The 71,331-nt window shown below is 39.6% G+C and overlaps 1 protein-coding gene across 2 annotated transcripts; it reads left to right on the plus strand.

Moving 5' to 3' along the window:
* Window positions 1-28,615: 28,615 nt before the first annotated feature.
* Window positions 28,616-44,351, plus strand: LMO4 (LIM domain only 4). 2 transcript variants are annotated; one of them, XM_026700277.2, is made up of 5 exons: window positions 28,616-29,426; window positions 32,118-32,356; window positions 39,234-39,330; window positions 39,642-39,797; window positions 43,588-44,351. In XM_026700277.2, the coding sequence occupies exons 2-5, from the start codon at window positions 32,121-32,123 to the stop codon at window positions 43,594-43,596; spliced, it is 498 nt and encodes a 165-aa protein (XP_026556062.1). In that variant the 5' UTR covers window positions 28,616-29,426; window positions 32,118-32,120; the 3' UTR covers window positions 43,597-44,351. The 2 variants fall into 2 exon arrangements, with proteins under 2 accessions (XP_026556062.1, XP_087786251.1); XM_087930125.1 differs by lacking the exon at window positions 28,616-29,426 and adding an exon at window positions 29,575-29,787.
* The last annotated feature ends 26,980 nt before the right edge of the window (window positions 44,352-71,331 follow it).

The following is a 71,331-nucleotide window of genomic DNA, read 5'->3' on the forward strand; positions in this document are numbered from 1 at the left end:
TGGGTTTAAATATAAAAATGGGAACAAATAACTTCTGCAGAGCAATTATTATCATTAAGCATCTATTCCTGAACCCAGAATAATCTCAACTCATACTCCTTACTATTTAGATATTTTGCTAGGGTATTTCAGTGTCAAAATTTCAGGGCAATATGAGTGCATGTATATATAGCACATGTAAATTAGACAGATGATATAAATTAGACAGAGAGACAGACAGATATTGATTCCTTCATTCATTTTTTTAAAATAATAACCTTAGAAAATTTAGCACTAATATCTGGGCTGCAAAAATCATGATGACAGCAAAAGAATAAGAATTTTCTGCATATATATTTGGAATTGCCAAATGTGCTAGAATTGAAAAAGTATGAATACTGTAGTCAAAAGTCACCCTGTTAACTTTATGATTGACTAAAGGCTAGTCTGATGCTGTAATCACCATATCGCACAATTTTTTCATCCTCTCCTTATCTTCTAAACTTCTAAAAACTCTTCCTAAAGAGGGGGGGGGGCAAATCCCAAAATGCTATTTCAAGGGTACCATTAAATGTATCTTTATTCAAGAATAAGTCCTTTGAAGTTCAGTGGGATTATTTCCCAGTAATAAATAGAGCACTGTATCCTCTTGACATGAATAAGGGGCAAGCCACGTTTTCAGTGTCGCATTCTCACCCTTTGCTGAGGAGGAAAAATTCTGAAACTAAGAACAAAACCCCTTTCTGTTTGGGAAACATGGAGTTTATCATCCTGAAGGTAGAAATGAAAACTAAAATATAAAATTTTATAAAAGAACGTAGCTGGGAAGACAATTCCCAGATACTCAACCCAATGTAACTGTTCCCCAACATAAGCCAGACCTTGTCATCTTGTTAGGAACAGCATGGGTGAGGTGTGGAGACGGGGGAAAATTTTGCCTCATTTATTGATCTGGACATATTAACTAATTCTATATCTCTTAATTGCATATGGGGTGAGGAGGAAACCTCCCTATTAGCAGATTTATTTTTCTCTTAGGGATTCTGTAGCTTCCTTCATTCTCCACTTTTCTCATATTACAGAAAGAAGGTAATTTTTCCTGGCCATTTACTAAAGCTCATTAATGACCAAAGAGAACAAACAATGCTTCTCCTCAGAGGCTATCTTTCAGCCTCACACTGCAATTCTCTGTTCTAATACTTGAGACATATTAATTATTCCTTAGTGAAAAGTGCATAATTCCTATTCTTCATTTCATTGGAGGGCTGGTCTGCAGACAAATAATAGGAAGTTTCTCTGAGTGAAAAGCTGTCTATGCAGCAGGGAAATGAGGGGGGAAAATGTGTGTTCTAAGAGGAATAAAAGCCATTATTTCCAATAATAATTTGAGAGATATTAATGTCATTCTAAAGTAGATTGCTTTCAAGTAAACACTGGGGCTGAGTAAATCTGTTTTATTTATTAATCATTCCAAAAGTTCATTCTTTTAAATGATCAGCTTCCCTGCCACATAAGGGGTTTAGTTAAATGGCAACTTGCAAATGTCGAAAAACTTTTGTAACCAGAGACTAATTTGTTTAATGCACTGAAAATGTTGTGCAGACATGAAACTACATATTAAACTTCAAAGGAAAATGCTCCAGCGACTAAATCATCTTAAAAGCAGGAGCACCAGCAGTGCCATACATATAAGATTGTAAATGTACCTACCTTTTCAAATACTGAGCATTCTCTGAACATTTTTCTTCAGTTCAAGACTGAAGTGCCATATGAGGTCTAGATTTAATTCCCAAACAACTTAAAAGGGAGAAGATTTTCTTTTGCCTCTCAAATAATTAATTCTGTCTCCATTTGAGCAACCTATAGTGCTGTTGACATCACCTTTTTCATATGCTTTAAAGAATCTCAGGGGAAAGAAAGAAAGAAAGAAAGAGAGAGCGAGAGAGAGAGAGAGAGAGAAAGAGAAAGAAAGAAAGAACATTTGGAAACCATTTTATTTCTCAATTACCAACCAAAACGTATGGAAAAGATTAACGCTCTATCTGATTTACACCATAATTATACTTTGAAAGCTTAGAAATAAATGGCATGAACTTAAGAATCATTAGTTACTATACCCAATGTAATTGGTGTAAACTAATGAGTTTACTGGATGGCTGACCCTTAATTACTGATTAAAGTTAAAGTAGAACTTGAGCCAATCAGAAATTAGTTTGCTTTCAAAAGCACAGGACACTTTAATTTTTTTTAAAATGTTTCCTAGTAAGCTGCTTTATGATTAGCTGGAGCACATGACACAAGCCTTTTTAAAGCAATCACATGCAGCTTCTTAACAACAGAACACTTATTTTTGCTCTTATGAATTAATGCCCACCTGACAAGCATGTAACAAATCAGGAATATTATTTAAAAAAACCTCCTAGAGTTTTAGGAGATAACAGGTTTTAAAGCAGACATATAGAGTTCATTATTAAAACACATTAAAATCAAATTATTTTGGAATGATAGCTGTCATATACATATTGCCTCCAAATAAAGGAAAAATAGCATTGGCATCACTGTAACAGGGACAACTACCTTGCATAGGGTATACATGTGCTAATTCTGTATACAGGTATAATTTTTTAAATATTACTTTTAAAAGGAATAAAATTCATCTTGGTGTAAGAAAAGGAGATTATGGCTTGTGCATTTGTTCAGCTTGCAAGAGGTGGGGATCTCCTTTCATGTGGTCCTTTACTCCAGGGATCTCCAACCTTTTGGAATTCAGGGACCACCATATTCATAATTTTAAATCCCATGGACCACTAATATGAATTTTGACTGACAGTGGCTTGCTGACGTTGGTGGGAAAGTTGTTCCCATATTTCAGATCTGCAGTAGTCACAAGAATGGCCCTTTGGTCATCCTGGAGCTCTGCAGAAAAAGCAGAAGCAGCAGAGACCCTGGGGAAAATCCCAAAAAACAACCGCACCCCATTTTCCTACCAATCGATCATTCTTTATTTGGGATTGCAGGATACCGTCTCCAGCTCCGTTCTCAGGGGACAGAGGGAGACTTTTGGCTTCATGCAAGGAAAGCAGCAGAAGCAGCATAAATCTTTTTTTCTCTCCCCCAAACTCCACCAGAAATGAGTCTTTGTGAGATTTGTTGTGCCTGCACAGCCTCTTGGAGAAGGATGCCTTGCAGGGTCCCAAAGACTCATTTCTGGTGGAGTTTGGGGGAGGTAAAAAAGACTTTTGCTGCTTTCCTTGCGTGCAGCCAAAAGCAGAAGAAGAAAGAAGCAGCCCAGTGCCCAGGCCAGGCACATGGGGCAAGTGGGGCAAGTTCCCCCCCTCCACCCTTTCCCCCCCTCCCCTCACTACCTTGTGTTGTTTGCAATGCAAGCGGTGCAGCCTTGTGTTCCTGCTTAGTCTGTATTAATTTGGGCGGTGCTTTGGGGTGACATTTCTCTGCGGACCACCAAAATTTTCTTGCAGACCACCAGTAGTCCCCGCTCCGCTGCTTTACTCTAAATTTGCTCTGTGTAACTTTGGGATTCAGTACTTTTGGTACTTCAGTCTGCAGCAGACCTATATAATGTTGTAAGGTATTTAGCAATTGTCATATTCCAGGACAAAAAAAAAAAAAAAAAAAGGCAAAGGGGTGGGGGAGAGGAACAAACAGGAAAGTAGATGCAACCAGATGGAGACTTTATGTTTGCAAGTTTTCTGCTTCTTCCTACCAGACTGACCGCGTATTTGAGAAAATCACCACTAACACTCCAAGTGACACAGCTAAGCCTAATTTCCGCTGCATGATCCCATTTCTTCCTGCTAGCATACTAGTAGGAAGTGAGAAATGTCTTTTCTCCCCCACCCCTACCATCTGCTCTTGGAGTATAATTACAACAATAATCAAACTACTAAACAAATCGTTGCCCTTTTGTGACACCCTTAATCAGCTGCTTCACTTTGCCTAATGATGAACACAAACTCAAATGGTTTGACACCCTTAGTTTAGCAGAATGTGATTTCCCTTCCCAAACAGCTAGGCCAATGTTTCCTAATGTAACTTTGTCTACTCTAGCCCTCACAGTCTCCAGCCTGTATGGCCATTGCTAAAATAATTGCAAGATGAAATCCATCGGTCTAGAGGGTACTTAGGGTGGGAGGTCTGGAGTACAGTAATAACACACAGCATCACATTATTACCCCTCTACGTTATCTCTCTATCATTAGTAAAGCAAACAAACAAATCAAGTACAGCTTTATCACAAATACTCCAAAAGTATTCTACAGTGTTCCTTCTGAATGTCTAAGCAGAGGACCATCAGGGTCCATGGGGAACAGTTTGAAAAGCCATGATCTAGAATAAAGACCAGTTAATCAGCTAAGCTGTCCCCATTGGGTTGTAAGGCAATTGGACCTCTTCTTTATGTGGGCTCTGAACCAGAGTTTAAAGGGAAGCAGGTTTGGACTCTGGAATTTGTTTCTAGGAGTTGCCCCCAACATATAAATGGAATATTCTTTCCTTTTCTAAATCTCTATGGAGTAGCTGATAAACCATTAGGGAAAATCATTATTCCAGGTTAGCAGACAGATAATTGGGTGATTACTATAATGCTATAAGTTGTAACCATCATGTAAGAAAGCCATCCTATTCAGCAGTCCTACCACTCCGGATACATGTGATCTATACCTCAATCTATACATTTTGAAACCTATTGAAAGGAATAAAGAAATGGAGGATAATTATTAAAAAGGGAACATGGAGTATGATGTTTCATAAATGTCACTAAAATATACCATTACATCAGGGAAAGTCATGTTTTAGCCCCAGTTGCTTTTTATGTGGTCCGAAATTCCTGTCCTCAAATCGTAAAATTCAGTGGGATGATTTTTACTAAGTCCCTACTCCACATTCCTCTCTGGGACAGTTAGCTTTGAATTCTTACTCCACTGAATACAGTTTACATTTTCCCCCATATAAACAAAAACTTCCCTGTTATATATTTAAAGCCAAAATCCAAATGGCTCTTTAAGTGTAAGAAAGGATATATGGAAGACATAAAGACTTATTTTATAATCTGAGGCTGCCTAGCTACCAGAAACATCAAGCCTCACTTTCTTATAAAAATTATTATTACATTGTATAACGTATAGGTTGTGCTTAAATGGATTATCTGCTTTCTGAGTGGAAGAGCCACAACATAAATATTTTTTCTTAAGCTAAGAAAAATATTCAGGAACAGTAAGATGAGCAACTGTCACTTTGCTTTAGTATTATGCATCAAGACACAATAATATCATTTTCATCAGCTATGCAATAAAACAGAAATATGCAAAGCTTTTTCAAGAGATTCATAGGATCCAAAATAACCACACTGAAAATAAATCTCTTGACTTATTTCTTGTCTAAACAGTATACCACAACTTCACCATGATGTCTACTTAACAGTGGGAAGCCAATGTCTTTTGACAAAACTTTTTACAAATTAATGTTGACTCGTCATCACCGCAAAATTGTCCACCAGACTTTGCATTAAAGGAATAAAGAAGAATGTTCAAATGGGAATGCACACCTTGCAACTTCTTCAACTCAAACATAGTCCATCATCTGGCCAAATGCTGGACCGCTGTGCCTTTATTTTTGTCAGTCCAAGGCAAGAAGGAAGCAAAGCTCAGTGAGCCGATGAATTGCTGGTAGACAGCGGGGAAAAAAGATTGGGACCTGTTTCTCCCCTCATCTTAGAGATAAAAATCCCTCAGGTGATGATTTCAGATAAGTTCATTTGTATGGTAAAGAACGTTTCTGGTTAGTTATTCTGGTCAGTGCAAGCTAAAATATTCCTTCTATGATCACGCATGAAGAAGATACAATCTGGAATGGTATGTCCAGAAGAAAGAGCGTTCAGTCAAGTTTCCCCTCTGTTTGCTTACTACTTTTCACATCACGGCGTCTCATATGCACAACTAAGAATTTGTTTTTTCTCAATTGCATGTGAACTCAGCTCAGCTGCCTTGGTCAATTGTTCAGTTGTTTCTGAATCTTTGTTACTCATGGGCATTATTTCACCTGGTCTATTAGTAACAGCTTGAGTTTTGCAAAGACTCAAAACATCTTTTCAATTGTTTTCTACTTTTCCCAAGCATCAGAGTCTTTCACAATACTCAATAATTACAATAATTTTGTGTCAAAAACATTTAAGCTTCAATTTCATTATTACTGTAGTGCTTCCAGTGAGCAATCTGGTATTATTTCTTCTAGCACAGAATAATTGGTTCTTGTGGTCTAAGGAATTTTGAACAATGATCTCCAGCATCACAATTCAATGGTGTCCATTTTTTTATTCTCTCTTTTTGATGATCCAAAATTTTATAGCCATGTTATTACCAGACCATAATATATGTACCTTTGTTGGTACAATGTTTTTGAATATTAAAATTTTGTTTAAATCTGTCACAAATATTCCTCCCAAGTAGCAGGTGCTTTTTTGTTTCATGGCTACCATCACCATCCCTGATAATATTTGAGTTTAGGCTATTTTGATTTTTTAAAATGCCTATATGCATTGGATTGTATTGCCTGCTAATGTAATCTTTTGGGTGAGTTTTTTTTGTTTATAATACTGAGCATCAAACTGGCATTTGCAGTCTTTTCTTTCACCTTCAACAAGTTCCTTGACACTTCCTTGCTTCCAGGAAAATGATATCATATAATATCAGTCTGGTTATTGATATTTCTGCCAGAAGTTTTAATTCCCATTCCTGCTTCTTCTAGTCCAACATTTCTCACAAATTTATCTGCCTGTAAGTTAAATAATTAAGGAGACAATATGCATTCTTTCCCCAAATTTAAACCAATCAATTGGGAAATTTTCCATTCTTTTACTTGTTTCCTGGTCATCATATGGTCAGAAGATGAGGTGGCCTGATATACAGATGTTTTTAAAGACTGTCCACTAATTGTGTTGATCTAAAACAATCCCACCTTTCTTCAGCTATTTTCAGCAATGACAACAGACAACCAAGTTTTGGTTGCTACATCTTTATTGATATCTCAAATTTCAGTCCAGATTTCTTATTCAGTTCAAATCCATTAAATCTATTCATCTTTAATGCAAAATCATACTGTAGCAACCATGGTTAAAGTCGTATCTTACTGACCTTTAGTTTGCACTTGTTTTCTTTTTTTTTTAAAAAAAATGGAATTTTGTAACATGACATTTAATATTTAGTGTAGTCTTTTACCTCTGACCTAACCATGAAGGATGATCCTTCGGACTTCTGTATGCTTCCAGAAGTATAGCTACATTTGCCTACTTGTCAATACATACATTTATTTGTATTTCGCCTTTGTGACACTCATGATTAGAAATGGTTTCAAATTCAGACAAAGGGCATGGGAGATTTATATATTTGGTAGTCAAGGAGAGACCACCCAACTGTCAGCTCCTCTATTTTAAAATATATAGAAAATACCTAGTTCAAATGATGTTTGGATATGTAACTTTTTGTGTGAAACTTGTGGATCATGCATCTCAAAATAAAATTGTCAGACCTGACCCAGTCTGGTCTCTTAGAAAAGAAACACTCTTGACTCTATTCTTGGTGAAAAGGTTGCTTTTACTAAAAGCCAAATGCTACTTCGCTACAATAGCAAAGCTGGATCTAAAGATTTGCACACAAAGATTCCCTAGTAAAATTTCCTTTCTCTGTTCCACACCCACCCACCCTGTTATCTCCCCATTGTTGAGTCACATTCAAAGAAGAGGTTTTGGTAACTGTCCTGCCAGTGATGGTATTCAGCCAGTTCACACCGGTTTGGGTGAGCCGGTAGCAAGGATTTGGCATGGGTCACCGAACTGGTAGTAAGTTCTGGCTGGCCATGCCCCCAACCCAGTCACCCATTCGCCGCTGGCTTGCTTGCCCCCCTGCCCGATGCTCGCTCATCCCATCTGTCTGATGCTCGCCCCTTAAGGTATTTCTTTTTATTTTTCTTCTCCTGACAATCAGCTGTTCATACAATCAGCTGTGCCGGGATTCCCTTTCCTGAGCCCCAGGGGAGCCTTCTGGGAGCAAAAACGTCCCCCCAGGAGGCTTGCCTGAGGCCCAGAAGGCCCAAAAAACGGGTGGGTGGGTGGCTGCAAAAAAGCAAAAAAAGCCACGTCCACCCAGTCACATGGCCACACCCACCTAGCCATGCCCACCACAGAACCAGTAGTAAAAAAAAATTGAATCCCACCACTGTGTCTTGCAATTATTGCATTGCATTCCATTCCCAGGGTCCCAGGGCCTTGAGGTGGCACAAAGATCACTTTCTGTTTCCTCCTCATCTTCCCACAGCTCCCTCCCCTGATGACTTATGGCAGACTGGCATCTAGTGAAGCATACATGTGAGCGAAGGATGGCAGCTCTGGCATCTCTTTACGAAAGACACTTAACTTTTCTTTCATTTTTCCTTTCTTTCTTTTCTCTTTCTTTTTGCTAGTGTATAAGTATGTTACTTTTGAAATTTGGTTACATATGATGAAGAGTAACTGTGATTTGTAGACTACAGATTGCCTTAAATCGGATTTCATGCAAAATACATAGAGCTTCATGCTCCACCTAACATTTGCTCTAGATCCATCTATTATTACCTTTAACATTTTTCATCTGACCCAATATATGCAGAACATTTCTTGTCTTCGCTTTAGAAAAAAATCTTAACTTCTAGAATCATGTACCTTTTCACAACTGATTACCTTTCCAGATTGATCCCAATTTAATAGGGGGTCAAATATTCTCCAAAGCGCTTGAAGGCAGGACAAGAAGTAATGGATAGAAACTAATCAAGGACAGAAGCAACCTAGAACTAAGAAGAGAGAGAGAGAGAGAGAGAGAGAGAGAGAGAGAGAGAGAGAGAGTGTGTATGTGTATATATATATATATGGTATTCAGCTTTGTTCGGGTATTTTCCCACGTCATTATAGTTGTGCTTTTAAAGTTGTAGCAACGTTTCAGCAGAATCTCATCTTCCATCATCAGGCTTCTGTATTGTGTTCGTCTGTGAGTCAAAACTGAAACGGCTGTGAAAGTCTGACTCACAGACGAACACAATACAGAAGCCTGATGATGGCAGATGAGATTTTGCTACAGCTTTAAAAGCACAACTATAATGACATGGCAAAATACCCAAACAAAGCTGAATACCATAGATGCAAGTTCCTGCAAAAACTTAAGAAATATATATATATTCATAGATTTTCACGGTACAGGTATGCAGGTCTTGGCATGTTCAGGTCCTTCGGTGTAAGATTGAGAGTATCTTGGTGACGTTTCGATGAGGTCCCACTCACCATCTTCAGGCTGGTGCTTCCGGCTTCATGCTTGTGCAAGCAAAGCGTGATCTGAGCTGCCATATCTCTATAAATACTGGTGGGGATATTGGTTGTGTTATCATTTCTTGATTGGTTGATGGAGTTGATGTTTGCAGATTGGCTGGCTTTTTTGTAAGAACATGTGTGGCTGAGGTATTGGCTGTGTGTCTATCAGCCTCCTGTGTTGTAACGACCTGGGTAATGGGCTGTGTGATGACCTTCTGAGTTCTATTGTTTTGACATCCTGGGTCTTGTGCTATAATCTCCTGGGTCGTTGTCCAAAACCCGGAATGTCACATCACAGCCACCCGCTCAGGATATCTCATCACGGAACTCAGGAGGCTACACCACAAAACCTCAGGATGTTACTACACAGCCAATGACCCAGGAGATTACAGCACAAAACCTAGGATGTCACAACAATAGAACTCAGAAGGTCATCACACATGACCCAGGTCATTACAACCCAGGAGATTACAGCACAAGACCCAGGATGTCAAAACAATAGAACTCAGAAGGTCATCACACAGCCCATTACCCAGGTCGTTACAACACAGGAGGCTGATAGACACACAGCCAATACCTCAGCCACACATGTTCTTACAAAAAAGCCAGCCAATCTGCAAACATCAACTCCATCAACCAATCAAGAAATGATAACACAGCCAACCTCCCTGCCAGTATTTATAGAGAGACGGCAGCTCAGATCACGCTTTGCTTGCATGAAGCCGAAAGCACCAGCCTGAAGATGGCGAGTGGGACCTCATCGAAATGTCACCAAGATACTCTCAATCTTACATGGGAAAAGACCCGAACATGCCAAGACCTGCGCACACACACACACACACACACACATGCTTATTTAATTATAACAAAATCATAAATGCTTAATCATAATTGTGGGGTAGAGCAAAGGAAAATGAGGTGCCTCTCTCATCCTTTGGGAAGAAAGGGAGCCTGGAGGCTGGGAAGATCTGGACAGGGAGGAACCAGCTCCCCCTGAAATGGAAGGAAAGCAGAGCCCACCCCAGTCTGGTCTCCTGTCATTTCATATCTCCCCCAAGTCAGAGGAAACCTCTCTCTCCTTTGCCAGGTGTGGCTGCCTGGAGTTGGGTGAGGGGAGGAGGGCCAGGCTGGAAGCACCGAGGAAGACGGGCTCCTAATAACCAGTCAACACCCCCCTTTCAGCCTCCACACAAGAAGACTCTCCCCTGAGGCTAAGCTCCAGGTTTCTCCTTCCGCTTCCAAGCAGAGAAGGGTCCCTCCCTATGTGGAGGCCAAAGGAGGGTTATCAAGCCCAAAAAAGCTCTCACCTGCACAAACAGGATGATTATTAGGAGCCCGTCTTCCTCAACGCTCTTTTGGTGTGGGCATTTGGTCTCCCCCCCACCCCACCCCATGCTAAAGGAAAGCCAGCCAAGCTTCTTTTTCCCTCCTACCCTTCCACCTGCTCCCTTCTCCCCACTCAGTCCTACTTCAGGACAGAGGAGAGCACGCTGGAAATGTGTGTTGTCATTTCCAACACACATTTCTCCGGTGCTCATCTGCAATTCTTCACGTTCCTCCAGGCCTGGCTTGCTGAGGAGGGAGAGCAGTCCTGATGTCTCTGCTGCCCCATCCATCGCTGCCTGAGGAAGGCACAGCGGAGATCGGAAAGCACAGGCAACAGAAAGTGGCGCTTTTCAAAGGTGACAGCTTCTGTCTTCTCTTGCCTGTGCCTTCTTTGATCTCCACTCTTTCGCCCCAGTGATAGCTGTTTCTGCTTGCTTTTCCTGTGCTTTCCCTGGGCAGCGATGGCTGGGGCCGGGGGGCGGGCAGCAGAGCAGAGCGCCGAGAGGGACGAGAAAACTGATGCCATCCCATTATCGGATGGTGAGCACAGACATGCCCACTCCGTCCCCTCCCACCACCATCAGCCGGTACTTTTTCTGCCCTGGGCCATCCCTACAACATACAGCCATCAAGGAAGGGCCCAGACCAGGAGAGGCGAGCTGGAAGGTGCGGGAGTGCCGGGCAACTGCAAAGTAGTATGGCGCTCCTGCACCTTCCGGCCATCTCCATTGCTGCTTCAGCCTGCCTGTGCTGCCAGTCCCATCTTGCTGCAAGAGCAGCATCACTTTGTCCTGGCTGGCGAGGGCTGTGCTGCTTTTTGCAGGTTTGCGCTCCACCAAAGGGTGGGGGTAGCGGGTGGGCGGGCCATGTGGGTGGCACAGCCTTGTGTTCCTGTGCAGCCTGGATTAATTGCTTTGGGGCAGACATTTCACTGCGGCCCACCAAAATTTTCTCACGGACCATCAATGGGCTTGCAGACCACTGGTTGGCGGCCGCTGGACTAGAAGACCTCCAAGGTCCCTTCCAACTCTGTTATTGTTGTTATCTTTATTGTTGTTATCTGTTCTTTTTTATGTGTGTGCCTTCAAGTTGACTCCTGGTGAATACCTGGACTAATCTCTGCAGTTTTCTTAGCAAGATTTTTCAGAATTGGTTTGCCCTTGGATCGTTTCTAGGGTTGAAAGAGAAGGAGTGTTTAACATAAGATTAGAACTCACACTTCTCTTGTTGCCTTAATCACTACAACAAACTGGTTCTCTTGCACATTTCAGAACAGGATTTTAATAAGATGTTTTATGTTTGTAGAATGGCAACGTATGTATTATTAAAAAAAAGAAAACCAAGAAGCTTTATAATGTTCAAGTCTGCAGTCAGAATAAATAAGCTATTTGCGACAACTTTATTGATTTAGGGAAAATTCCATAAGCTACACCATTTTTGTGTGTACTCAAGTTAGAATCTCTTCTCTTGAATTGGAAAAATATCACTTGCAAACAGCAGATGGAATGATTATATATGACTCCTCTTAAAAATGATTGAAATAGCAAGTAGTACTTCATATGTAGCTGAAGTAGATAATCAGTATGTATCTTGCTTACTAGGTGCAAAATAGTAAATATGAAATATTAATCGTAGATTCTGTATGTAGATAATAACACTTCAAAATTATCAAAACTTCATATGCTATTCCTGGCAATGTTATAGTAAATAATACATTATTTTGCTGGGATGATAACATGTGGAAATTATAATGATGCCATGGAGTTTACAATGGGACACAAATGTTAAGCAGGAATTTTAATGTTGCCCTAAATATTTATCTGGGCAGAAAGAAAGCAAATAATAAAAATGAAACAATAAATGAGTATGTGCCCATTTGAGCGCTATGGTAATTTCCTCTGAATGTTTTAACTTGCTTGGCAGAAATACTGGGAAAGCTATTTCTTATTCTTCCTTTGGAGCAAATTATTCCTAGATATTGTTCTACATTATGGTCTTCATTTTCTGATTATCTTTTCTTACAGCGTTAAAGCATGCTGAGGCAGCGAGTAACAATATAGAATACAATCCAATGCTTACATTTTCAGAGTAAGCAGAGAGAGGTTTGCATTGTAAAAGTAGAATGCTTTGGACTAATACTATATTAAAAATAACTACAGAAAGATTTAATCATTTTGTAATTGGAAAATCTTCAAAACAGTTTTGGTGTTATTTGATCAATTGTTTAAAAAAGAAAACCTTGAAATATTAGCTTTTACTGAAGCAAGGTCAAGCCTCAAAAGCATGGTAGTTTTTCAGAAATAATTGGGTTACAAAGTTTGATGTCGAGAAGCACAATTGTGTAGTTTAAAATGGATCGCTTACTTAAAACACAAATTCTTGGTTAACTGAATTAACCAGATTTATTTATTTAAAAATCTATACCTGCTTATTCTCATGGTCTGATAATTTAAAACAGCTTTCCATAATCCGGAGCCCCCAAGTGTGCTGGAACGACAAATTCCACAGCTTCCAGGCAGCAAAGTCAGTGAAGAAATATTAGCTAGGCTTGCATTAGTTGTCGTGCCACATCTGATGGGCAACAGGTTGGGGAAAGCTTATTTTTGAATATTATGCCTTATATTATATAGAGCAAGAATATCCTATTAAGGTTCAGTAACAAAACAAAACAAAACAAAACACCCCACAGTAAATGATTGGGGAACAGTTGTGAGAGAACTTCTGAGTTTGAGAGTTGTGGAGAGAAGAAGGCTGAATTTTAAATTCTTTTGGTAAATTCAGGAAATGGACTGCTATGGTTTTGGCAAAGCACAACCTATCTAAGGTGATTCTTGGCCAGCTACTAAGTTCTCCATGAGCTTTCCTGGTAGCAATGCTGCATCATCTCACAGAGTTGATTTCAAGGTTGGGGAAGAACGTGTTAATAAGAACTACAAATAGAAATGAATATCTACTCCAGCCCTTCTCACTTTCACAATGCAAATGAGGAGAGTAAAGTGGAACAATGTTTGAATCATAACTACTCTACTTTTAAAAAAAACAACACAATAGTAAAGTATGGTAGCACATACAATATAGCAAGGACTCTCTTCCTCTCTAGCCTCTGGATTCACACTATTAAATTGTCTGATACAGCCAACTTAAAAGTCAGTCCTATTGACTTTCATGGGTGTGCTCCTATATAATTATGTGTAGAACTGCAACCTGAAAGGTCTCTACAAGATTAAATTGTGCAAGAATAATGAAAGCCACAATTTAGTATATTTTTCAATGGGTAAAATCTATTTGTTTTAATGGATCTGACTTCTAAGTAGACATGCATGGGATTGTGCTGTGTGTGAGAAATAAAAAAAAATGGGACATGATTGATCTAGTCAGACGTGAAAGCACTGTTTAAATCCTATTGATATTAGGGAATTAGATATATTTTACATTAATTCACATTATAAACATAAGGCTAATGGGTGATACTTTTTCTTATAGTTTGTGTGTATACACATATATGTGTATATCTATCTATCTATCTATCTATCTATCTATCTATCTATCTATCTATCTATCTATCTATCTATCTATCCATCCCTCCCTCCCTCCCATGTTTTCCTCAAAATAAGACCCTGTCTTATAATTTTTTCCACCAAAAAAGCCACCAGGTCTTATTTTAGGGGGATGTCACCCACTGACTAACCTCACTTGCGCGTGTCACCCCCGCCTCCTTTTTTTGCTGTCAGAGGCCTTCAGGGAATTGTTCTTCTCCGGCTGGCAAGGCATTCCTGAAGGCCTCTACAGCTGATAACAGAGCTCCGGATTGATCCAGAGCTTTGTTATCAGCTACAGAGACCTTCAGGAAAGCCTTGCCAGCCTTGCCAGCTGCAGAAGAAATGAGCTGCCAAAGCAGGTGTCGGGGTGTGCGAGGCCTGGCTGCAACTCTCTGAAGGTAAGGAGTAGGGCAGCTCCACCCCCCAATCCCTACCCTACCTTAATTTTTAACCTGTGCACTCTGGAGTGGGTGGGATCTTAATTAGGGCTTATTTTGGGGATCGTGTTTATATTGTGTGCACATTTAAAAATCAAGCTAGGACTTACCTTCAGGGTAGATCGTATTTCAGGGAAATGGTACACACACACACACACACACCCCACTAAAACCCTTGTCATAAACTTTAACTGGATGATACAATGCACAACAGGGCAAAAGTTGTAGAAGCAATGTACGTCAAATGGACGAACTTACACCCAAAATATGGGCTCCACAATTCCTGAGGAAATAAAATTTGGGAAAGTTGTGGCTGCTTCAGTACTACTGGCTGGGAGGCTCGGCTAGGCTCGGCTGCTGCACTGCTGCTACAGTTACACGATCATTTTCTATTTCCATGACATGAAAGGTCCTTGTTGTTCTCCAAGCTTGGTTATTTTCTTGCACATGTTTCGTTATTCAAACTAGGTAACATGTTATATAGTTTGCATAATGCCTGCTGGAAAATAAAGTGAGGTGAAGTAAGGTAAAGGGGAAAGGGGAAGATTTTCAATGTTCCCTGCCAGATTCTTTCAAGGAAACTTAAGGAGAAGCTGGCACGAAGTTGGAAGTTGCTCCTACTCCCATTGTTTTTTGCTTCCTTTGGTCATTCTGTTTTTCTGCTTAGGTAAGGAAATATCACTGAAACGATGACCCAATGGGACTAGGGTTGTGTAGCATGTATGTATGTATGTATGTATGTATGTATGTATGTATGTATATACACACACACACACACACACACACACACACAATCATAAAGACTCTTTGGATACAGAGGTAAGCATCTTCCAAAATATTTTGGAATCAGGATCTCCCTCTCCTACATTTTAATCTACATTAAATTAATGTATATGAAATTATGACAATTATGTATAAACAAAACAGCAACCGTCAATGACATATATTTTATTAATTGATTAATTGATCATATTTATGATGCCACTGTATTGCAAAGGGCTTTACTGGCTTGTAAAATTAAAACAGAATATGAAAACAAGCCATTCTATAAAGAACGATGATGGTTAATCCTGAGGGGGAAAAAAATCTCACATTCTCTGACACAATCCATACCTTCAAGGGAATCATTCATTCATTCCATATTAAAGACTAAGGGAAAAATGGTCTTCAGAACTTACAGTATCTACAGGAAATCAAGGTGAGAGTTGCTGAGATTTCTGGCAGAACACTATTCCAGAGGCCAGGAACTCTGATAGAGAAGGATCACTTCATGGACCTCCATCAGATGGCATTATTTCAGGGATAAGCCTCAAAACATAACCAATCTGACCAATCACACAGGATGGGCAGAAACCACAGTAGCAGAGGTGGTATTCACCAGGTTCTGACCAGTTCTGGAGAACTGGTAGCAGAAATTTTGAGTAGTTTGGAGAACCAGCAAATGTCACCTCTGGAGATTTTACAGTATCCTTCCCCTGCCATGCCCACAGAACCAGTAGTAAATTTTTTTGAAACCCACCATTGCATAGTCCATATTCATGGAGAAGAGTCTGCTGCTAGGTGTTGGGAGAATTTGAAGAGGATTTATGTTCGTGACAGTGTAGGTGCACACATACATCTTACACATAAACTGTTTAGAGCACGTCTTCTGAAAGGTGGAGATATGTTAGCTCATTTGAACTTTATGAAAAGAACTTTTCAAGAGCTACATGAAAAGGAACTGATTTTTTCAGAGCTGCATCAAGTTTACATCATTTTTTCCTCATTGGATGAAAGTTATGATGATTACGTATCTTCACTGGAAGTCCTGACGAGAAATGAACTGACATTGACTGACATAACCAGTCGATTGTTAGAAGAGGCAAGAAGAAGGCTGGATAGAGACCAACTGAGAAAGAAACAACCACAAGAAGAGGATTTGTTTTCAACTGCCTATACTCTTAGGAAATGTTTTTCTTGTGGGGCTAGCTAGATTCTGTAAGAAGGGAAAATGACAGAATACTGGTAATTACCAGAAGGCTAAGAAGAATGTTAATTTAGCTATGTCTAGCAATCCAACTGTAAATCATGATTTGTGGGTAGTTGATAGTGGAGCATCACAGTGCATTATTAGAAATAGAGAGAGGTTTGTAAAGATGTCCATGAGTAAGCAACATATACCATTGGCAAATGGATGGAAAATGAAAGCATCTGGTGAAGGTACTGCATATTGTTCATGTGTAAATGAGCATTTACCTATGTTATACGTACCTAAACTGAAATTTAATTTGTTATCAGTAAGGGCTTTAGTTAATATTGGTTATGTAGTAACCTCTAGGGGAGATAATTGTATAATAGAGAAAGAGAGTAAAAGTGTTACTACTACTTTAGAGAATGATTTATATAATTGGTCCTAAGAAACCCAGTTTGGGAGGTGCCTGCTATGTTTTGAGTATAATGGACTCACGGTATGGTTTCTGCTATCTAATGAAAAACAAAACAGAAACATTCCAACATTTCTTTAATTGGCTAAGATTTGCAGAAAGGAAAATGAGACATAAGGTAATTACTTTAGTTACAGATAATGGGACTGAGTTTATTAATAATAGATTCCAAACGATGTTGAAATTGGCTGGTATCGAGCATAAGCGTTTTGCACCTTACAGGCCACAACATAATTCGTTTATAGAATGAAGAGGGCAAACGTTACAAGCCATGCTCACACTATGTTATCTGATTCAGATTTGCCTGAAACACTGTGGGATGAAGCCATAATGTGTAGCAACCATGTGTTAAACAATGTGGCGAACACAACAACTGGTGAATTGCCATTCATGTGTTAGCATGGCAGAAAACCAAATTTAAGTTATCTACACACATTTGGAACTCCAGCATGGGTGCATATTCCCTCACAAGTAAAACTGAAAGGGCAACAACAGAGCTAGGAAATTATTTTTCGTAGGTTACGACGCCAACCATAGATCGTTTAGATTTTGGGATCCAGGCACAGCTAATATTTACTGTAGCGCTAGTGCTAAATTTCTTGAGCACGTTGGGTGGAATAAACTAGAACAGGAATCCAACAATGATGTTGTTATCGACACCCAAGTAGTCCCTAACGATGAGATAGTTAAACCATCAATAGCCATTAAAGAGGAAGAACAGGCACAGGAGAAGGTAGAAGAACAGGAGCAGATGGAATAGGAGAGTCAGTAAGCCTTGAGTTACCTAGACGTTCAACCCATGTAACACGGCCACCAGATCAGGCTAGTATAGAACCATCAGGCTAGTATAGTATGCCAAGTAAATATAGTTCCTACCAACTATAATGAACTGAAACTTTATCCTGCTAAGGTTCAGGCTGCTTGGCAGGAAGCAATGGATAAGGAACTGAAATCCTTACAAAGTTTGAAGATATATGAAAATGTCAGGTTACCACCAGGTGAGCATGCCATAGGGTGTGAGTGGATTTATAAAATTAAGACAGGTGTAGATTGGACTGTTACCTATAAAGCCAGGTTAGTAGCACAAGGGTTCAATCAGCCAGCCAACGACTACGATGAGGTGTTTGCACCTAGTCTGAAGGCTACCACATTATGAGCAGCATTCATGTGGGCAGCTAAAAATAAATACACAATAAACCATTTAGATGTGGAGATGGCATATCTTCATGCACCATTGCAACATACTATATATTTAAAGAAGCCCTTGGGGATAAAAACTGATAACAAAACTGATTGCTGGAGATTAAAAAAGAGTCTTTATGGCTTGAAGCAATCAGATTATGAATGGAACCAGTACATAGTGAAGGAATTAACAAAGATAGGTTTTGTAGCTGGCATGGCTGATCCATGTTTATTCAAAAAGGAAAGTGATGGTGTAGCTTCATTGTTGCTATTGTTCACTGATGACACAGCATTAATCACTAAAACTGAGCAAGAAGCTACTGGGATTATTTCACTGTTAGAGAAGAAATTTAAAATAAAACATTTAGGTGAGATTAAACAGTATCTTGGTTTGAAAATAGATAAAACTAAGGGAGGCTATAAAATCTCATAGGCAGATAAAATTAACCAGTTACTGAAGAACTTTAAAATGGAACTTTGTAAGCCAGCTAAGATGCCAATGAGCCAGGAGTTTAGCCACAGTGATGTGCAAAGTCCTGTTTTTGATAAAGACATTTATCAATCATTGATTGGTAGCTTATCCTATCTTAGTAATTGGTCTAGACAAGACATAGCATATAGTGTCAACCAATTAGCCAGGTTTAATACTTAGCCTACTCAAAGGTACTGGCAAGCTGCTAAGCGTGTGTTGAGATATCTCAAACAAATGATGCATTATGCATTATATTTGGAGCCTAAGGATGAACTAAGTTTAACTGCATATGCCGATGCAAGTTTCGCTACAGACCTACCTACACATAAATCAACATCAGGTACTGTAGTGTTATTAGGAAAGGTGTTAATTGGATGGCCATCTATTTGATAAAAACATCTAAGCTTATCAAAATGGAGGCTGAATTCTCATGTTTGTCTCTATTATGTAAAGACTTAGTATGTTATAAATAACTAATGATAGACATGGGAATTAATGTAAATGAACCTATAGTTGTATATGAAGACAACCAATCAGCAATTCAGATGGCTTCCAATCTTGCTGTAAAGACAAGATCAAAACACACTGATCTACGATATCTAAATGTGAGACGATGTGTTCAAAGTAAAATGATTATACTGGAGTACTGCATGTCAGAGAATAACATTGCAGATCATTTTACAAAAGCCCAAGACACTGTAAAACATAAGGCTTGCTGTGAGGAATATGAATTTAAACTGTAAGGTTTTATATATTGTCCTACCCAAAGGGGAGAATGTTAGAAATGATAGTCACCTAACAGTTGGGTTGACAATATATAAACCAGGATAGTCATTTAATACTGTTGTATCTTTAAGAGAATGCTGTAAATGTGATTGGCTGAGGTTCCTCCGATGGCCATAAGATGGAGCCAGAAACTTGGTTTGTTCTCTTCTTGCATTTCCCTATTGCCTTTTGCCTGATCATCATTCTGCTTGGATTGCTGTGAGTCTTGCAAACTTTTAGCAAACTCCAATTACTGAACTTTGTTTATGGTACTGGACTTCGTTTTTGGATTATCCCTGGACTGATTGTATTGAATACTACCTGCTTTAACTGTGTATGATTTGGGCTGTTTGTTGGACTTTGTTTACCCGTTTACAGGAAGTAAAAACTACATTTTACTATTCAGTGTACCTGTATACTGGTTGTGTGTTATTCAACACCACTCTCACAACGTTTCCCTGAGTGCAATTTTTTTTCCTAACGGGGAATACTTCAACAGCAGTCTCAGACAGAGTACATAGTAATAGCCCACACTATTCATGTATGTTTGTTTCATGATATCTATATACTTAGCTTTGCCTTCGTCTTTAAGGTTTGCAGTTGGGTCGATCACAAAATGGCACCAGAGCAAGAGGTAACTAAGGCATGAATCACTATGAGGAGTTCTTTCCAGTCCACACACAAGATAGAGCTTTCTTGGCTACAACTTCCACCTATTCTTCGAGAAGGAACTGAGACTCCTGGAGAACACACTGATTGTGCACTGTCCCAAAAGGGGCAATGCAGCCACATCTATAATTAAAGGTGGAAAATCCCTTAAGTGGTGTCAACATCCATAGCCACTCAATTTTGCTAGGATCAAGTCTGGTTCTGTCCTTCCACATCCACTCCCCCAACAGCCTCTAGGCATTGGGACAAGACCTTGAAGGCAGTTATCTAAATTTATCTGCAAGATCTTTCTATTCAACTATACTATTGCTGATAAAGACCAAAAAGGACATTAAACATCTAAAACTAACATGCCATTTCATTCTTCCAAAGGGCCCAAACCATCTCAAGGATTCAAGCTTATCTCAAAGGAAACTACTTTTCCAGGACTTTTTAAAAAATGTGATAAACATATATTTCTTGCCACTGGCCATCCTGGATGAGGTCCAAATCTTTCACAAAGCATGAAGTTGTATAATTTTGCTCTGGCACCATATCTTGATAGGCACAGCTGAAAGGCTTAAAGGTGTATGAATATGGACATCATAGCTTTAAATTCACAAGTGTAGTGCAATGGTTTACTAGGAAAAAAATTGTAGAAAAATAATTTGTTTCTTGGAAATGTTTTTACTTCACATAAATGTTATCATGTTTCCCTTAAAAATAATACTCTTTTAGATCAGGCCAGAGCTGCAACAATAAAAGACAACAACAGGTGGCGATGTCGTTCAAGTACATCTAATTTTTTGTTACTGTTAGTGGGAATTATAGCTGTGTCTTCCCGCATTTTAAAAAGGAGCTATATTAAACTTCAAATCACCAAAAGCATTATTCTGATATAATGACCCTGCTACCATATTTCATCTTATTACTTTTCCAGTTACTCTTATAGCCATAGTGTCAGAGAACTTTGCAATTGCCAAGAAGAATGCTCACAGTTTTCTTTGCAAGATTTCAGAAGTGGCTTGTTACTGCTTCTTCCCTAGAGCTGAGAGAAGAACTGGCCCAACTTCACCCAGCTGGCTTTACGCCCAAAATGGGACTAGAACTCATGGAATTCCAGTTTCCAACCAATGCCATAAGGACTACACCAAACTGGCTCTCATTTTGTACCCTAATCTGGCTATGTGAGACCTATGTCACAGAATGATTTCTACAGGTCTTTTGATCTATCACCAAGGCTGTTTGGATAAATGCTATGACAGATGGAAATAGGCTTGCTTAGGTGGCTTTTTCCAATCTCTTCCGTCATCAGTAAGAGAAATAACTATAACAAAAACAGTAACAATCTGGTTTCTTTGTTTAGAATGCTAAATTGTGGCATTCAATTGCTACATAAATGGTTTAAAGAAACAGGATGCAGTTTTGATTTATATGCCACTGAAAAGTCCTCTTGCAAACCTAAGCAAAGTCTTGTTTCTTCTACAGCAAGATGGATCATTTGTGATCAAGGAGCTCAGGATAGACACTGGAGTTTCCAAAACGTTGTTAACAAAAATCCGGTTTCAAAGACACTTTTCATTATAAAATTAAGTTTGTTTGTTTCAAGGCAGACTGTGCAGACAAAAAGGCTCATATTTTCCTACGGTTGTAAAAATAGTGACTTGGAGGTTCAAACTAGGCATTATATGTCAGCTTGTTCCCAAATCTTTTCAATGTTATCATGGAGAAGGGAAATAATCAAAAGAATTGTTCTTTTATAGTATTACAGAGAGTGAAATTCTTTAACTAAGATGTTAAGAGTCATAGTGGATATTTGTATGTTGCCCTTTCTTATAAAATTTCTTAAGTTCACCAATATCGCAATTATAAACACACAGAAAAGGGGAAATGAACTGTCTCAACTCTAAAAGGTCCAGAAACATGATATAATCTTTGGCTGACAAAAAAAGGGACAAAAAGCAAATAGTAACAAGGTGCTCTTTTTCTTAAAAAAAAAAGCAGCAAGAGGAGGAACATGTAAGTATCACAAGGCCAAATATCCTTCACATGGTTTACTTTAAGCCTTTTTCTATGCCAATTACATATATTCCACTGGAATGCAGTCTGACTTGTAGTTTATAGTTTCCATACAATTGGAATAACCCTGACGACTACTAGGTGACAGCAAAGAAATACAGAAAAGTAACTCTTGCTTCTGTCTGGTGTCTGTCTGGAGTTTTGTAATCTAGATCTGAAAAGCCTGGCCCTGAGGCTCCATCAGAATGTGCCTCGACTAGTTATCCCTACACTCCCCTGCCTTCTCCACAAAGAAATCAGAGACTCTCCTGAACAGCATTTGGGGGAGATTCTTAATAGAAGGGACAAAGTGAAAAGAAGTCTCAGCTCGAATGGAGAAAATACAGCAGGAAGAGCTGAAACCCCAGCTTTTCGTCCCAAAATAATTGTATCTTTTCAAGAAGGGGCAAGTCGGGAATTTTCCTTTTAGAGCCAGGATCCAATTGATGCAACGGTGGAGGATTTGCAAACGTTGGCTGCATTTGTGGGGAGTGGGCATGTGGCCTTATTTATAGACTGTTAAATTAAGACATCCTCTCGTTGAAGGGCTGCCCAAATCACATCAATAATTTATAAGTGCACTGTGTTTCCATCTAGATTGTATGCTTTTTTCCTAAATTTGCTTCTATACCTATAATGTACAACGTGCATTTTAAAGACATATCTCTGTCTCCCTCCCCCTTTGTTGTGCAGTTTTTATTCTCTCTCTCTCTCTCTCTCTCTGTGTGTGTGTGTGTGTGTGTGTGTCTGTCTGTCTCTCTGTCTCTGTTTCTCTCTCTCTGTGTGTGTGTGTCTGTGTGATGTGAAGTAGCAATATCTATTTTGTGCCAAATAGAGTTTTATTTAAAATATCCAAGCAGAGGTTTTGGCAACAAGTGATGAACCACTTGCCTGTACTGAATTCTGCCCTGAACCAGCAAGTTAATTTGTAGTATTTGACACATGTCAAGCAGAAGAGGGCATAGTTGTTAGTTAATCAGACACAAATAACAGAAACTTCTCTGACCCTTTTAATGTAAGTCTCTTACATATAAAAATCAGGCACTGATGGTTTTTGTGACCTCTAAAAGATTTTAAGGGGAAGAAGGCTGTTCTATAACGTAAGAGTCCAGTCAAAAGGCATAGGGAGGGGGGAAGAAAGTATTATGCCTTTCTTTTGTTTTAGGCTTCTCTTGTTCTTTATATATGATTGGGAAAGAATCATGTTTAAAAGTACAGGTCTGCCACATGCCATGCCGTTAGGTCTGCAGGCTATGCACTGAATTGTCTAGGAAAGTTCTCTGATTTATTGTTTTGTTTTGCTTTTATTTTATGTTGCCCTGAGCAGAGCTTTTGGAACGATGGCTGATATTTTGTTTAAAGTCATAAATAAAATATATCCCTTATGCAAAAAGAGGGGGGAGGGAGAGAGAGAGAGAAAGAGAGAGAGAGAGAGAGAGAGAGAGAGAGAGAGAGAAGAAAAAGAAAAAAAAAGAAAAGTATTAAGATTTTCTTATGTATTTTCTCACTACATACCCATAAACATATTTTCATTCCACACATTATAAATTGTTAGTGCTATTGGTGACTACTTTTAAAGCCTAAACTAGTTTGGGATCAGGATATTTAAACAACCACTTTTAACAGCTCTAGGAGTCTGTATGGGTCTTCTTGTTGGCCTGAGGATGTATCAGCTTGATTGGTGGAAGAAAAAGGGCTTTTTCAATGGGGGGGTCTTAACCCTTTAGATGATTGATTTTTATTAATACGTCATATTTAAAAATGGCCCAACTTTCTCATAGAGGGAGTTTTCCCATGTGATGTGTACTTAACTTAAAAAAACTTAATGATTTTCAGAGCTCAGTCCACATTTAATTAATACAATGGTGCTGTGTTCACTAGCTATTACCCGTCTTAGATGCATGTCATTGTATTGTGTATCTTCCTTTTATCCATGTGCATAGGGCAGGATGAACAGTTCCTTTTATATTATCCCTATCCGTGTTTGGGTAGATGAATTCCTGCTGTGTTTTGTTTGCATATATTTATTTTATCTGGTCACTGACCAAAATAAATATTATCCTATTATACCCTGACAAAAGCCTGGTAAGCAGAGCTATAATATTGCAGTGACCATAAGATGATAGCAAAGTGTTACAATTTTATGAAGTTTGCTGCTGCTATCTAGTGGGCATCCAGATCTATGCAGCCTAAATCTGATTGTGAGGAAGAGTTTATCATTTTGAAGCTGAAAATTTGTCACTAGGAAGAGCACGCCCTCCAAGTGACAATTTTTTAAAAGGCTCATAAAACCGCCTGCCCTGTTAGTTAAAAAACATGCTGCTGGATTCCCTCCGATTTAGAAATAATTTTGAGTAAGGAGCAGTGGCTCAATTTATCTATCAATGTAACCTTGCTTAGCATAAATCTCAGCCACTGTGGAATATAAGCTATCATTTAAGGCTTAACATTACACGTGACATAGATCACTGGGGTTTGCCTAATCATAGTTAAATTTGACTGCAATACAGTCTGAAATCAACTAATGCTTTGAGGCTGAGCAGGAAGCTCAAAATACATTCCCAAAAAAGATAATGCAAGCTGTTTCCATATTATTGCCAATATACTATATGGACATGACAATGTGATTACCAGGATTGATCCCAGCTGATCACATTAAGTCATGATTGACTACAGTAGACTATCTTTAAATCAGATTGAGAAATTAAAGATTGATTTCTATAACCTTCCATCTACCATCCAAATGTTTCTTTTTAAATGCTTTGACTCAACAAAGCAGACTATAAAATACCTATTAAAAGTTCCATGAAAGTGCAGAATTCTATGTACTTAAGGGTTCCTTTATTAATATTTCCTCTTTGAGGATGTTTGCATATAACTTTCGTTATGTATGGGATGCAACAACTGTCCTATTCATGGAATTAATATTTCATTTTTTCATTAGAATTTTACGCTGTGGTATATTTAATTCCTTTAACTAGTTTGTGCTCTGCTGAAATTTGCTTCGTTGTTTGTTTTAAAGAATGATGGCATTGCCTTTTTAAATGGCACGATGCATTGTTAACTGCCAGACAAATGTAAAACATATTCCTCTTTTAAAATTTTATGGGGTATTAATAACACTGAGTTACAGTAGCATTAATTTTTAAGCTGAACTCCCCATTGATTTCAACAAGGAGTATTTAAAATCAGTAACTACTGTTTTGATGAGAGGAATGTTGTTCTCTTTTTTCCCTCCCTCAGGTCAACAGATCAAAAGATCAAATTTTGTCCTAACCCTAACTTCCACTGCATGAAGAACTGCCCAAATGTTAACTTTATGAACATACAACCAGGTCCAAAATTCTGAAATTTCTGCTAAAAAAAAAGGAACAGGCTTTACTCCATTATTTTATTATCTTTAGAATCAGTGTTAATATTTAGTTCTATTCAACTGATTTTTAACTGGAGGCAGTTTGAGGACTTATGCTTTGATGAGGATTGCCTTCATTCTATGTTAATGAAACAAGTTATACTTATTTTTGTTCTTCTAGTCAATCATGTCTGATTCTCAGAGTGCCTGGACAAGTCCCTTCAGTTTCCTTGGCAAGTGGTTTGCCATTGTCTCTTTCCTAGGGCTGAGAGAAAACCACTGGCCAAGGTCACCCAGTTGGATTTGTGCCCAGGGGAATTCTAGAACTGGTTTCAAGCCTCATGCCTTAAGCAATACTCCAAACTGATTATTTACTCATTATTGATGATGTGGTTTAAATACTCAGTCCAAATTAATGGAATTGTTACATCAGGGTGAAGATATAAAGGAGAGTTTATAAGAGATGTCTCATATTGTGCAATAATAAAGCACTCTCTTCACATACAAGGAGGCTTAGATTTGATAAAGGTTTGCAAATATTCATTTTCGTGATCATCTGTAATGAATAAAAATGTATCAGGTGATCAGGCAGCTAAGTTTTACAGATTACTCCTTTGAGCCTCAGAAAACTACATGTGGATTGGCAAAACTAGTACTTTTTAAGGGTTTGTTCACAATTCTTACATAAAAACTATTGGATAAATAGGTCTAGATACTTTCTTTGAATTATCATAAACTGTGGATGGTAGGAATTATGTTGTACTATTCACAAGGAAGAAACAGAATGGTTTGAAGTGCTTTTGTGCCAGCAATGGTGTGAAAATGACCAATGTATGTCAAGGACATGATGCTCAACCACTTGTGAAGGGAGCTTTTCTACCTGTATTTTCTTGATATGAATAAAAAAGAACTATCTTCCATTGTCTTCCAACCAAGGTATGCCCACTGATTTGTCTGAGGCATGTCGTGCCAAGATTAGATGCCAGAGCCTTCCCAGTTCCAACAGGTCACTTGAGGCTGCCGTGGGCACACCTCCCCTCTGATTCCAGACCAATGATTTTCAAGGTTTTGGGCAGAAGCCTCAGGACTCTCAAGTCCAAAAGGCATCTCTCTTGATCTCTTGCCAACTTATGGGTAGGAGGAGTGGGAAAAGCAGGGTCTTCCACTGTCATTTCTCTGATCCGATTAGAACAGAGAAGTAGTAGAAAGGAAATTCTTCTTCATTTCTCTCCCCACTTTCATTGTCTTCCCACTGATGGGACAAAAAACTTTTTTTCATGGACTGGTAGGCAAAGGGTCCTTTCTCTATTTCCACTCCCCCCAGAGGAAGGGAACTGGAGGAAGAAGCAGCTCTTTAAGCAGAACCTGCTCATCCTCTCCAGTTTAGGAGCTGCAGCCCTTAAACCCCAGGGTGACCAATTTATATGGGTGTCCAGCTTTCCCAGAAGACTTGTGGGCAAGTAACAAGAACATCCCAGGTGGCTATGATGGAGTTGTCCAACTCCTCTAAGTGATGCTTTCCACATAGATCCAACTCCTTCACTCCATCAGGGAAAACGGAGGGAAACCGTTCCCACTTGGTTAATGGGAAAGGAGATTTTTCCCTCCTTCTTTTGCTGTGACTCAGAGAAACTGGTGGAGAGAAAAAAATGGTAACAATCTCTAAAGAGTCCCAAAGATACTTTTCCAGGAGGCAACTGGACTTTCTTGTTTTTTTCTTTGAAGACGTTTGGATGAGAAGCGAAACGTCTTCAAAGAAAAAAAAAACACCCAGAAAGTCCAGTTGCCTCCTGGAAAAGTACCTTTTCAGCTATGGCCTGGATGACTGAGAATCTCCATAAATCTCTAAAGAGGCTTCTTTGGGGCCAGTCTCCTGTTCCCATGAAGCGACCTCTCTGTGAAATCGGAGACTCAGGCACTTTTTAGCAGGCACTAAAAAGAAATGCTCCTCGCACTCCTGTGCGCAACGACACTCTCACATTCCGCTTCGCGGCAGAGGCGCGAAGAAAAAGGGGATGGAAACGCGCGCAGCGCTTCTTTGATTCGGCGTACGGGCGCTTTCCTGCCCTGTTGCCATGCCAAGAGCTCCCTCGCACCTCACCTGTAAAAACAAACAAACAAACCCTTCCCACGACACCGGAACGCCGCCGCGCACATTTTTGAGGGACAAAAACTCCCGGCTCATTTCAACAAGTCCGGCGTTGGAAGCCAAAGAAAAGGCTTCGCGCTCTTATTCCCGTTTATTGACCCATTCACAAGAAGTGAAAAACGGGCGGGGGGGCGCGGCGTTTCCGCACGTCGAGCTGCTCAAAACGGGTTAACCCCCCGCACACACACAAACACCCAGTGGGGCTGTAATGGGAACATCGCACCGCTTCCCCCACCTCCTCCAGCCGACTTTTAAGGCGGCTTGTGTTGAGCCGAAGTTGGGGGGGGCAGAAATTTCGAAGTCTACGTCTATTGCGAGTCCCACGTTGTGTTTTCCCCCCGAAGTGAGACGCTCCTGCCTAAGTCCCGCTATGCGTTCCTAGGAAGAAACAAGCCAATCGGGGAGTTTTGGTGGCCTGAGGCGAATAAAATGAGCAAGGGACAGGACCGCACCCGGAGTAAACCTGTGTGTGTGTGTGTATGTGTGTGTAGACCCCGACGGGAAGACCACACAGCCCTCTTCCCTCTCCCTCCAGCGCGCTAATCGGTGCGGCGGAGAAGGTCTCCTGTCCCAAGGAAGAGCGGAGTGGGACGGAGCGGCCCGGGCAGCGGCGCCCACAGCCTCCTCCTTCTCCAAGCCTGTCCAGGCTTCTGCCGCGGCTCAACTTGGTTCGGAGCTGACTTAACGAATCCCATCTCCTCTCCGCCTTCCCTGCGAAATACATCGCACCCCCCCCACCCCCGCCACTCTCCCCAGCACTCTCCTCCTCCTTCCCCCCCTTCCCCTTCATTCCTTTGTCCTCTTCGCGATTGGCAGGTTTTATTATTCCGCCTGAACAAGCTGCGGGCGGATTGGGCGAGGCGCCGTGACGCGAGGGGCCGAGCCGCGAGCAGTTGGGATTTTGCTCTGTCAGTAACACATGGGCAAGAGCGGCGCAGAGAAGCTGCGAGGGCGCTAGCGAGAGGGGCCTCCTTTGCACGTCCTGCCGCCGCCGCTGCCGACACCTCCGCGGCTCCTGCTCGGCGGAGCAGCAGCAGCAGCAGCAGCAGGAAGAGAAGCAGCAGCAGCAGCCGCGGCGGTTGTCCCCGCTCTCTCTGCGCTCCGGCTCCTTTCCTCCCGCCTCCCCCCACAGGACCGTAGTTGGTGGGCATCGAAGAGCCGCTTTTTTGGGGGGGAGGGGGGGCAAAGACGCCGGAGCTCCCGCAGGGTTGGAGGAGGAAGAGGTGTCGGCGGCGGAAAAGGGGCCGTGGGGGGAAGAGAGAGCGGGCGGGCGTGCGCGCGCTCCGAAGTGCGGCCAACCTCTGCCAAAACTTAACCCAGCGATTGCAGCAGGCGGCGGCGAAGAAGAAGAAGAAGAAAAAGAAGGCGCCCGCGCCCGCTTTCGGCAGCCGCGAATAAGCTTTTGGTGCAGGCTCCCTTCGAGGGGAAGCCTCGGCGGTCGAAGGAAGAGAAGAGAAGAGAAGGCGGCAGGGCTGAAGCAAAGCCTTTCCCCGGACATTCCCCCCGCCCTCCCGCCGCCGCCGCCAGCCTGCTGTTGCCGCTGTGCTTGCTCCTAACCGTGGGGCTGGCGATTCTCCCGGGCTTGAGAATCTCGCCCAGCACAAGCTTTTCGGGGTGGCTTTTCCGAAGAAGCGGCGACAGATCCCCCGCTCCTTCCTCGGGCCAGAAAACCTTCCCGTCTCCCGAGCGCTCTCCAGACACCTCCGCCACGTTATCCACGGCCTCTTGCACCATAGAGGGAAAACAGGTAAGACGGGGGTCTCTCTCTCTCTCTCTTTCTTTTTTTGGGGAGCCGGGCTGTTATTTTGGACCGCTTCCCAATCGGGCCCCTTTCCCCCCTCCCGCTTCGCCTCCTCCCTTCCCCATCCCGATCCGGAACTGGAAGTCATCGCGCCAGCCTTTTTCTGCTCGGGACCCGGCCGAAGGTTTGCTTGCCTGGCCCGGGGCTGCCCGTCGGGCGGCGCAACGGGGGAAAAAAGGCGAGGAAGGAAAATAAAATAAAATAATAAGCGCTTTGCCCCGAGCGCGCAACGCTTCTTCCCCTCTGCCCGAATCCGCCTGCGAGCCCCGAGAAGCTGGGAGGAGGATCGTCACCCACTTTCTTTGTAGTCAGTGTTATTTTGAAACAGTGGCAGGTCGGGCGGGGGCAAGAGTGTTGGGGGAGACTCTGAAGTGAACTGGGGGGAATGTGTGTGTGTGTGTGTTCGCCTTCTCTTTCTTCCTCTCCCTCCTTGTTTTGTTCGCGAGAAATCTTGATGAATCAACCTAATTAAAACCAAAGCCGTGAATTAAGCATCTCCATGGTTTTGGGGTTTTTTTTTTTTGGTACAACAAATTGCAAAGCCTCTACCTTCGTTCGTTCCTCCCTCGGTCTCCATTAAAATCACCAGAGACGACGTTAAAAAGAAGGAGGGTGTGTTTTGCCTCTATCTGCCAGCTCTCTCTCTTTCTCTCTCTTTTTTTGTTTCATTGCCTCTGTTCGGGGACCTAAATTGCTTAGCTGTGTAATTTCCAGAGTAAGCCTATTTAACTTAAAAGCTTTTTTTCTCTCTCTCTCTGTCACCCCTCCAATTCCAAATGAAACTTGAGGAGGACCTGTCCTTAGTTATCAGGGAGTCACTTTCTGGTCAGTCCTCCTGATTTGGCCTCTTTTAGATTTAATCAGCATTAAGGTATTGCCTGTCCTTAAGAGCTTTAAGCTTAATGGGGTTACTGGACGCTTCTGTCCCTGTAACGTTTCCTTTATATATAATATTTACCTTTCAAAGCAGATTGGCTGTGTGTGTGTGTGTGAGAGAGAGAGAGAGAGAGAGAGAGAGAAAATCGGTGGGGTTTGTATTTGTCTGCCTACACACGATCTCCATGGGGTTTATATAATTTGAAATCTGTTTGTTTTAAATAAAAGTAAGAAATGCAGATTCATATTGCTGGAAGTAGTAACAAAAGGCCATTCCGAGAGTTAAATGCATCAGAAATCAATTTACATAAAGGTATATGGTGCATTCAGAGAAATGCAATGCTAATGGCTTTTAGAGTGGTTCTCTTTCCCAAGTCTTGGGGTTTTTAGTTACAGTCTTAATTGGTGCAGTTCTCAGTCTGGTTTATTGTGTGGTCATCTGAAACATATGATCAGGAGTTATTTTGAAGGAAATCCTGTTTGTTTTATTCTTTTTTTAATGGCCTATTTTAAGGAACCTGAAGCTGCTGTTGTACTGAAGTTAGGCAAGTGGCAAGAAAGTTTCCACTCTTTTTCCCCTTGGGAGGGGCTCTTATTAAATAAATAGATGCCTTGGGTTGAGCAAGTACAGCTTAGGAAGGACAAAGGCAAAATGGGCTGTTAAAATGGCAGTAAATAACTTGATATTTTATTACAGAAATGACAGAAGGGGCACTCCTATTTTGGCTACTGGAGCAAATTAATCTGTTTGGAATAAGCTTTATGAATTGGTTCTATTATTAATCTCTCAATTGCCCTGCTTTTAGAAGTGTTTATTAGAAAGCAACAAACACATCTCTGTGAGTGTGTGTACACAATCTTTAAACAAAAATAGCAATTTTACAAACAGCTATGCTTAGCTGTTTCCTAGTGGAGCATACTTGAATAATCTATACCTCTGCTATTACCATAAAAACTTTTTTTTTCTTTTTTAGGGCAACAAAGCGTTTAGCATTTAAATTGCTGATCAAGGGCAGATTAGCAAAACAAAGGTAGATTGTATTTGTATAGGAAGTTAACAGGCTTCTTAAAGTTTAGTGATCCATTATTATTATTTTTTCAGGAGGTGGGGCTCCACAGCATTTGATCTTTTTTAGAACAAATACATTAGGACAATCATGGTTGGAGCCCCTGCAGATAACAATGGCAAGAAAAATGAGACCTTGAAAAACCAGTTTCACAACTTTCTAGATTTTTTCAAAAGATTACTTTCCTACCTAGAACTAAACAATTTCCTCAACTCTTCTCAACATGAGAAGTAGTACAGCTGTGCTTTGCAAGAATTGTAATTGGTGTTCTTCTAGCTGGTTTTTCTGCCCTTCTAGTTTTAGTGATGTGGGCCCCAACCATTTATATCTGGGAGGGCCAAGTAGACTGTGTGACTCCAGGTGTGTGTACTTTCTTGGCAATAAACAAAGCAGAGGTCACTCTAAATTTGACAGGAGCATTGCGAGCTAAAACTGTCACTGGGCACCACTGGCCAACTTGGAAGGGACGTGGCTAATTAACCCAGAACAAAGACTTGGAAAAGTAAACAAGTGGCTGTTCCCCATCTTTCTCTCTCTTCTCTCCCTAGGAAGTGCTACATTAAGCAGGCAAATTGCACCATTGTTTACCTGAAAATTAATCCACTCTTCTCCCTTCCTTCCTTCCTTCCTTCCTTCCTTCCTTCCTTCCTTCCTTCCTTCCTTCCTTCCTTCCTTCCTTTTTTTTCCTATTCAGACCATGGTGAACCCAGGAAGCAGCTCGCAACCGCCCCCTGTCACCAGTGGCTCCCTCTCATGGAAAAGATGCGCAGGCTGCGGGGGAAAGATTGCTGATCGCTTCTTGCTCTATGCCATGGATAGCTATTGGCACAGTCGGTGCCTGAAGTGCTCCTGCTGCCAAGCCCAGCTGGGAGAAATCGGGACATCTTGTTACACAAAAAGTGGCATGATCCTGTGCAGAAATGACTATATCAGGTGAGTTGGGCAGAGAGAAAGAAGATGCAGAGGTGCAAAAGAAAGCTTGAACTAGAAACAACCCCATCTGTAGGTAGCATTTCAGAACTAGAAGCCTGATTTTGTAAGGGCATGCCTTTTCCTGGATAACAGTGGAAAAGTTGGGAGAGATGTGAATAAATCAACTTTTGAGGTGCTCCTGAACTTTTAAGAATTCCAGCTCACAGCTAGCTGCTAAAAACTATTTTGCGCAAGTAGAATTGGGTTTCTTTGCTACCTTAAAAAAAAAGAGAGAGAGCTAGCTGGGACTGTGAATGGATAAAGTAATGATTCGCTGTGGTATTTTCAATTAAAGGTGTTTCTATATATGTGTTGTAAAAGTGTTGATCAGCTGTTGATGTGGTGACACACACCCAAAATTGTAGTCCATTAGTAATGTTTATGTTCATATTGCTGGAGGGCTTATTTTTCAGTAGCTCGGGAATACTGGATGTAGATGAATAAACAGTTAAATATCTCTAGTTACAAAAAGCACTTGCTTCACTTTTTCAACAACAGTTTTGTTTTTCCTAATGTAAACTATGTTTTGATGCAATTAACAAAGAATTTTAAGAGGTCAGGTACCTATTTGGATCTTTTCAGGTGAACTTGAGCTCTTTCAAACTAATTTGAAAGGAGGCATTTTGAAGGATTACACATTTAATTTGAGTAAATGGCTTGATAGACTTGATGCACATGAATGCTTTGAGGGGGTGATCTAGTTCAGCAGCCAGTAATTAAACAGCCTCCTTCTCTCTCTCTCTCTCTCTCTCTCTCATATTCCCCCCAATTTTGGCATGGAAAGAATGTTAAAAAAAAGAGATATTGTCTCACTAGTCTTTATTTTTGGACTTCATAGATTATATTTAGAAGTGTCTTAAGGGTGAAAGAACCAGTTTCATGGTTGAATATTTCCCTTATACTCCCATCTCAGATGTTAATGTTTGGCTATAAATGTTTTAAACATTTTACTGGTGGAATTTCTATTGGACTGTAGTACTGTGTAGTACTACAAAGTGTAGTATTGTGCTGAATTTTAGCTCTCCTGTACTGATATCTGAGAATAATCCACCAGAGAGATTTTTGCTTGCTTGTAATTTATTGTTTATCCTTTTTTTTTCTGCAGGCACTTTCAGCCAGTTAAATAGAATGCAGAAAAAAAGTCATTAAATTTTTTTAGGCAGCTTCCAATATTAATTTTGTTCAGCATCCAGATTTTTAGAATAAATGGTAAAGCACAAGTTTGTGCAAGCTTGCACAGATGTATTCTTGATCCCTGTCTGAAGCAACTACATAAGCGAGACATAATTCTAATTAAATAGAGCAGAACGGTTAGAGAAAGAGGTTTGTTTGAAGTGGAAAAATTGACACTACTGTTCAAATTCAATGAACAGTACAGATTTCGTCTCTTTCTACTAAAACCGTCAAACAAACCTCTTATGATCACTACTAATTAAAAAGAGAAGTTCCCTACTGTATCCCTAAGGCAAGTTCAGACCAGCTTATTGGAATCTGTCCTTCAGGTTTTTTTTTTTTTAATCTGGCCAAAAGATATTGCAGGTGTGGTTTCGGGTTGTTAAAACAGTGCTCTTTATCAGATGGTAAATTTGAACTGGTTTTATTCAATCATCTTGACTTTTCTATAGAACCAAATAGTTTTCCAGGCAAAATGAAGATCAGGACATTTTAATGCATCAAGTATGTGCTGTGCTTCTGGAAATCTGTTCTAGACAAAAGACTACTGATCTAGATATAAAGACCAGATTTTCCTTTGATATCCAAAACAAGTAAGTGGAAATCCTGGTGTGTCAAGAAATGGGATGCAACCATTTCATCAGCATTCAATCTGGTGGGTTTTGGTTTTTTACAGAGGAAGGGATAACAAGAGGTGCTAAAAGAACAGTCCTCCAAAGTCCTCTTTTGTCCTATGGGCTGTGTGCAGAAATTCCAACTATGATTTTAATTAGAGTTACAGTAGGATGCTTTCATTATAAAGCTGAGAGGAGAATTGATTATTCAGTTCTGAAATGAAAGCCTGTGACTGCTTTAAGACTGTGATAGGAGTAGATTTGCCTTCCCCCTCCTTTTTTTTTTAATCAAGGGGCTTTTACATTGACTTTGAACTGTAGTTTTTCAAAACTGGGCTCAAAACAGCTTAAGGATGCTTGTGTGCATGTGTAAAGGGATGGTGTCCGTTGACTTTTTTTTTCTGGCTCCTTAACTTGCAACCATAGTACTCTAAATGGGGGGGGGGGGACTGGAAAGGAGGCGGTATTGGGCAGCCCTCCCAGTCATGAGATTCTAGATAAAGCAGCAGCAGTGTGGCAGTGAATCTGCACAATTAAGAGCTTTAATTAGTGTCTCCTCCATTTTCTTTTAGTTCTGATAGGTTTTATCTAATGAGATCTCATCCCTGGCTTAGATCTGCCTGGAATGACGTGTCCGAAATGAATGAGAGTGGTGTCGCAAACAAAACATTTAATTAACAAAATTGGCCTTGGAGAGAGCAGGAGAAGAGAATTGGCTAGGGTGGATTTGAAAAGTGTGATGGTGGGGAAGCGAAATAGACTTTTCTTAAAGGGCTAGTGCTTTAACTCTACATCTACAGTTCCTTAATATAGTTTTAATACATCCTATTTGGAATCTGTTGCTGGGGTGGGGTGAAGTGGACAAAAGGTGCCTCGGTCCCCCCCCCTTTTTTTTTTGCTTTAATTAAGGTTAAGATCAAATGGTTTTGTCCTTGGATGGAATGGACTCTTCAACTTCTCCCACCTACCTAACCCTGCTAATGCCCATGGTGTATTTGACATGCCAGGGCAGGCATTCAATCCCTATTTCAACAAGCAAAAGATACTCTATTTTCTCCTCCCTGCTCATTGCCATTCACATGGTTGTCCACAGTATGAGCTGTTTGAGGAGGGGAGGAAAAGCAAGGGAGCCGCCAGGCAGCGAGTTCATTTTTCTGGTAATCAACAGCAAGCTGCTATATTCAGGGAATGCTGTCCCTTTAATTGAACAGGCTAGGTAATTAAATGGCATTTTTCCAATAGGACGTGCTAGGTAAATCTAATAGTTGGTTATTTAATATCACTTTGAAGTCTGCCCACTCAAGCACAATGACAGCACGGGAGCATGTGAACTATTAGCTTGGAAAAAAAAAATCCAGGATCTCAAAAATTAATTAAATCGCATGCAATTTAGGGGGAACGTTTATCTTGATTTGTCATAACAGAATTAATTCAAGGCCTCCAATTCACTTGGGGGCAGATCTGTTACTCTGAATTAACCAAGCGTAATTTGGCTGATTTTTTTTTTTCTTCTTCTTCTCCCCACTTCTACTGCAGTACTTGCATATCTTCCCTCCACCCCTTTTTTTGGTATCTGTAGCCTTTGGTACTTTTAAAGTGCTGGGACTATAGTTATGCCCAAGTACCTTTAATCAGTTTGGCTCCGGGCATCATTTTCTAGGTAACCTTTGTTCCATACAATAGAAAGAGGGCAGAATCTAGATGCAGTTGTGCAAAACCAATGCTCTTGGATCCATAGCTTTGGAGATGTCTTTCTGAGGAAAACTTTCGGCAGTAGTTCTCCCGCTGCTCCTTTCCGGGCAAGGGACAAAAGCGTTCATGAGCTATTGGTGCAGAGATGCTTGAATTCTACAATTCTCAAAATCCCTTTTTTGTGTTAGTTTTTGTAATGTAGTTGAAAAGTACATGGCTGCCTTTTTGAGCAGGAAGAAGCTCAAGAAGCTCCTTGATCTCATCCACTTGTTTGCACCCCATTATTACCGGCCCTGCTTTAAAAGTCCCAACACCTATAAATGGATGGTGGTTGGCAAGAGAGGGGAGTTAATGCTGAGGTGGCTGTTCTTTTGTAGAATTCTTTCATCCACATACGCAACTTTGCAATGTTGGTGATTGATTTTGTTGTCCAAACGTTGAAATATTAACAACCTCCTTAGACTCCAGGACCCAAAGAGAGGAAACCGAAACCACTTCTGTCATTGCAATTAAAAAGTCCCCTGGCTTTAATTAGCCTGACCTGGGGTATCTCTTCCCCCATTGCTGGAGTTAAAGGGGAAAAAAAAAGAGGCTATTAAAGTCCATTCTGAGACTGATAGCTTCCTAATTTAGTATCAAAAGCCTCCAGCCTTTTAAATTAAATACTGTCCTGGACAGTCTCCCTGATTAGCTAATTAACTTTCCTTTCTCATAGAAACCATGTAAAAATAACTTTTCAGTCAAGAAGGTGGTTAACAGTCATTGTCTTTCTACTGGGGAAAGAAATAAAATTCCTCCAAAACTATCCAGTAAGCCGCTATAAAAACAATTCTCTTTTTTTAAAAAAAAACCTCAAATTGCAGTTTTTTTTAAAAAAAAGTTGCATTTTTTTTATTTTTAGTAGCCCAAATCTACATATTAAACATCTGCAGAGCATCTTTAATTATAATTTTCAGTTGCAGAAGTTCTTTTGCAAAAATGACAAATGGTTCTAGGATGAGGCTTTATGCATGGAGTGTAAACGAGCAGGTAGTTTTTTAGGATTATCATTTGACTTCGGTGGCGATTAAAACTGCTTAGTTTAGATTTCAAACACACAGCTGCCTTTAGTTGGGGAAATTTATGCAGCACAGTCCTGAGGAAGAGCGGAGGCCCAGTGAAATTGGAAGGATTACATTTGTTTTCAGCAGTCCCATGTACCTAGCTCCCTTCTTATTCCACAAGATGTTGTGAAAAGTTTTTAGCACAAGTGAAAGAGTGTAGGTATGTGCCTGTGTTTTTTTTTTTAAGGGGAAGAGCCCCCACGCCATTTTTCAGTTTACCTTTCATAGCACTAAAAAAAAAACCCCAACCCTTTAATTAGAATAACATTGCTACTTGGGTCCTAGTTCTACAGACATACCTAAAGCAGCCTCGCCTTTTGCTTTTCGAAAGGCCTTCTTTAAAACTGATGATCACGGGGCAGGGAAAGGAGAAAAACTAATGCACGTAGCGGAGCTTTGGATGGAGGTTCTTGTAAATACTTTGAAGCAGGTCCTACTGATTGAGCAGATAGTAGACTAGCAGCACCCCTTCAGTTTTCTAGAGCGTGTAGGCTCAAGGTCTTGGCACTGTATTAGTTCAGTCTTTTCTTTGTACCCATTCTAACTCGGAAGAAAGTGTCAGTGTGTTGCGGATCTCAGACTAATTAGTTTTGAAATGGAGTTTTGATTGAACTCTTCAAATCGATGCTGCTGCAAAATTTGTTTCTTGGGCTTCCTATTAAAAGCCATCTTAAGGGGCAGTTTTACTACTCTCCCTGTCGTTCAGTCGATACATTTAATAACAACTTACAGGCTATTTTCAATAAAGTGGCGACAGCAAATTAGTAGTTTGAACATGACATGCCTCCCTCTGCAAGCACTGATTCTGGAAAAACTCAAAGCAATTATTTTTTGCCTCTCTTTCTCCTTGATACAGAAATATGCAGCAAACATTCAGATTAAAGTGTTTTCTGAAAAGAAAAGAAAAATACATCCTCCAAAATGATGCCCCTATACAATTTCATGATTTTATTGTTGGGGGGTGGGAAGGCAATGCAAATAAATGATCTTTATTTGCAACAGCAGTGCATTAATTTGGTGAGTTTCAATGCTTCCTCCCCCCATATACTGTGGGGTGGTGGGAAAAGAGAGGGAATTACTATGAGCTTGCCAGCTAGTTTGGATTTCTCTTCTGCTGTGAGATGGTTGAGGGTTCATCATTATAGGTTATTGTTGATGCAGCAGGGAAAAGGGGAAAAAAATGTAAAAAGCTTTTGCGGAACGTGTATTAAAATATGTACAAAACAAGGAATCATCAATATTTATTCAAGTATATCACAATGCAGTAGAAAAATTGTGTATGTTTTTCTACAGTCTTCCTCTCCCCCCTTCTGCTTTTTCTATTCTGCTTCCTTTCTCCCTCTCCTTCTCCTCTCTTTCTTTCTCTTCTCTCTCTCTCTCTCTCCCCCTCCTCCTCCCCCCCAATGGCAGATGTTGTGGTCTCATTTGATTGCATAGGAAAACTGCAGTGATACAGCAAACACCCAGAGAGATATGATGACAAATGGGTCCAGATCCCGGTAAATTACTTTCTGCTCAAATCGAAATTTCATTCAGTTTGTTGCTAGCAGAGATGAAGTAATCTAAATTGTGGACTCAGGAGCAGATAGAGGGAAGTTGGAGCAAGCATTTCATTATCGAGAGAGAGTGAGAGAGAGAGAGACACACACACAGAGAGAAAGAGAGAGAAGGTTAGGATGAAAGAGATGAGCAGAGGCAAATCTAAAGTGTTGACACCATGATTGAAAAGGTTAACCCGTACACATTATATATCAACCTGGATAGCCGAGAGTTTCTAATGGGAACTCTGCCCTGATGGAGGTTTACTGGAGTTTCAATACACTGAGCATGATGTCGTCTTAGATATACAATCAAATCCTCTTAACCCGTTTGATGACTCATCTCTCAAGATATGATTAAAGTACGAAAAAGTTCTTCATATAATTTCAAGGACACAGTACATTTAAACTCTAGTCATGAATTCTGTCCTAGGTTTTTTTTTTTTTATGACAAACCCAGTAATCTGATAAAAAGTGTAGAGAATTGCTTTGTGTTGCTAGACACAATTCAACATTTTATTAGATCCTGTGCCTCCCAAGTCTTGAGCAGTAAGTGATAATTCTCCATCAATTTGGTCTGCATTCTGTCCTTTAAATTTATTGCATCCCAAAGTATGTAAAAAAAGGAAGAGGATTTTTATCAGTTGAAAATTGCTGTTTTGGTTTTGACTTCTTTATTCACAGAGAAACATATCAAACACCCTCTTTCTGTTTTCAGGTTATTTGGAAATAGTGGCGCTTGCAGTGCTTGTGGGCAGTCAATTCCTGCTAGTGAGCTGGTTATGAGGGCACAAGGAAATGTCTATCATCTTAAGGTAAGAAAATGTTTCTTTCCGATGCTTCCCGTCCATGAAGAGTACCATTTCTGCACTTAGATTTGTTTCAGAAGATCAGCATCTCCTTTGAGTTCATCAGCCAGGGTTGGTCCTAAACAGAAAAAGATTTCTAAGATCTCCCAGTGATTTATGGAGCCAACACTACATTTGAAAACGCTGCTAAATCCTAACAAGTGTCATATGTTCTTTTATTTGGACAAATCTGCATAGACACATTTTGCTGCAACATAATGCAGAGCCTGTTTGCAAATCTAACACCAAAGTTTACCTTTGCTTTTGTGTTCACCCAGTGCTTTACCTGTTCAACCTGCCGAAACCGCCTGGTCCCTGGAGACAGGTTTCACTACATCAATGGCAGTTTATTCTGTGAACATGATAGACCCACAGCTCTCATCAATGGCCATTTGAATTCACTTCAGAGCAATCCACTACTGCCAGACCAGAAGGTAACTTTTCAACAATTGCTGATAGGCCTCATTTAAGCTAAAATAACGAGTAATGTCTTCTCAAAACAATACTGTGTATATCATTTCGAACAGTGTCCCATGATTGAAAGTAGTTAATGGGATGCATGTCTAAACATGAAGGTGTTTTAAGTGGTACAGTGAATCTGGGTCCAATTCGTATGTAAACTTCTTAAGTGCTTCTTGGATTATTAAGCTAATTCTACTCAAGTGGTCTATGAAAACATTGCAGTAGCGTTTGAAATCCAGTTGACCTGTGTTTGGTTTACCAGTTTGACCTAGTCAAATCTTGGGCAGATGATTGGGGAGAAGACGGTCTTCCGTTTAGCTCCTTTTGATCATGTTGGTTATGTATTTCTTAACATCAAGTGCTGAAATTTAACATGGTTTTTCTCAAGTTAGTGGAATCAGAAACAGTGATGATCAACAGTTCTATCATACCTTTTCTGGAACTGGACAGATTTTAGATCTATTTTAATCTCCCTAATAAGTCCCATAGCTATGCAAGTGAGTGCATTTTGATAACTGAAATGCCTAATTTATAATAATTACTGTCAACCTTCAGTTAAGGGACTGTTCATTCGCTGGTCCAAAAAACTCTGAATGCACAAGTCTTGCACATAATTTTATTCGCATCATATTTCATACTGATTATGTATTGATGACATTGATTCATTTACTCTTTACAGCGCCTCTTGCATGGATATTAAATCTTATTGACCACAGATGAATTTTAATTTCAAATTGGTGATGGATTTTTCCATCAGCTCTGATAGTATATTTGACTTTTTCATCATTAACCCAGGCAATCGCACAGTACTGAGTTATTACATTGAAACAAAGTGCACACTTCACTTGGTAATTTTTTATGGATTTACAATAGGAACTTCATTAACGTCTATTCTAAGGATAACAAAAAATAACATTTATCTGTTAGTAAGAATTTTGAAGATAAAATTTAAACCCATCTCCTGGGGCAGTTTGTGAATTCCGCAGCAACCAAGAGAATATAAATACTCTCTGTCTTTAGAGGGTAAATAATTCAGAAAAATTATCAGCTCTTGCCTGAATAGGTAGGACCTTGCTACAATTAATAATTGTCATTTATTTAGTAGTTATCCTGCATGTCTTGTTCTTCAATAGGCCATGTGCAGTTAAGGGATCCCTATGCACATTATTTGGAAACAAATCTTTGAGTTTGATAGGAATTGTTTCAGAATAAACTGGTTTAAGATTATTTTTTCTCTTTGTACTGTTTGGGTGTACGAGTGGTTTATAATCTGGATACAAACTAGTCTCCTGGCTAATAAATAATTCCCTTTTTAAAAGTAAGCAAAGTCTTTTATATTTGTTTCTGGTGACTGTGAGCATGTTTGAACATGCTTGGTCATTCCTTTATACATTTCCCCTATGTTTTATGTGCTTCAGCAGTTACAATTAGAAGATAGAAATTGTCGTACAGTACTAGCATTGCAAAGCTGAATCCATCTCCCATCTGGAACAGTTAAATAAAAGAAGGATATTAACTTGTGTTGCTGTAGTACATTAAAAGATTGGGGGAATGGGAGGCAGTGCATAGGGGCAGGAACATATCATCCTTAGTGGGTAATCCTAGTCCAGACTAATAAATGATTTAACTAATACGATTTTGCCACATAACATCAGGTCAGAAGCATCAAGGATGTAACATTTTGGAAGCAAGTAGTTTGTTCCCCCTTCTGTGCTGCATATTCTGTACATTACACAGAGGGAAGAATTGGATGCTTCAATTGTAGTCAGTTACCCAGTAGGCACAATCATCTAATGCTTAAGGAGCCTAGACTGATTTACTCTGTTTATATGATTAGTCTCTTGTCTCCTTTCCTCATTCTTCAGTAGCGGAATCTTCATTGGGCCTTCTAGTCTAAAACGGAACAGCTGAATCTAACTGCTTCTCTACTGTGCTGTGAATACTGCCTAACTTACTATATATTGCTTTAATAAATACCAACAGTCACTAAACGTAGATCTATTTATCGAAGGATAGAGTAGACTGTGCTTTTTAAATAAGTTAATCATCTAAAACCAGCCAAGCAATTTTTAAAATTAGTATAATAAAATTTAGCCCAATCAGCTTATTCTGTCCCTAGTTAGTATAATTTCTACACCATAGTCAGGAGTTCATATTGGCCCACTGAGTCAAATACCCTCAATGTTTCTATTTCCAAACAAAAATCCTATTGTCTTAAGAAATGAAGCAAAAATGTTCATCACTATTGAACATAAGAAAATTTTCTTGAATCAGTTACCGACTCTTAAACTGTGCATTTAAGATTTGCCAGTCTTACAGTTATCTATATTCCAGAATGAGCAATAATTACTCCTGTGGTTTGTTCCATTATTATTTTAAACTAGAAACTTACATAACGTGCAGTTTAAAGTAGAACTTTCTAGAATATGTATCCTTTGTGGCTATACAAAGGATATTAGTGAAGTCACTAGTAACTTTAAATATTAAAATACACACACACACACACACACACGTTACCTTTTAAAAGATTATTATGCGAGCCACTGCAGATTTTTGGTCACAATTGAAGCCGAGGCACTTTCTCTAGGGCATTGTAGTCTACTTGACTCCATCTCTTTTCTTCTTTCCCAACTCCGCAGCCTGTTTTTTACAGGGTATAAGTTTTCCTTTCATTGGTGGTGACCAAAGCATTCCCTTTGATCCAGCTCCTATAGTTTTAAATAAAGCATGAGTTAGATTACTTTTTGCTATTCTTTCTCTTGCAGAGAAGCTTCTAGTTTACATATCATTCAACAGTTCCCTTGTACTTACATAATTGGCATTGTCTGTGTCCATAGTAGAGGACACTTGATGCTCATTTATTAAATATGCTTGCTGGCTGCTCCCTAATCTTTGTTCTGGACAGACAAATTACCTTTCTCACACTGAGTATCAACTCTGGGGAATTAAACCTCCAAGCTTCCACCAGTTTAATTAGCTTGAAAGTGGGGGGCTGCAGTTACTAATTGACCTCAGGCTTTTAGTAACTTCAAGGAAGGGTAAAAAAAAAACTTCTTAGGAAATTCAAAATGTCATTTAAAAACCATAAAAATCTAATATATTATTTCATTTTCATAATTGCAAACAGATTGCATTTGAAAACTGTCGATCGTTTCTACTTTATCTGTGGAAGTTAGATTTCTGTCTAGCTAGGCATTTTTAATTATCACAATTCATTAACACATCACAGTGGAGGCACATGTTTGACTTTGTATATTACAGAGTTTATGTAACATTAACGTAGCAGATGAGGAATCTTAAATGGAAGGAAAATATTCCAAAATGTCTATATTTAGTTTTTGTGCTATGCAGCATGCTAACTACTGTTGCCTAGGGGAGGGTATGCTTTGACAGAATTTTTTCCCTAATTTAGAAGATCACTTTACTTGGTTCTTCAAAGGAAAGGCATGTCATTTAATCCCAGTCCAAAGGAAATGCATCTTTTGTAAAAGAAATAAAAAGAGACTGTAGGATTTCTCACTCGAAGCATTTTTCCCCTTTGGTGAAAGTATATCTTGCTGTCAAAATGCAGAAAATATTTTTTGCGGTCTGTTTCTCCATTTGAACTCTTTAGGGACTTGGATAGGTATTACAGAAAACCTTTAATCGAGTCACAGTTGGAATCTAATTTAATAGAATAAGCGAATCGCGAGAAGACGAAAGCAGTCACGTTCAGCTCAAATCAAGCCTTTTAGCTAAGATGCCCCTTTTTATTTCTTGCAGGTCTGCTAAAAGATCAGAGTACTGCAGAATGCGTGCCTTCATCTCAAACTTTGTTCATCACAGATGGATCCCATGTCTCCAGTAGACAAGTCACCTTTGTAGCTAGCATCAGTGCCAGCTCCATGCCATTGCACCTTCTTTACTCTTGATTGCCCTTCTCACATTTATTGGTGTATTAAAATGACTGAAAACGAACATTAAGAACTCCATGAATTTGGGCTAATAGGAGACCGTAGAGAAAAATGGAGGGGGAAAAAAAAAGATCCACCGGAGGAGAGAACAACTTTGGGTGGGCAGGGTGGGGACAAATGACTAATGAAGCTAATCCAGATAAGCTTTTCAAGTCTGCTTTCTACCCTCATTAACAATTAGCAGGGCACTGGTGAAAATTTGTACCCTGTGATTTACCTTAACAGCATTCTCTTTGCTCTTTGTATAATTTACGTGTTGTAGGAAATGTTCAAAACTCAAACCTGAGCTAATGGAAAGATGGGGCTCTTGTGATAATCTTATCACAAATACTTTTATTGTATCTCTGTAAAATACAAATGTATGTATGCATGTAAGTGTGTTTTGTCCTAATGTTGCTACTTCCCATGACACAGAAAGAAAAAGGAAAAAAAATCAAGCTCATAGCAGCAACTGTAGAATTTTCATCTACTCCTAATTCGCTGAATGAAGAAGAAAAATCTTTTATTTGTGATATTTTCAGAGACATTTGCTCTAGTATGGTGTATTTAAATAATAAAAAACTTAAAATGAAAGGAACTGTAATTGATTTTGGACTACAGTACAATGGGGCAATTTTTTTATCAAGGGATGAAGTCTGTCACAATAAGTTAATTTTTAAAACCTGGTTTTCCTGCTTTCCAGTAGCTCCATGGCAAAAAGGAATGCATTGAAATCTATACAAAGAGATACTTTTAGCAGTGCTACCAAATTCAAAAGTTATGTCTAATATATCAAGGATTTGTTTCTATGACAGTAATGTTTAATGGCAGGTAGATTTAACTAAAGAATTTTGTGCTCCCTTCACTTAAGTCATCCAATTTTCATGAATGATAGAAAACATAGGTCTATCCTAACATTATTAACTTGCTAACTGTAATCATTTTTATGTGAATTCAAAAGCACATCTAGGAATTAGGGTGGTTTCTAAGATGCCAAGTTACTCAAGAGTGTCCTGGTTATGAACATTTTGTTTAAAATGTCTCATTCTGTAGCAAAACATCCCAAGAAAAGAATGACACTTCACTTATTTTTCTGCTTTGAAATAGCCCCCTTCTCCCAAATTATGAGTAATGTCTTGGTACTGCATGAATACAAACTTTTTTTCATTGTTTTTCCAAGATGCAAATCTATTTTTTTTATACTCCGTGAACGTGACAATCACCTTGGTGCATAAAGAGATATGCTGTATGTAATCCATATATACCCAAGACCATAGAGCATTGTAGGAAATTAAAGGCAAGTATACAAAAGCTGCTTATAATTAAAGTCTTGTATGTGCGCCTTACAAAGTCCCCAAATGGGAAATAATATTTCAATTATCCGAGTTGCTGGTTTATAGAGTTCATGAAATGGCTAATAAATTGGCTTTAATTGGTGTTTCCCAACCAGTTTTCAGGTGTGTGAAATTCTGGGAATTGCCATGGTTGGGAAACCATGGCTTATCCAATGTCCTGAAATTTATCTTTTGTGGGGAAATGTAATGAAATGACAATGAAGTACGCGGTTAAAATGGAAAAAAAATTCTGGGGTTTTTTGGGCTTTTGGCAGATGGCATAATTGGGCACATTTTGTCTGTAGTTCTGGAAATGTTTCAACATCATCATACTAATTTTTATATAAGTAGGAATAAAAGATTCTTGCTACAGCTGAAAAGTTGCCAAATGTGATCTGAAATATTCTTTATAATTATGGATAAAAAGTGCCCTTCAAGCTGAATTTGATTTGGGTGATTTCATGGACATGTATCTAATTTCATACAGAAACAACTAAAACATAACCACATTACATAAGATTGGCAGTTGTTGTTTTTACTCAATAAATGGCTAATAGCTCTGAGTGTTAACTAGGGGATGTAACATGCAGAGTTCTGGCTTTTCATTAAATTTTGCATACTTTCTTCATCACCACCACAAAACAATTCAAGTTGGGTTGTACCCAAAATAACAATGTAATCCACGAGTAATTTGTAGTCTAAATTTATGGCTTAATGTTGATTTGCCTGTAAGATGGTTTGTGTAATCATCATCCATGCAAACTGAGGAAAGACATACATTTTGAATTCCAAATGCTGGTAAATATTAATGTTCTCTGGAGTGAGAAGTACTGCATCATTTTATTTCTGGCTAAGAAGATACATGCACTTGAGGCTCCGAAACTGTAAAAATAGCTAATTGCAAATTCATTAAAAGTAAAGGATTTTAATATACACATTTTAATTTTGATCAGAGCAATAGTTAAATGTATTGCATTTCCCGCAGAATCCACTGAAACATTGGCCTAGTTTGGTTGTAATGTCCAACCATGATTTAGTATTACATGACTGAATTCAGCTCCCTGATTTCCAAATGAGCCAGTTAAGGAAATCTGAATGTGGGAGGTGAAGCTGGAAAGTGATTCTGTGACTCCTTGTGTTGCCAAACAGACTTCATTTCCTAGCTAAGCAACTGTATCCTATCTGCAAATTATTGTGCTGTCTTTACGGCATACACACATAGGCACACAGAAACACAAAACTCAATATATGATAATAGTTCTGGCCAAAATCCTGAGGCCAAGTAATAGTTTACAAAGATATTTTACATCCTAAAGCAAATCCCAAATACATAAAAGAGGGCTGAAAAGTTATTTTGGGACATTCCGCCGTTGGAGTGAAAACGTGCTAGGGTTGGTGTTTTTTTTTTTTAAAAAAACCTATTGTGTGATATAATCTAGACATACTAGAGGATGATTAATAACTTTCAATAAACCATAGTATAGCATTAAGCAATGAAGAGACTGAAGTTCGTTAAAGACTTCAAATAAGCTTTTTATGTGCCTGGTTCTTAAAGCACTGCTACCTATATAATAGAGAGCTTAAAAAGCTGTCTTAAATTGCAGACCTTATAAGATTACAAATGTCTCCTGTGTTAGCATAATCCACATGCAAGTGATAAAGTCTGTGCTTTGATGTGCTAAATTGGAGGATTCTTGGGGCTATGAATATATATATATATATAACGTCTGATAGAACGTCTTTAACTAGATTGGGATTAAAGCATGACAGAAACCACAGACCTACAAAACAATAAAAACAGGTGTTCGTGGTGAGGGAAGGTTCTAGCACAATTTGGTACTAGGCAAGACAGTTTGGAAATTTGGTCCTCTATGATTTGCAGCGGGAAAGGTAATTTTAACATGCTTGCTCTTTGTCCATCATTTCTTCCTAAGTTAGTGTTGCTTAGAGAGGCTTGAACTTGCTGTTCCCATCGTGTGGTATAGCCATGGGTGAATGTATAAGAGTAGGACTCCATCGCAGCTGGAGAGCATTAACTTGGAAAAGTGCTCTGGTCTGTGCATTTGTCACAGCCTCTGTCTTGAATCTGGTGGGTGTATGTATGTATGTATGTATGTATGTATGTATGTATGTATGTATGTAATAGATGGATTCATCCATAGATAGTCCTGCAAACATGTAGTTTATTCATCAGAATCTATTGCATTAAAAATAGTTGGAGCTCACAAAAAAACCCTCAGAATAAATTGTACCACTGTGAAAGCATCCTTGTAAATAGGTACTATTGTCATATTAGCTTTATGCGGAAATAGTAAAGCTATTGTTAACTTTAATGAACTAATTTTGCAAAAGGACTGCTCCAGCAAATTTTACATATCCAGTGTTTGGTGATTTCTGCATATCCCACAGCCATGGAAACATTTAAACTTCTCCAAGCTGAATTCTGTATCTAATGAGAGACTACTTTGTGCTTCAAAATTCTTTAATTAGGTTATATTATACATTAGAAAAGCAATCATTCACACCAAAAAAAAAAAAAAAAAGAGAGAAGGAAACAGGCACTGCCTTTAAAAGTGGGGTAGACCAGCTACAAGCTACTTCAGTACTTGTCTTACTCTTCATAAGAAGTGGCAAAAAGAGAAGAAGTTGGGCAATAGAGGTATGTGATTTTCCAAATTTTAGCGACTTTGTAGTTTTGGTTTCATCTATCAGTAGTTGTGCCCATACATACCCAGATCAATTTTTCCTGCGTGCCAACGGCTCTTACTAGGAAAAAAAATTTCTGCCTCGCCTTTAAAATGTTAATAAGAAATCAACGGAAGATTGGCTATCAGTGTTAAACATTTACTGTTTTGGGTTTAAAAGAGTATAATTCTTAACAAAGAAAGCTTTATAATTTAATGGCACTTAGATTTATCATAATGTTTCAAAAATTTGCAAGATTCGAGTGCTTGAGAAATGTATTTCAAACAGCACTCGTTTAATAAAGATGAGGAATGAGATTAGGGAGTGTATAAGATTTCTTTATGCAAAAGGCTTCGGTATGTGACTATCATGACTTAGATCATTATTTGCACCTCTGTGTCTTGATGTCATTGAACAGAAAGTCCCCGGACTTCTATTGTCCTCTCTTCTTTCGGGTGCACGCATGCATTGTTAGTCTGGCTTAGCTGTAGGAAAATTTATTACAGTTAAGTGGCAATTTGTTGCCATGAAACTGCAATTAAAGTATTACAGAGCAGCCATTTTAGATTAACACACATTCAGAGCATGGGCAAGCACAGAACAGTTCTTATCTTTACAGCATCTGAGCTCTGCATAACTGTAAAACAGTGACATGTTCACCTATATCTTTTGTCAAGTTAAAGAATTTGAGCTCTCCTGGGAGCACTGTGATCTCATCACAAGCATAATGAAGAGGAAAGACAAGCTGGGACTGATTTTTTTTTTTGCAAGTCTAACCTGTGATGTATAAAGTTATTACCATATTTGGAGGCACTGCGAGTGCCTTTCTGGAGAGAGGGGGGGTAGGAGAACATTGCCTGTTTTAAGTCCCCTGGGGCTACATATGCATTGGTAAAACAGACTGTGGGCTCTGGACTTGGATGGCAATAATATCCTCAGCTCCTAACATGTTAAAGCCTCTTTAACAGAACTCCTGTTATCCCTAATCACAACTAAATGGAACTCAGGTACACATATGATCTAAAGTTAATGCCCCAAACAGATCGTACAGATTAAAAACACACAAGAAAACACTGAAATTTCTCTCTCCCTTCACTTCCAGCAGAAAATTGTATATATCTTACTTTTTTGTAAGCTGCTTAGAGTCTCTTAAGAATGAATGGGTGGCTATATAATTTTTTTCTAAATAAGTAAAAAAATATCTCGATTGATTGGATCTTGACTATAAGCAAATGAGTTTGGAAGTAAATTCTACTGAAGCCAAAGCCTTCCAGTAAAAGTATGCTACTTCTCATTTCAAAGTGATACTTAGACTAACGTTATTATCAGTTTAAATGTACACTAAATGGCATATATGAAAATGAAATTTCATTGCATACAGTTCTCAAAGGGTCCCCATCTCCAATATACACTACATAAACAGGACAAATAAATAAATAAAAATGTGCCTACATCCGTCTATATTATATGACACAGAGAAACAATACAGTCTAGTTCAGATGTTTACATGTACATGGTGAAAAAAATGAATATGGTGAGTTTATCAGACGGATGGCACAGGGAACAAAGCTGTTACAGAATCTGGTAGTCCTGCTAGAAATATTTTGAAACAACCTCCTGGAGGGGAGCAACAGAAACAGACTTCAAAGTGGGTGTGTTGGGTCTCTAACCATGCTTCAAGCAATGTACTTACATAGTGCTTATAAGTAGTATCCTGAATAATGGAAAGTGAGCTTCTTATTATCTTCTCGGCTGTCTTTACCACCCTCTGTATGGACTTTCTATCTGAAGCACTGTTACTACCAAACCAAACAGTGATGCAGTTTGTTAAAACGCTCTCAATCAATGCCTCTGTAAAAAGTGGCCAGGACAGAAGGAGAAAGATGTGCTCTCCTCATCCAATGTAGGAAATGCAGATGCTGGTTTGCATGCTTCACTAAGGATGACGTGCGGAGATACCAGTTCTGATTGTTAGTTATCTGCACCCCAGATACTTAATGTTGTTGACCACCTCTACAGCTGCATCTTTGATGCTGAGTGGCATATGACTATGCCGGCTCTTTCTAAAATCTACAATGATCTCCTTTGTTTTATTAACATTTGGAACCAGGTTATTTTTATTGCATCAGTTCACCAGAGCCTTCACCTCTTCCTTATAAGCATTGTTGTCCACCACGGATAAAACCCACCACTGCCGTGTCATCCGCATATTCACAATATGATTTGTAGCCGATTTGGCACCGCTGCCATGGGTCATCAAGGTGAACAGCAGGGGCGGGATTCAAATTTCTTAACAACTGGTTCTGTGGGCGTGGCCTAACTTGTGGGTGTGGCTTGGTGGTCATGTGACTGGCTTGGGCATAGTTTGTTTGTAAATATTGTAAATGTATATGTAAAGATTGAATTTTTTTTTATTTTTTTTTAAAAAAGAGCAACTTTTACCCAAAATCAGGCAAAGCAGGCAGGCAAATTGAGCTGCTTGCAGAATCACAGCTTCACTCACAGATCTATCTTTTCGCAATCTGCTGCCTGAGTCTGCACTGAAAAATAGAAGCTTCAATCCTAAGGAAGGTTCAGCTCTGCTCTTAGGCCACTTCTCCTTCTCCCAACCCCAATTACTACCCCTGATTGGGCCTCAGGGAAGCCTCCTGGGCGGGGTGGGTGGGGAGGGGCCAGCTAGTGGTGTGATATGCCAGTTCTCCAAACTGCACAGAATTGTAACAACTGGTTCTATAGAACTGGTCCGAACTGGTAGAATCCCACCCCTGGTGAACAGTAGCAGACTCAAGAAACTGCCCTGTGTGGAACCTGTACTCAAGAAAATGGAGTAGGTTCTTCCAACTCGCACAATATGTTAGGAGATCGCCACACTGAGGAAGGCTAACCTATTTGCTGAACTGCAATTCCCATTCTGAGCCAGCATTGTCAATAGGAGAAGAAGGTTCCCTTAATTTTTAAACGTTTATTAAAAGGCATCAGTCCCAAATCACATTTAGGTGTTCTCAGTATGCTCTAATGCTCTGCCAGATTGTACTTTTCAATCATAGCCAATTGAATTTAGAACAGTGATCATAAATTAAGCTACCTAGGCTGAAGCAAAACAGAAATGTTATTTGTGGGGAAGCTTTGATTGTATTTGGCTCTGCCAGAGGGCTTGGTGCATGCAATATTTCCCTTTCTACCCGCTTCTGTAGTGTAACCATAGTCCTAAAATTCTTAGGAAGCTAAATGAACTAAATGTGAACTATGGACCAGGTAGTTTAAACATTTATCAAACATTTAGGACCATATGCTAGAAGATGATTACAACAATTTTATACAGATGCTTTGAACACTGGAAAGATCTCCAATCAGTTCAAGATATCCCAAAGCCTTGCCATCCTAAAACCCAGAAAAACCACACGATGATCCAGCAAGCTACATTCTATAGCTCTGCTGAGCATTTGCTATAAAGTTCTGGAATGATTACTTTACAACAGAACATACCAACATGTTGATAGGGTTGTCCCTTCTTTCCAGGCTGGGTTCTGCACCAAGAGAAGATGTTGCGAGCAAGTTATGGGTCTTACTTCATTTATCGAACCTGGTTTCCAAAAGGGACTAAAGACTTTCATGGCTTTTATTGATTTGACTGCAGCTTATGATACGGTGTAGCTTGACGGTTTGATGCTCAAGCTGAAGAAAATTATTCCATGTCTTAAAGTAACAAACTTAAAAGTGAAAAAAGTGAAAAAAATACTTCAAGGTTTTTGTAGGAGGCACCATTAGTAAATTCTTTTCCATTAAGAATGGCTTGCCACAGGGATCAGTTGTAGCCCCATTCCTATTTCATCTATATACTAGCGATTTATCAGAAACCAATTCTGAAAAAAAGTGCTATGCCAATGATATGGCAATAATTATCCAAATCAAGGATTTTGGGGATGCAGAATATATTCTTACTAAGGATCTGAGGTCACTATTATGAGAAGCAGAGGCTTTGCCCTAACCTGAATAAAAGTGAAGTACGTGCTTTCCATCTAAGCAATCATATTGCAAAGGAAGAGTTAAACATAGCTTTTTGTGGAAGGAGAATAAAACATGACTACCCTCCAAAATATCTCGGCATAACCCTTACATTTGGAAAACACCAAGAAAGTAATTGGACAAAAATTGAAAACCTAGAACGACTTGATTAGGAACAGCCTAACAGGCTGCAGGAACAGCCTGGGAAGCGCAAACCAAAACTTCGTGCACAATCATTAGTATTGTCTGTTGCTGAATACTGCGTACCTGTACAGCGAAGAAGATGTCATGCCAACAAGGTGAATGTTCACCTTAATGACACCATGAGAATAATATCTGGAACCCTTAAATCTACACCATTGTTATAGCTCCATGTAAAATTGCCCTTTCTAAAATTGTTTCTCCTGATTTCAGGCGACAACAACAGGCAGTTGGAGAGTGGAATAAGATAAACAGGCCCTCAACTCCTAGAGATCTTCCAATACATAAAATATTGGATTCTCTACTTCTCACCAGGCTTAAATTTAGGAAACCAATTTGGAATAACATACCACAGTCTTACAATCTAGCTGAAGAATGGTGATTAAGATGGGTGACTTTTAATAACCACAACCAAACAGATCACATAAATCTAACAAAATCATTTCCAAGAATGCAGTTGCCCGAAAAATATGGAGTCACCTGAATAGAATCATGACATCATGCCAGAACTAAGGCAAAGCTTTTTAAAGTGGGGAATGGCTGAGAGCTCACAATATAACTGTGATGCACTGGGACAAACTATAACACATATGAATGTTCCCTCAGGAATTTCAAGGCACCTGGGATGATATCACCACAGCCACACGAGAAACAATATGGTTGGTTAGCTTCTGTAGGTATCAAATTATAACATCTGTTCCATTGCAATTCTATGGCTTCATATTATGGTGATTTTATTATGGTTTTATCTTAATATATTATCTCTTATATTGCATTATCCACATATTGTGTGTGTGTGTGTGTGTGTGTGTGTATGTATGTATGTATATATATATATAGATATATGGTATTCAGCTTTGTTCGGGTATTTTCCCACGTCATTGTAGTTGTGCTTTTAAAGTTGTAGCAACGTTTCGGTAGAATTTCATCTGCCATCATCAGGCTTCTGTATTGTGTCCACAGACAGACACAATACAGAAGCCTGATGATGGCAGATGAGATTCTGCCGAAACGTTGCTACAACTTTAAAAGTACAACTACAATGACGGGGAAAATACCCGAACAAAGCTGAATACATACATGTAAGTACTAAGAAAAACTTAAGAATACATATGTATTCTGTATTTGTTTTCGTAGATTTTCACGGGTACAGATATGTAGGTCTAGGTGTGTTCGGTCTTTTCCCGTGTAAGATTAAGAATATCTTGGCGACGCTTCGGTGAGAACTCACCATTCTCAGGCTGGTGCTTTCGGCTTCGTGCCAGTACAAGCATTGCTTCGGCGAGGGCCCCGAAATGTCACCAAGATACTCTTAATCTTACACGGGAAAAGACCCGAACACACCTAGACCTACCTACCTACATACATACATACATACATACATATTTGCTGATGCTTTATTTAAATTAAATTTGTATATCAGTGATTGCATGACCTCTGTAGATGCCCTACATTAAATAAATAAATAACAAGATAATAAGTTATTTGATTAAATATACACATCAGTTATCCATCTATGTCTGAATATCCTCCTACCAATAGTTGCATAAATCTATTAACAGCTTATGAAAAAAAAATCTCCCATTTTTTTCTGCATAATGCAAGTTAAAATGTATTTACAAGCTTTCTGGTAAAAAGTATGGCTCCTTATTATTTCTTGTCCATGCACACACACTCTTGAGGGCAAAATTTGTGGACAACACTGGATAGCATCTAATATTACATGACTGCAGCAAGAAATTAGGTCACCAAGGTTGTCTTTATAATTAAGGTTATCATTTTGCTGTGCAATTCTTAATTAATTTCAGGATTTAGGCTAAGATAAAAAAAAAGGCAGGAAAGAGGCTGAGGGGTTTACAAAATAAACAGAAGCCTGAGAGAATCAAAAACATCTATGATTCAGTGTTTATATTGGGCTAATGACATCGAGAACAAATCTCTCTTGAAATACCATCTAAAGGGTAGAGAGTGATGGCTTTTGGAGGTGCAGCTATGTAAGCTGTGTAAGCAGAATAGCCTATCTGTAGTGAAATGCAGTACAAGTAGTTCTTGACTTACAACCATTTGATTAGGGACCATTTGAAGTTACAAAAGCACTGGAAAAAATGTGACTTGTGACCATTTTTCACACAACCCATTGCAGCATCCTTGTGGTCACACGATCAAAATTCAGACACTAGGCAACTGTTATGACGGTTGCAGTGTCCGGTGGTCCTGTGGTCATTTTTGCATCTTTCCAACAAGCAAAGTCAATGGGGAAGCCACATTCACTGTTAAGAGCCGTGGTGGCGCAGTGGTTAGAATGCAGTTCTTCAGGTTAACTCACTGCTCACTCCAGGAGTTCAATTCTGAGTGGCTCAAGGTTGACTGAACCATCCATCCTTTTGAGGTTGGTAAAATAAGGACACAGATTGTTGGGGGCAATATGCTGACTCTGTAAACTGCTTAGAGAAGGCTGTAAAGCACTGCAAAGTGGTATATAAGTCTAAGTGCTATTGCTGTTGCTATGACTGGATGAACTCTGGTGAGAGCAGGATTAGGCAGTGCTTGATCCTTGCTCTTCTTGACCTCTCAGTGGTTTTCAGTATGATCAATCATGGTATCCTTTTGGACCAGCTATGGGAGCTGGGGCTGGGGAGTACAGTATTGTGCTGGTTCAGCTCCTTTGTCCAAGGCCGGTCCCAACTGCTGTTAATAGGAACCGAGAGGTCAATCCCTCATCCACTGCTTTCCAGGGTACCACAGGGCTCAGTACTTTCTCCACTCCTTTCTAATATCTCCATGAAGCCGCTAGGTGAGATCATCTGACACCATGGGATGAGATATCATCAGCATGCAGATGATACACATCTCTATATCTTCATCCAACTGGTGATCCGAGCGATGCCCTGACTGCCCTTTCTCAATGTCCAAAACAGTGGTGGGATTCAGATATTGTTGCCACCGGTTCGGTGGGCATGGCTTGGTGGACGTGCTTTGCACACATGCACACACTTTGCATGCACGAGCACACAAAACACAAACTTTGCGCAGGTGCAGAGATGTTCAAACTTGCCTCCTGCAAGCCTGCACGATCTCCCAGTCGCTTCAGCAGCTGCCGCACAGCACTCTTCTTTGTTGCGCAAAGCAGCTACACTTCAAATTCAGCGGATAAAGGTGAGTATGGGAGCCTGGGTGGGCAGGTGGGCCCAACAGCAGAGGCAGCAGAGCAGTGGAGAGAACTGGTTCAGTCTCCACTGCTCATCGCTCCTACCGGCTCTCCAAAACCGGACAGAACTGGTCGAATACCACCACTGGTCTGAAGGCTTTAATGTTCTGGATGGTAGACAACAGACTTCAGCTGAACCTAGCCAAGACAAAATGGCTGTGGGTACAAAGGACTTCTGGATCTGGTGGTTTATCATCATTAACTCTGGATGGGGTTGTACTATCCCAGGCAGATCCAGTGCAAAACTTAGGGGTCATCCTAGATTCACAACTCCTGCTCAAATAGCAAGTGGTAGTTGTGGCGAGGAAGGCCTTTGCATAACTTCACATTGTGCACACCAGTTGTGCCCTTACCCAGGGGTGGGATTCTACCAGTTCTTACCTATTTGCCAGAACCGGTTGTTAACATTCTAAGCAGTTCGGAGAACTGGTTGTTAGAAGAAATTACTGGCCTAATCCTGTAAGGAAGGCAGGAAGGAAACATTCTGGTGTTGCTTACAGAAACTGCCTCTCCCTTAACTCTAATTACATTCTTAGCAGGACTAGACTTCCTGTCTCTGGAACGTCTCTGGAGTTTTCCCCTGTCCTTTGGTGGTACTTTGCTTGTGTGGAGTGACCATTCAAAGTTACAATGGCACTGAAAAAAGTGACTTATGACCATTTTTCACACTTACGACTGTTGCAGCATCCCCACAGTCTTGAGAGGCCAGGCGAGGTGAGTGATGTTGAGTTGGCCACAATAACATGACCACCAAGCCACGTACACCCAGTCACATGACCACCTAAGCCACACCCACCACCTAAACCACGCCCACAGAACCAGCTGTTAAAAATTTGAATCCCACCCCTGCCCTTACCTAGATCCTGAGGTCCTGTGCATGGTCACTCATGCCCTAGTCCATGCCTAGTTCACCCATGCCTTTTCCTGGCTGGATTACTGCAATGTGCTGTACATAAGGCTACCCTTGAAGAGTATTCAGAAGCTGCAGCCGGGGAAGATTGCAGCTGTGCATGACATGGTTCCAGGATATCTGAGGAGCTGTTTCTCCATGATGTTACAAGCCCATCCCACTCATGCCAGCGGAAAAGGCCTGCTACAGATCCCATTTACTAAGGAATTGAAGTAGGGGGAATTAAGGGGAAGAGCCTTTACTTCTGTGGCCCCATTCCTGTGGAACATTCTACCCCTGGAGGTGAGGTCTGCTGCCTCCATTTTGGCCTTTGGATATCAAAGCCTTCCAATTAGCCTGGGGTCCTGAAGGGGTCATTCACTGCTGGAGGTAGCTGACGGGGTAAGAAGATCTCATCCCCATCCCATTTGTTTCTTGGTTCCTGTAGGCATGGTTTTAGCACAATTTTTAATCATTTAATGTTGACGTAGAACAGGGCCGTCAATCTCAATTTCATTGAGGGCTGCATCAAGGTCATGGGGATCTGGGGGTCTGGCTGGGGTGATCATGGCCAGCTGGATGTCACTCGTGTCATGGTTGCTTGTGGTAGCCCGGGCGGGCCTAGGGAGATCCACTGTCTCCAGTGGAGGAAGGCAAGACAGGGAGAGCACCAAATCCTTGTCCTCCAGAGAGCCTCACTGTCCCTCTCAGGCTATGTGGAGGACCTCTGTATGGTGGTGCAGGCTGTCCAGAATCCTAGGCAGTGGAGGGTAAGTGCCCAGCCTGGTCCTCAAGCTCCCAAGGCACCGGGACCCCATAGCTCAGCCAAGCCCAGCTCTGCTTCCCTGAGGTAGCTGTGCCTACCTCCTCCTCAAGGCTGCTGCTGCTCTCCTTGGTTGTGCTCATGGTATGCGGGAGGACAAAGCCCACTCCCTCTCCACACAAGGAGACCTGGCTCTGTAACCAAAGCATCCTCAGTGATAGGATGTGAGAGGAGGAGAAAGGAGGAGACAAGGGGATGGCAAAAGGGCAGCAGGGCTGCTGGTGGCCAAGTGCTAAGGCAGGACTTCACTCAGACCCTCCCTCCCACTATAATCTCCCTTCCTTCCTTCCTTCCTTCCTTCCTTCCTTCCTTCCTTCCTTCCTTCCTTCCTTCCTTCCTTCCTTCCTTCCTTCCTTCCTTCCCTTTCCTTCTTTTTCCTTCCTTACTCTCTCCATGTTTCTTTCTTTCTTTTTCTTTGTCTTTCCTCTTTCCCTTTCTCCTTTCTGTCCCGTCTTGGATGCTCAAACGCAAAAGGGGAAACATTTCTCGACACCTCCTGGCTTTGTGATCAAATGCCACTTTTGCTAGTAGTTTATTTTGCTAGCGCAGTGAAAATGGAGCTCTGTTTTCACTAGCAGAGCACTGCAGGAGGCCATTGCAGCCAAAAAATGGAGCCCGGGAGGGCTGCACGTGGCCCTTCTGAGCTCTGCTTTTGCTGGCAGAGGCACCATGGGCAGGTCCTACACTGTTTCCAGGGTGGTCCTGCAGGCCAGATCTGAGCACCAGATCCTGCCCACTGGCCTGGAGTTTGACACCCCTGGCACTGAACTTTAATACATAAAGAAATACTAAGTTAATAACTATAGTGATTCATATAACAGCTGTGGCATGAAAAGTCATAAAACGGGACAAAACTTGCTTCTTGCTTAGCGACAGAAATTTTGAGCTCAATTGTGGTCATAAGTCAATGATTATCTCTATGCACCTCACTGAAAAGTAGCATCTAGCCAAGCACATATTTGGGGGCGTAAGTAGGGTAAGCTTGGTTAGTACTCGGTTAGACGACCTCCCCCAAATATCAGGCTGGGAAGCCTGTGCATAGTTGTGTTTGATTCAAATAAGTCTTTATTTTTACTTCACCATCTGGGATCATACATTCTCTCAATCAGATTTTGGCTTACCACATACAGTTGAATTTTGGCACTTCTCCCTTGGCCTTGGAAGGAGGAGATCCATAATGACTCCTAATTTCAATCTTATCCCTGATATAAGGCTCAGTGGGCCGCGTATATCAAGTATTAGTATTATAATTAACATTTGCTAGACCAATACTTGAATACAGCTCATCAGTCTGGAATCCGCATTACATAATGAATATTAATAAGGTCGAGAAAGTCCAGAAATATTTCACGAGAAGAGTTCTCCACTCCTCTACTTGTAGCAGAATACCTTATGCCACCAGACTTGAAATTTTAGACCTAGACAACCTAGAACTACGCTGTCTTCAGTCCGATCTTAGTATAGTACATAAAATTATCTACTGCAATGTCCTACCTGTCAACGAATATTTCAGCTTCAACCACAACAATACAAGAGCACACAATAGATACAAACTCAAGGTAAACTGCACCAAACTTGATTGGAGGAAATACAACTTTAGCAACAGAGTGATCAATGTCTGGAATACTCTACCTGACTCTGTGGTTTCTTCCCCTAACCCCAAAAACTTTAACCTTAGACTGTCTTCTATTGACCGCACCCCTTTCCTAAGAGGTCTGTAGGGGGCGTGCATAAGCGCACCAATGTGCCTACCATCCCTGTCCTATTGTTTCTTTCTTATTCGTATCCATTTCATGTATTCATAACCATGCTTATACTTATACCTGTTATCTAATACTTGCTTGACAAATAAATAAATAAATAGTAGGGGAAGGGGCCTTGCTAAGCTGCAGCAAAGGAGAGTTTGGGGGAAATCATCTTTACCTAACTCAACTGTTGCTATCTTGACAATGTGAATCTCTCTGTGAATAGAATGGTTATTTGTTTAACTTGATTTCATGTCTAGGTAGCTTAGAGGATGGGATATATGCTTAGTTTTGATACTAAATCCTGTATTCAATTTTCCTCCCTGAAATGGGGCATACCTACTTCTTATGAGTCAGCTGCATTTGCTCAGTCTTCTGGACATTAGTGCCAGTTTACTACAAAGTGTATGCGGGTATTTGCGTGCATGTATGTTTTTGTATGCACATAAATCTCTTTAAATTCTGATGCAAAATTTAGAGCTACTGAAAGTGATGGCTGTGATCCACCAAAACATATACATATGCCAGTTCTTATGGCCACCTATGAACTATAAAGAGCAAGCAGCAACTGATAATGGGGAAAACCATGTATTTCCTTTTGGTATTTAATTGCAGCATACATTGCATGCTGGGCAAAAAAAAATCTGAATTGCACCCAAGGAATTAGGAAACAAAAGGGCTTTGTTTTTTGGTGTAACTACAAAAGCTGGACAGTAGCAAATGCTAGGTAATCTGTGACATGAATATGAAATGGTCCAAATCTGTGACCACGCAAACAATCGTGGTGCTTTTATGCAAAACCTCAAAGGCTTTCTGATTATTGTTACAAGCCTTCTATTGAGTGCTCAACATCATCTGCGCCAAATCAGTTTATGACCTTGTACTAACAGCCCATTTGAATGGAACATAGCTAGCTAGGAATTAGAGTACATGGCATATTTTTGAATTAAAATTCCTGCTTTCCTTCTTTTGAAAGCTTGGGGAAAAAATCCTTGCAAATGAGCTACTATTCGTATTTGTTGTTTTACAGGGAATGTTTGCAGGATTATGTAAATGAAATGGATTGTACCTTCAATTACATCTAAACAGGAAATAATTTTCTCTTTAATGGTGGTGGCTCAAAATATGCTGAAACCTTATTCAGCTAATAAGCCTATTTAGTAGTGGTCACTGTTAAATACGCAAAATTATAGTCCACACTGTCCTTTATTTTGAGATGAATCAACTAGAACAATTTTCTTATTCTATTAAAAGTGAAGTCTGGTAGAAATCATTGCAGATCTTTTAAGATTTTTGAATCAACTTCCAAACTTTAGGAAGTATCCAAGTACTAACCAAGCTTACCCTACTTACGCCCCAAAACATGTGCTTGGCTAGATGCTGCTATCCAATGAGAGGCATAGAGATAGTCATTGACTTATGACCATGATAGACATGAGAGTAGGACAGAAATTACAGAGGCAACATATACTTCATGAAGTTCAACGTTTTGGACCATGAATGGACTTGGGAGTTTCAAGAATTCCCTGAAATCAGCCTACGATTTTTGCAAACCTCTACTGTTTTCTGGTGTGAGTTTTCTCTCTGCTACATCAATCTCCTTGCAGCAATTTTTCAGAAACAATGGACACACTTAATCCTGCATTTCTTCTGAAAAGTTGAACAAACATGTCTCTTGCTCTATCTAACTTCAGGACCATGTGAAGTTTGTTCTGTCCTATTTCCTGATCAAGTTTGTGCCTCTTCCGAGTTAATATTTTTGGGGAAAATATGTATGTTTTTTACATTCTTACCACACTGCAAAATGTGACATGTGAAAACCAAAAGATAATTGCATTCTCATTTGAGCGTTAGATCAGCAAGTGTGAATTAGGTCAGTTTGAATTAAAATCCAAATTAAACATATGTCTTTATCTTCAGTAAGACTATCAGAGGAAAATATTACACAAAATGCTGGCCATGAGCATTGCATTTCTGGGCCATGTTTCTTTACAGCAATAAGATCCAATATGGAAGGCCAATTTGAAGACACGCACCAGGTATTTGAAATCACGATGGACAAAATACTCCATGTTCCAAGTGGAGCCAACTGGGAAATCCAGCACTTGAAAGAAATGGATACAAGGTACAAAATGGCCAGTTGGAAGAAACCTTTCTACCAGCTTGGATAGTTGATCCAGCTAACCCAGTATCTAGATTGTAGCAGTTCTCCAAGTTCTAAAGCAACCAATTGTTCTCATCCCATCCCACACACCATTCTTTTCTAATTTAAGCAAGTAATTTGCTAATAACCAGTAATATAAAAACCTGGGTACTTCTCTAGAATACGGAAAATGAATATGTACTAGAATTATTTGGAAAGACAGCAAAGACAGTCTTAGTTCCCATCAAGTGGCATTGTCTATTAACTTTTGTTGTGGCTCAATCCTTACTTACCTCAATTACTTAGAGTCGATAAAGGCTAACCCCATTACTCTGATCCAAAGCAAAATTCTGAAGAAGGATTAGAAGTAGACATAGGATGTCTTTGGGCACCCTATTGGTTACACAGTGTGGATGCAACTACAGTGCAGTCCATGTGGGAATTTCTGCCTTGGCATAAATATTAAAATTTGTTTATAGCAATAGCTAGTATACAGAACCAATACAGATCCTCTGTGACAAAGGTAGCACGTAGCCGCATGTCATAGACAAGTCAAAGGGCCAACTTGCTAACCCTTTTTGAACAACTTCCCTATTTTTAACAAAATTTTTACTTCTATCAACTGCCCTTTAACTTTTTTTATTGGCTCCCATTTTCATTTTGTCATTTTATTTCCTTTCTGTGTGAAGAATATAATGCTTAGTTTATATAGATTGTGAAAGAGTAAACAAGTAAAAGTATATCTATCACACTTATAAAGAGTAAACAAGTAAGTGTACATTTATTAACTAACTGGCTAAGAGGCTAGTAGTAGCCTTCTTTGACAGCTACTACTGGAGGCACAGTCTTCTCTTGTACAGTGGGCCCAGAAACACAAATTATTGGCTTCTTACAAAGGCCATCAAAAATGCTTTGTACTAAATGGCAGAGAAGGAATGAGCTGAAGAGCTGGCTAGAATTAAGACATCATCTTTTGCTAGTTTGTCACTCATCTTATGAAACTGTTTTGTGATCTGTGGTGACTGAAAGAAAAAAAATGAAATGATAGACAGCTTTTAAAATAGTGTAAATATGTTCTCCCCCAAGTTGAATAGTTGATCAGTAGGATCAGGAGAAAGACTGTCTACCCATCTGCTTTCTTTCCATAAATTTTCTATTTATGTGGGATTTTCCCTCCCACAAGGAAGTATCCAGAACTGACATCCCTAAATGCATTCCAAACATGATATTGAGTTCAACCATCCTGGCATCTTATTTCTACCCAGTGTTGCTATATGTGGACCAGGTCCAAGTTTCCTCAGCCCAGGAAGATAAAGATCTGCTTGGGAGACTCTAAGGTTTGCTTAAAAATATTGTATCTTGCCTTTTCAATATAGCTTTATGAGTAGTTGTGAAATGTAATTCTAAAAGCATATTTGCATACAGAACATGAGAAAGCCATCAGTGGAAATAGCATCATTGCTACCTTTTCTCTCCAATTCAATGGGGCTTAAATTCAGGGAAGAGTACATTTGTTGATGCGTTGATTTGTTGCATATATCAGAATAACAGCATCCATTTCCCTTCATTTTCCAACATAAATATTCAAGATGTAGATAGTCTAGGCACTGATGATAATTTATATATATAATTTATATTTATATAGGGTTCAAGGAGATTGAAATAGCAAGTTCTTCATTTCAGCACAGAACTAACCCATAGGTTATTCTAATTGCAGCGGATGCTTCAAGCCAGACAATGCAACAGAGAAGAGACAGTACTCGTCATGTATTACACAATTAGATATTGTTTCTTACGACACTAGTATCATCAAGCAACTCTTGGTCCACACTGAGCTTGATCTTACTTTTATCTCTTAACTGAGAATAAAAGCAAATGCAATGCATTATTTTTTAGACTAAATCTAGTTTCATTTCATTTGCATCTGAATCTGTGTATATTATTCTACACTTTTTCCTCCTCTTCTCCTCCTCCTCCTCCTCCTCTTCCCCTTTCTCTCTCTTACACACACAGGCATATGCACAAATACAACATGGTAAATCCTGCATTCTTACTATGCCTGCCTTATTTGCTGCCACATTAAGCACTTGTTGAGATGGGCAGCCATACAAATTGAATAAATAAATATCAATTTTATATGTATCTTATTACCAAGCAAAACATATTGAAGAATGTAGGCACAGTTATAAACCATCCTAGAACTTTTTTTAAAAAACAGCATTATGAAAGTGGCAGCTTGTCTAACAGTGGGGTTTTTCTTGGAAATAATTACAAGTTTCCACTGGAATAATTCCTCTTCATACTGCTTTAATGAAATCTTTTTAAAAAGAAAAGATAAAGATTATATCTAATCCTTATTTATATCGTCATCCTCATCCTCACTTGGAAGTATTTACTTTGGAATAAACATCTTGGCATTCAACTATCAGTGACCTAATAGCAAATAAAATAAAGAAAAATGAAATGCTAAAAATTAAGATGTCTCAACTTCAACTCCTGTTGGTCACTTTCATGGATTATCTTCGTTCATTATTTTTAATAAAGCAGTAGCAGTAGGGCTACAGGTTCCAGGTACTGATGTAGTATTTGGAAAGAGTTTATGCTGTGTTTTTAAATATTCTAAGCTTTTCACAAGATCAGAAGGTTAGTAAGTTTTAGATATCAGCAGGTTTGGTGCTCTGAAGACCTGCTATGAAACTGATGTGTTTTGCAAGTAAAGGAAGTTGACCTAGTGTAATAGGAACAAAACCAAACTCTAACATAACTAATGAAATTCTGGGGAAATACTTTAATGCTGAAATAACTTCCAATATAATCAGCCAGCTTCTACAGAGGAATAGGAAAAGGCGGATGAAGAGGTACCAATTTTAGGTTTGAGTGTTCACACTTTGCTTTCCCAAGTCATAGAAAGTGAATCAATCAAACACTCGAAACCCTATAGGCTTGATATCCAAAGGGCTGGAAATCTAAATAGGATTCAGATATTATTTAAAAGTTGCAGATGGCCTTTTTCCCATTGTAAGAGAGATATAACTTGACAATAATCTATTCCACTGGGCAATTGTTTCCCACTATTTTAGAGCTAGTCGAAAGTGCTATAAATATGGAAGAAAAGAAAGAGAAGTGGCGGGGGGGGAAGATTTGCTGGATATGGAAAATGTAAAAGCTGAAGAGAGTCTTTGCTGAGGGCCATATAAAGGTGGCATGCAATATATGTCTAAATAGAACGCAGAAAAGTTGTGTTTTATGTATCCACGAATGGAGATTTTTTTTCCAGCAGGCAAAAAGGCAGAAGGCTTCTGCCTGGAGGCCTGATTTTTCTTCCCTCCTCCCTTTTTGTCAGCAGCTGGCAATGATAATTAACTCATTACTATTAATTTTTGCCAACTATTGTTGGGTGAGTGATGTTATTTTTCTAACTTTATTTTTAAAAATGGAAATAACACATATTAGGGGTTGGCAAATTCACAAAATGAATACATAAAAAAGCAGAAACATAGGCACTGAAGTCAACGTATTCAAACATCTACCCAGAGGGAATTTATTGCTTTTTGAATTATTGCATTGCAACCTATGATCAATGTAATAACATGCACAGGGATAATGTTGGTTGAAACTGATGGGCAGGCATCATGATGGGCTTTGAAAACTTAAGTTTTATGGTCATTCACACTACAGGTAGTCCTCGACTTATGACTACAATTGTTCCCAAAATTTATGTTGCTAAGTGAGATATTTGTGAAGTGAGTTTGGTCCCATTTTATGACCTTTCTAGCCACAGTTGTTAAGTGAATCATTGCAGTTATTAAGTTAGCAACAGGAATATGGCTACCCCATTGACTTTGCTTGTCAGGTCACAAAAGCTGTTCACATTACTCCAGGACACTGCAACTGTTCTGACCAAGGCTTCCGAGACCGTAATTACGCACATGCTTATTTTAAAATAAATCTTGGTTATTGCAACACTGGGAATTATCTTCATTCTCAGCCCGTAATGAATCTCAAAAAGTCCCTTGAGATAAGCATCCACCTTTCTTTCCTGTGAAGTGCTGCCAATAACAGAAGTGCCAAATGAACTAGAAAAAAAAACAACCAATGTACAAAGAGCTTCAAGAATGAATCTGAACTGAATGAACAACTTTGCTTCCTGCAAAGGTTTCATCATCTTTGCCTATCCTTTATACCTGATGGGAGGGGCAATCACCTCCCAGCCTTACTCGCCCCTTTTGTTTCAGCTCCTCTCGTCTTCTAGCAGCTCTGCGCACACGCACACTGTTTCAGGCTTCCCTGGGTCCTCTGCCTTGCTGCTGCCAGACTCTGGAGGCTCTGGAGGCAGCACCCCACTCCCAGATGGTCCTAGCCCCATCTCTGCATCAGACACAGGACCCTTGTCCAAGTCCTTTCCAGATTCCCTGTCTGGTCTCCGTTCTTCCCCACTACCCGATTCTGCTGCCAGCTGCACCAGCTGCTGGCGAACCACAACAGCAACCATCATAAATATGAACCAGTTGGCAAGCATCCAAACTTTGATCACATGACCACAATGATGCTACAACGGCTGTGTGACTTTTTTCAGTGCCATAGTAACTTTGAATGGTCACTAAACTGTTATAAGTCGAGGTCTATCTTTAGTTGTAAAATTAGAGAAGGGACAAGGACTGCCCAATCCACATCATCGTCATAAAGAGCAATCCAAAATCAGTTGTTACTATAAGCAATATGTGTTTCTATATTTATCATTTTCAACTGAAAGTGTGGAGATTAAGGGTGGGATAAATGGGCAAGATCCTGTTTGTTAAATATAAGGAAGAATATACTATGTGAGATTATTTTCTGTGAAATACTGTTCGATGTCGCAGTGATAAAAATGATATTTCCATAACCTTAACTTTTAAGATTGCTAAAAAAAATTACGAAACTACCAAAACTATGCTGAAAGTACTCACTTTTTAAAGGTAATAATAAACTTCTTCGTCATTTTGATAAGCCTCTTTTTTACCATGATCGTTTCATTGCTGTTGCTGATTTCTCCAAAAATATTGTATATATTTAGAAAGGATCATGACTAGATCATTATATGATCTCATTCCGAAGTTAATCAGACAAACACTATTCCTTTTTGTTTGACCTTGTGTTTATTATTTAGTAGAATTAAACAGCTAACAAGCCAAACAATAATATGAGTTAATAACTTGGGGGGAGGGGGTTGGCTGGGAATACCTCTTTCTTATATCTGAGAAACAATGTGTGTGTGTGTGTGTGTGTGTGTGTGTGTGTAGATTCATAACTGGTTGTAGATAGCACAGAACAATAGATACTCCACTGTACTTTGGGATCACAGAAGAGAAGGCAGCCTCTTTTTTTTCCAAGTTACTTTCCAAAGGCAACCAAGTAGTAACTCCTTCATACTGCTATGGCTCTTGTCCTAGGTTATAGGAAAACCTACAGCAGTACAGTCCAAGGGATCCAGTTTTATCTCTTGGTTTAATTGGCCCTGACATTGCAACCTATCACTTAAACAAGGAACAGAGTCAATTTCACTTGGGTAAAACTTCCATCGATGCATTGTTCATTCAGGAAATAAAGTAATTTTTCACTCCAGATCCTGTGGCTCAGCCACATTTTGACATGCAGCCAAGCCAAATGGTATTCATGACTGTTTTTGTCATATAGAGGTAGTGTAATTGTACATGTTTCTCCCTTACAGTGATATAGGTTGTTCCTTTATTATCTGTAATATTAAATCAGATAATATATCATAGTCACGTGGTTCACATAAATCAACCTTCGTGCCTTCTGAAAGCAACACACATGACTTGAACAAGACAGAAAAAAGATGATCAGCCGTGCTGATAGGATTCCAGTTAACAATGTTGCCAGAAGCCAAAGTGTTCACATCATACAGTACTAATGGCACTTTAGCGCATGAAAAACCCATGATTAAAAATCCACTGCTGATATGGGTTTGCTTATTTGCTGAACTCTGCACTCATTACTTTGGAGAAAGAGTTAATGATACGATATACTTCAGAGAAGAGCGCAGGGTCCATTTTAAGAGTAAATATAATGAATCTTTTGACGTCTTAAACACGAACAAAATAAAACTTTCATGGATGACAATCTACTTCATCTGAGGCATGGAGTATTAAAAGCGCATTACACGCGTACAGCCTTTTTTTTCCAGACATCTAATGTTGTGATCTATGAAAACTTATCATTTTCTCAATGTGTACTTGCAACCAGCTTTTTTTTCCCCCTGAAAGGATTAATGTAGAATTATTACAAGAACTTTAGAGGTTATCCAACACAACCTCATGCCTACCTCAGGAATCCTCTACTCTACATCCCCAGCATTTGTTCTCTTAGTGCACCATATGGAAGTCCACTTTGTACTCTTCCTTAGTCTGTTGCAGAGCTACTGATGTACATTTGCTGGGAACAATTGCTCAACCTAGTCCTGTAATGAAAGCATGATCCAGCTCAAGCTTTCCTATTTCCCTGATTAGAATCTCATGGGAGATTTTGTTGAATGGTTTGCTTAAGTCAAGGTACACTATGTCCAACATATTTCTGTTTTTTTTTTTAAGTCAGATTGGTTTGGCATGATTTATTCTTAATAAAGGCGGCCTTTTCCTGCCTGCCAAGAATTGCATTCTTTTCTAAATGGTCACTAACTTGACGGTTTAATAATCTCTTCCAGATTTTTGCCTGGTATTGATGTCAAGCTAACCGGCCTGTAGTTACATGGGTCCTCTCCCCGCCTCCTTTTTTTCGCAGATAGACCCAGCATTGCCCTTCTCCAGTCCTCTGGCCCTGTGCTCATCCTCTCCTTTCTCAAAGATCACTAAAGGGATTTCTTAGATAATATCCACAAATTCTTCTCAGGGGTAATTAGTCTGTCCCTGGAGACTTTTAACTCCTTCAGGGTTGCCCAGTCTTCCTTAATCATCTACTTGGTCATGTTGAGTCTTTATTCCTTCCTTGGGTCAATTGTTCTGCTTTGATCCAATTTGAATTTAGTCCTCTTCACGGGGAAGACCAAAGATTTACTTCCTGCCTATCAATTATTGTACTATAGCACCAGTGGTTCAAATTTTTTTTACTACTGTTTCTGTGGGTGTGGCCTGGTATATAGCCTGGTAGGGAAAGGATACTGCAAAATCCCATTCCCTTCCCACCCCACTAACCTGCTTTCCAGTTCCATTCTCCTGTGTAGGGCAACACAAGAAGACCCAGACGATCAGCTGGGACTCAGGAGGCAGAGAATAGATGGGGTATTTGCCGGTTCTCCGAACTACTCAAAATTTCTGCTACCAGTTCTCCAGAACTGGTCAGAACCTGCTAAATTCCACCTCTGTATGGCACCCCCAATCATAGGACCTTTTCTTTTTAACTTTTACTTTCATTTGATAGCCCACATTCCTTTTGGACTGTAGCTTTTAAGCAGATACTAGCAACTTCCTGGTAAACGTATGTGGTGATTATATCTTTTATTATGTACAGGTAGTTCTCAACTTGCAACAGTTCATTTAATGATTGTTCAAAGTTACAATGGTGCTGAGAAAATTTCAGATGCTCGGCAACTGGTTTGTATAAATGATGACTAAGGTCATGTGATCACCTTTTGTGATCTTCTGACAAGCAAAGTCAAACAGAAAGCCACATTCATTCAACCAAGTTAACAACTGCAGTAATTCACTTAACAACTGTGGCAAGAAAGTTTGTAAAATGGGGCAAAATTGACTTAACAAACATCTCGCTTAGCAACACAAATTTTTGGCTCAATTGTGGTGTTAAGTCGAAAAGTTAGCTGTATCTGATAATAACTACATTAAATGTTCCAGTTCTTATACATGTTCTTTTAACTTTAGCTCAGTTGAAAGCTTCCTATGCATCCACCCATTTCCTAAACTGCCCCATTTCTCACCCACCCTCTCATTAGAATGCCTGCCTCTCAGGAAATGCCAGAAACGATAAATGTTGACCCACATACAGTATTGTTTGTAGAAGATGGTCAGGAGTAATACAGTGATAGAGATGGTAGAGCATTCTTAAGTGTACAGAGGCTGTCATGGCTAGTTAACACAGCCATTTGATTTATAAATCATAGCATACATATAATATGCTGCATGAACCTAGACATTGTTTCAATAAACCATGGTTAACACCAATGGTCACAGCATGATGTATGAAGCAAATTACCAGAAAAAGACACGATCTGGGTGGTCGATAAAATCTTCACAGAATGGTTGATATTCAGTACAATCCTGATTCTACTACCCATTTTCATTGCTAAGGATGTTCTGAAAGTTCTGAAGATTTCTTATTTATTTAATAAATTTATATAGCTACCCATCTAAAATATATAACTCTTGGCAGTTTACAATATTAAAATGATTTAAAAAATGTTTCTAGAGCAGAGGTGGGAAACTGATCCTCCTATGAAGTTCTGTTAATGTCAGCAGGATCTGTAGAGCCCCGGAGCCCATCTGTTGAATAATTACCTTGCTCATAAAAGATAAAGTATTTCTAATTGGGTGTATTTCCAGAAGCTATTACTATATTTTACATAGAAGTGGAAAGGTTTGGATGATCGATGTGGAGCAATAGTGGCAAACGGGATCTATTCAAAAATTGGACCATTCTGGACTTGTCTTGAGGTCCTAATAACATCAATGCATGGGAATCAAAGCCCTATAGCAATAGCACTTAAACATATATCGCTTCATAGTGCTTTACAGCCCTCTCTAAGCAGTTTACAGAGTCAGCATATTGTCCCCAACAATCTGGGCCTCATTTTACTGACCTCTGAAAGATGGAAGACTGAGTCAACTTTGAGCCGGTCAGGCTCGAACTCCTAGCAGTGAGCAGAGTTGGCCTGAAATACTGCATTGTAACCACTGTGCCATCATGGCTCTTATGTATTGACCTCAATTATCTTTAAACACATATATGTCTTTCCTGTTGGATCTTTTCTGTGGAAATGATAAGAATGGATGATTAAAAAAAGTTCAACTTCAAGGCATTGATATTTTAAGTAGCAGCTTCACGTTGAGTTGATCTTACCTTCATGCCATTTGTCCTTAGATAAAGGAAAGTGTATTGAATATGTACTCCTTTACAGTTTCCCCAACAACTGTTTACTTGTAAAGGTAGACAGTTCAGAAACTATCCCATCCAAGACTCAACATTTTAATAGATACACTTAGAGTCCAAAGATTTCCCAACCCTTGTTACTCAATTCTAACTGAATAACTAGAATTTTCCAAGCATGACCAACTTTGCACTTTCCCAGTTTCTCAAAACTCTTCCAGAGAAAATTCTCTACAAACCTGTGTGTGTATCTTTGGTATTGTATAGGCCTCCCTCTCCTTTGCCTATCTTTTCTAAGTTCCTTTTTCCCCATCTCAAAGGGCACTACACACTTTTCTCTTTAGTGACTCTGCTTCTAGGTTTCCTACTTTTTAATGCCACAGACTGTACTGAGTCAAGTTTTCAACATGTCCCACTTATATCTGGCTATCCTGATAGCCATATAAGAGATAGTTAGATACCATAGAAAAAAAATGATATCTCATATTCATCAAAGAAGACTGTTCACAAGCATTTTAGGTTTGCCAAATGCATTTTCCCATTCACTGGAATTTCATGAGTATTCCAAAACATCAAATAATCTTATCTGATCACCGCCAGAGGCTTCATCATCACTGCCATCTCTACAAAATCCCTTAGCACAGTGGAATATAGATAACTTTATTTACATATATTAATGTTCTGATCTTATGGATATGCATAGCTGGGGTGGTGCATAGAGTGGGTCAGGCCAAAGCAGCTAAGATGGATCCCTTTACTTGGCAACTATGCTAAATTTACCCTGCCAAACTGGTTGTTAGCTGCGCTCATAGCAAAAGAGGGGAGAAAAAGGACAATACCAATAATTTAACCAAGTGGGGATACAATTACAAGTGGGGAAAAATAATCCTGAGCACAGAAGAAGACTTTTGTTTCTACATGACATAACTCATAGTAGACACCATCTTAGAAGAGGCTTCCTCTCCCATGTGAGATATTTTTCCTACTTTACAGGCATGCTGCAGATTGCAATATATGGCATTAAGTGGACTTAGAACCAGTGGTGGGATTCAAATAATTTAACAACCGGTTCTCTACCCTAATGATTTCTTCCAACAACCAGTTCCCCAAACTGCTCAGAAAGTTAACAACCAGTTCTCCAGAAGTGGTGCGAACTGGATGAATCCCACCACTGCTTAGAACTGGGTGACCAAGCCAGTTTGAAGGCATACTATGACTATACTAGGTGCAGACTCTAAGTGTGGTCAGGGAAAAACATCATTATGAGAGCTTCTTGCAACAATGGGTAGAGGGAGAACCAGTAGGAAACATTTAGGGGTTAAGTGCAATTAGGAGCAATCATTTCTAGAGTCGGACACAACTGGACAGAAAAAAACTTTACCTTTTTAAAGCTATGTATATTTGCATTGTGTATTTTCCAGATTACATCGACCCAACTCACCAGAGCA

Source organism: Pseudonaja textilis, chromosome 3 (genome assembly GCF_049901715.1).
Source record: "Pseudonaja textilis isolate UNSWEBS1 chromosome 3, rPseTex1.2, whole genome shotgun sequence".
Lineage (NCBI taxonomy): Eukaryota > Metazoa > Chordata > Lepidosauria > Squamata > Elapidae > Pseudonaja > Pseudonaja textilis.

Bases quoted from the DNA above. Each gene is read 5' to 3' on its own strand.
- LMO4 (XM_026700277.2), top strand. From the start codon at position 32,121: ATGGTGAACCCAGGAAGCAGCTCGCAACCGCCCCCTGTCACCAGTGGC. The intron at 32,357-39,233 runs GTGAGTTGGGCA...TTCTGTTTTCAG, and splicing joins TGCAGAAATGACTATATCAG to GTTATTTGGAAATAGTGGCG. The intron at 39,331-39,641 runs GTAAGAAAATGT...GTGTTCACCCAG, and splicing joins GAAATGTCTATCATCTTAAG to TGCTTTACCTGTTCAACCTG.